General features: G+C 51.4%; 1 protein-coding gene across 1 annotated transcript; it reads left to right on the top strand.

Moving 5' to 3' along the window:
* The first annotated feature begins 38,815 nt into the window (after positions 1-38,815).
* Positions 38,816-47,633, top strand: LOC137677078 (voltage-dependent L-type calcium channel subunit alpha-1F-like). Its single transcript, XM_068424261.1, has 10 exons — positions 38,816-38,901; positions 39,071-39,152; positions 44,591-44,730; positions 44,810-44,952; positions 45,044-45,136; positions 46,713-46,846; positions 46,909-47,012; positions 47,093-47,253; positions 47,368-47,451; positions 47,569-47,633. Exons 1-10 carry the CDS (start codon positions 38,816-38,818, stop codon positions 47,631-47,633), a joined length of 1,092 nt encoding a protein of 363 aa, XP_068280362.1.
* Positions 47,634-71,786: the final 24,153 nt, after the last annotated feature.

Here is a 71,786-nt window from a genome sequence, read left to right as displayed (position 1 = left end):
CCGGCGAGCCCGGGGCAGAGTTCGGCCCGGGACCGCTTCCGCCCCCCGCCCAACGAGCGCACAGCTCGGACCCGCCCGCCACAGCCCCGACCGGGGGATCCCCCCTCCCACGCCCGCCGTGCCCACGGCCCCTCACCTGCCCCGGCGCCACCGCGCCGGGAACCGCACGGAACCTCGCCACCGCCCGCCCCGCGCGCCGCCGCTCTTGTGCGCCCGCGCAGCCGCCGCGCCGGGACCCGCCCCCGCGGCTCTGGGGAGACCCTCAGCGATTTGGGCACCCGCCCCTAATTTTCGGGAGTCCTCCAGCCCCACAGAAGTATTAAGAAGTAAAAAGCGCCTCCAGATCTTCCTTGGAAGAGAAAAAAATCTCCAAAACTTCGATTTTGGAACGGGGATATGGCGCCCCGATCCCCACAGGGTAAGAGGGGGGGTCCCCAACATTTCGGAAGAGGTCCCTAAAATTTGGGGGAGGGTCCCCCTAAACTTGCACACACCCCAAACAAATCACGACACCACAAAACCCTCCCCCGAGGGGGGGAAGGTTGAACCACCCCTGGAGCAGCACAAAAGGGGGGGGATGTGGGGGGAGTCCCTGTTTTTTGGGGGACCCCCTCAAAGTAGGGGTGCTCCTGAACCCCCCGCCAAAAATCAGGAGACACCAAAACCCCATATTTGAGGGACGGGACTGAAATTGGGGGGAGGAGGGGATGGGGGATCCCCAAAATGGCGGTGGGAGAGATTGCCCCCCGCAGCCCCGCGCCCCCAGGGCCCCACGGGCAGCTTTGGGGAATGCTTCAGAACCGCGCAGGGCCCGAGATACTCGAGGCCACCTCAGAACTGGATGAAGAGGAGAGCCAAAAAGCGAGGACAGTACCAGCGTTTCCAAGATCTAGATCATAAAGATAGAGGGAAGCTCACCAGTATCATTCTTGATAATGTTGAGTCAATGAAATGTGAGATTCCCCTAGACGAAGTTCACGCTGTATTCAAGTCAAGGTGGGAATCCACTGATAAACTCAAGAGCCTGGGGGCATTTCGAACCTCTCGTCAGTCAGATAACTCGGCATTTAAAGCCAAGATTACAGAAAAAAAAATATTTAAAAACATCAAGGAGATGAGTAAGAAATCCGCCCCTGGCCCGGATGGAGTGAGCTTAAAAGACCTAGGTCTCCTTGATCCTAAACACAGTCAGCTGATGGAACTATTCAATTTATGGCTGGCGACGGGAATCATACCTGACATGGCAAAAGAGAGTAGATCAATATTAATACCTAAGTCATCTTTGCCAGAATGCCTAAAAGACATCAATAATTGGCGTCCTATTACTATCGGATCAAGTATCCTGAGACTATTCTCAAGGATCTTGATGGCAAGATTGACTAAGGCCTGCCCCATTAACCCCAGACAGAGAGGCTTTATAAGATCTGCCGGGTTGTCCTGCTTTGGCCCAAACCAGGCCAATTTTCCTTTCAGTGATTTTTACTTTCAGCCAAGTCTCTTCTAAGTAACTGCACTTTCTGAAACTAACTGCATGTTTTGCAGACAGTGTCTGCTTCCAGGACTGATAAAGCTCAAAGTTTGTAGTTATCACTGAGGCGCCGGTAGGGATGTTATGTAGAAAGGCTCTTGCTGTACTTAATTCTTAGAGAAACCAAGGTCACTGCTAAATTCCTCACTGCTTACGAGTGAAGAGCACAAGGGGGGTCGCACCTGCAGGGAGGAGCGGACAGGGCAGGTGACCCAAAACTGACCAACGAAGGTATTCCATCCCATACACGTCATTCTCAGTATAAAGCGGGGGGATCACGAGGGTCTCGCGCTTCCCCTTCTCCCTTGCTCCTTCTGCTGTTTTTGGGGGGCCTCTGTCTGCTTGGGCTTCTGCTGCTTCGGGCTGCTTCTGCGGCTTGAGCCTTTGGCCAGTGTCCAAGGAGGACTCTGTCTGTTTTCCTGCTGCCCCCGATCCCGATCCGGGCTTCCCTGAATCCAGCTCTCGAACATCGCTAGGCCCAGACTGGGCCTTCCCGGAGCCTGCCCTGCAGTGCCGGTGGGGATGTGGCTGACATCGGGGGAGCTCGATCTTGGTTTTGTATATATATTTGTATATATTTGATTATTCCAATATTATTATTATACTCTTTTTCATTATTATAGTTTATTAAAACTGTTTTAACTTTCCAACCCGTAAGTCTCTCTCCCTTTTCCTTTTTCCCTTCGGGTGGCGGGGGGAGGGTTAACAGAGAGCATCTGCCACAGGTTTAATAGCCGGCTCAGCTTTAAACCGTGACATGGGTGTGCCGAAAACTTAAAGCTTTGAAATTCTGGTAAGGCACGCAAAGCGAGACCATCAACCGCTGGGAGTGGTCTTCGTTGATATAGCCAAAGCCTTTGACACTGTGAGCCATTCGCACATCATAGCGGCTCTGAAACAGAGGGGCCTTGACGATCATATTATTGCCCTAATTAAGAACATGGATGAGAATGTGAACACCTACATTGATATGAAAGATAAGCAATCTGAACCAATCAAAATATCGATTGGAGTAAAACAAGGTGATCCAATGTCCCCACTGCTATTCAATCTATCAATCGATCCATTAATATGCAAACTTGAGGACCAAGGGTGTGGATTTAAACATCAATCCAGCAACATAACTGCAATGGCATTTGCTGATGATTTGGTACTCCTAAGTGACACATGGGAAGGGATGAGAAAGAACATTGAAATTCTTGAGGTCTTTTGCGATCTTACTGGTCTAAAGACACAAGGGGAGAAATGTCACGGCTTTGACATCAAGCCTGCTAAAGATGCATATACCATCAATGACTGCCTCCCATGGAAGATTAAGGGCACCCCTATGTCCTGGTTTGGCCCAAACCAGGCCAATTAGTCTTAGAGAAACCAAGGTCACTGCTAAATTCCTCACTGCTTATGAGTGAAGAGCCGAAGGGGGCTCGCACCTGCAGGGAGGAGCAGACAGGGCAGGTGACCCAAGATTGACCAACGAGGTATTCCATCCCACACACGTCATTCTCACTTTCCTATTTATCACTAACCCACTGCCTCCTGGAGGTGGGGCCCAGGAGGGAGGGGCCCTCCTGTCTCCCACTGATTGGTACCAGCTTTGCCAATTCTCCAGTTAAAAGCCTGCAGGTGTGATGGCAGAGGAGCTACTGCATTTTCCCCTCTGCCCATGCTGGGGGGAGCAACCCTGCCTGAGGAGGATTTCCAAGCTCTCAGTCTTGGCTTTGTATATATTTGTATATATTTGTATATATTTGATTATTATTATTGTTATTATACTCTTTTTCATTATTATAGTTTATTAAAACTGTTTTAACTTTCCAACCCATAAGTCTCTCTCCCTTTTCCCTTTCCCTTTCCCTTGGGGGGACGGGAGAGGATTAACAGAGAGCATCTGCCACCTGGTTAATAGCTAGCCCAGCTTTAAACCGTGACAGATTTATTGGTGCCCAACGTGGGGCTCGAGAGAAGCTCCAACAGGTTGCTCTGATAAGTTGAATCCTGGCTCTGGTGGGAGGAGACCCGGAGAGCTCAGCTGAGAGAATATCAGATTTCTTCCTTTGAGATTTACGAGGGGTTGGAAAGTTAAAACAGATAGTGAAGATGGTGATGTCATTTTTGAATGCTGTGTTATCTCATCTTTTTATGGAGTTTCTTTCACAATTGAGTATTGCAATGATGCCTTACCTGCCGTGGGCACTGTGTTATTGCTTGCTTCTTATGAATGTTTACATGCAGTTTAGCAGTGGGCGCTGGTCGAAATGTATTGTTTTGGTATGGGGTTTGATACTGATTTATGCTGTGATAAACTGGGCAGTTAATATTCCGATCTCTTATCTCTATGACACAATGATGGGCAGCTTTAATCGCGAATCAGTAGCAGCAACTTCATCTGCACGCTCCAGGCGCCCTTTAGCTGATTCTGTTAATGATTACACTTCCAGTTTTACTTTGGGAAATAGCACCTTCTCCTTTTCTGCCAAGCTGATTCCACTAGATTTTGCGAAATTAGGATGGTGCTGTCTAGGTGGCATGTTTTTATTTTTGGTTGTCCTGAATGTGTTTCTGATGTGGGATAAGATTAAATATCGGTGCAGGGACAGTTGTAAGTGTTATGCAGCCACCTCAGATCCTACAGTGTGTACTGCCGCTACAGCCTCAGATCCTACAGTGTGTACTGCCGCTACAGCCACTAAACCCACTGAAACCTTGGCAGCCTGTACCACAGCTGCTACACCTGCCAAGATGGCCACTGCAGCTACTCAGACTCTCAGCACTCCCACGACAGCCACTGCATCTACTCAGACCCCAGCATCTATCGAATCTGTACCAATTGCTCCTGTAACCAGGAAGAAATACCAAAAGAAATCAGCTCGTGAAGAGAAGGATGATGACTCGGAGCCTTCTAAGGCAGAGCCATCATATGACCCAGGTGAGGGCCCTTCTCAGGCAGAGTTAGGGCCTGACACAGATGGGGGTTTCCTCAATCGTCCTTTTAAAGCAGACCCATCACAGAAGAAAGGTCCTTCTAAAGCAGAACTATCACAAGAGGAGGACTCGGACGTAGAGATAACCTACCACTCTTTATCCCTGAAGGACCTGAGAAATATAAGGAAAGACTTCAGCCGTTATGATGGTGAGCCTATTATTACCTGGCTGCTCCGATGCTGGGATAATGGGGCAGACAGCATGCAATTGGATGGCAGAGAAGCCAGACAGTTGGGATCCCTGTCCAGAGATGGTGGTATTGATAAGGCGCTCGCAAGAAAGTCAAACACTATCAGTCTCTGGAGGCGACTCTTATCAGCTGTAAAGAGCAGGTATCCCTATAAAGATGATGTTATGAGCCACCTAAGCAAATGGACCACTATAGAAAAAGGTATTAACTACCTTAGAGAACTGGCTGTGCAAGAGATCATTTATAGATACCCTGTAGACATTGTAGATCCTGTAGATCCTGATGAAGTGGAATGCAACCGATCCATGTTCCGGAAGGTTGTGAAGAATGCTCCACCGACATATACCCATACATTGTCAATATTAGTCTGGGGAGAAGATGCTATGGAACATTCTACTGTGGGCGAAATGGCTAACTGTATGCGACAGTATGAAGATAGTATTTCTTCCCCACTGCAGGCACGCATCTCGGCTGTGGAAAAACTGACTAAGGAGAACAAGGACTCATTTAAACAACTGTCAGACAAACTGTCCATGATCGAGAATAAACTTGACTCTCTACCTACACAGGCGCGCGTTGCAGCTGTTAGGAGCAAACGCTCTCCTACAGGACCAGCTCAAAGGAAACGGAACACATCACGAGGTGTCCTGTGGTTTGCCCTGCGTGGTTATGGGGAGGACATGAGCAGATGGCATGGACAACCTACCAGTACCCTACAGGCACGAGTACGTGAGTTGCAAGCTAAAAGAAATACCAGAGAGAATTTTCCTAGGAGGATGGCTGCTCCAGTTACTAATGAGCAGGACCCCAGTCAGGGGAGATGGGCCTCAAATCACTTTTTCCCAAGTGTGAATAGGAGAAATGAAGGTCCAGTCCCTGTGAGCAGCACGAATCCATTTCTTAATTAGGGGGGCCCTGCCTCCAGCCAGGTGGAGGAGAGGGACAACCGAGTTTATTGGACTGTGTGGATTCGATGGCCTGGCACATTAAAACCACAAAGGTATCGAGCCCTGGTAGACACTGGTGCACAGTGCACCCTAATGCCATCGGATCATAAAGGGGCAGAATCTATCAGCATTTCAGGAGTAACAGGAGGATCTCAAGTGTTATCTGTATTGGAGGCCGAAGTGAGCCTAACTAAAAATGAATGGAAAAAGCACCCCATTGTGACTGGCCCAGATGCTCCGTGCATCCTTGGCATAGACTACCTCAAGAGAGGGTATTTTAAGGACCCAAAAGGGTACGGAAGGGCCTTTGGTATAGCAGCTGTAGAGACTGAGGACATTAAACAGCTGTTTACCTTGCCTGGACTCTCAGAAGATCCTTCTGTTGTGGGGTTGCTGAAGGTTGAAGAACAACAGGTGCCAATTGCTACTACCACGGTGCACCGACGACAATATCGCACCAATCGAGACTCCCTGATCCCCATTCATAAACTGATTAGACAATTAGAAAATCAAGGAGTGATTGGCAAGACTCGCTCACCCTTTAATAGTCCTATATGGCCAGTGCGAAAGTCTGATGGAGAATGGAGATTAACTGTGGACTATCGTGGCCTAAATGAAGTTACGCCACCGCTGAGTGCTGCTGTGCCAGACATGCTAGAACTTCAATACGAACTGGAGTCAAAGGCAGCCAAGTGGTACGCCACTATAGACATTGCTAATGCATTTTTCTCTATTCCCTTGGCACCAAAGTGCAGGCCACAGTTTGCTTTTACCTGGAGAGGTATCCAGTACACCTGGAATCGACTGCCCCAGGGGTGGAAACACAGTCCTACTATTTGCCATGGACTGATCCAGACTGCACTAGAAAAGGGTGGAGCTCCAGAACATTTGCAATATATTGATGACATCATTGTGTGGGGTGATACAGCAGCAGAAGTTTTTGACAAAGGGGAGAAAATAATCCAAATTCTTCTGAAAGCTGGTTTTGCCATAAAAAGGGGCAAGGTCAAGGGACCTGCCCAGGAGATCCAGTTTTTAGGGATTAAATGGCAAGATGGGCGTCGCCAGATCCCGATAGAGGTGATCAACAAAATAACAGCTATGTCCCCACCAACTAACAAAAAGGAAACACAAGCCTTCTTAGGCATTGTGGGTTTCTGGAGAATGCATATTCCAGATTACAGCCAGATTGTACGCCCTCTTTATCAAGTGACCAGAAAGAAGAATGATTTTCAGTGGGGCCCTGAACAACGACAGGCTTTTGAACAGATTAAACAAGAGATTGTGCATGCAGTAGCCCTTGGACCAGTCCGTACGGGACAAGATGTTAAAAATGTGCTCTACACCGCAGCTGGGGACAATGGTCCTACCTGGAGCCTCTGGCAGAAAGTACCAGGGGAGACTCGAGGTCGACCCCTAGGATTTTGGAGTCGAGGATACAAGGGCTCCGAGGCCAATTACACTCCAACTGAAAAAGAGATACTGGCAGCATATGAAGGAGTTAGAGCTGCTTCAGAGGTAATTGGTACTGAAGCACAACTTCTCCTGGCACCTCGATTACCAGTACTAGGCTGGATGTTCAAGGGTAAGGTTCCCACTACCCATCATGCAACTGATGCGACGTGGAGTAAATGGATTGCATTAATTACACAGAGGGCTCGAATAGGAAACCCTAATCTCCCAGGAATCTTAGAAGTGATCATGGACTGGCCAGAAGGCAAAGACTTCGGAATGCCACCAGAAAAGGAAGTGATACGTGCTGAAGAAGCCCCACCATATAATGAACTACCAGAGGATGAGAAGCAGTATGCCCTGTTCACCGATGGATCCTGCCGTCTCGTAGGAAAACATCGGAAGTGGAAAGCTGCTGTATGGAGTCCCATACGACGAGTCACAGAAGCCACAGAAGGACAAGGTGAATCAAGTCAATTTGCAGAGGTAAAAGCCATCCAGCTGGCTCTAGACATTGCTAAACGAGAAAAGTGGCCAAGGCTGTATCTTTATACTGACTCATGGATGGTGGCAAATGCCTTGTGGGGGTGGTTAAAGCAGTGGAAGCGAAGCAACTGGCAGCGCAAAGGGAAACCTATTTGGGCTGCTGAATTGTGGCAAGATATTGGTGCTCAGCTAGAGGAACTAGTCGTGAAGGTACGTCACGTAGATGCTCACGTACCTAAAAGTCGGGCAACTGAGGAACATCGAAACAACCAACAAGCGGATCAAGCTGCTAAAGTGTTCCAAATAGATTTGGACTGGGAACACAAAGGTGAACTATTTTTAGCTCGGTGGGCTCATGACACTTCAGGTCATCAAGGGAGAGATGCAACATACAGATGGGCTCGTGACCGAGGGGTGGACTTAACCATGGACTCTATTGCACAGGTTATCCATGATTGTGAAACATGCGCCGCAATTAAGCAAGCCAAACGGTTAAAACCTTTGTGGTATGGGGGACGGTGGTTGAAATATAAATATGGGGAGGCCTGGCAAATTGACTATATCACACTCCCTCAAACCCGCCAGGGTAAACGTTATGTGCTTACCATGGTGGAGGCGACCACCGGATGGTTGGAAACATACGCTGTGCCCCATGCCACTGCCCGGAACACTATTCTAGGCCTCGAAAAGCAAATCTTGTGGCGACACGGCACGCCAGAGAGAATTGAGTCGGACAACGGGACTCATTTCAAAAACAGTCTCATAGATAACTGGGCCAAAGAGCATGGCATTGAATGGGTATATCACATCCCCTATCATGCACCAGCCTCTGGGAAAATTGAACGGTATAATGGGCTGTTAAAAACTACCCTGAAAGCAATGGGGGGTGGAACCTTTAAAAACTGGGATAAACATCTGGCACAAGCTACCTGGTTAGTTAACACCAGGGGATCTATCAATCGAGCTGGCCCTGCTCAGTCAGACCTTCTACATACAGTAGAAGGAGATAAAGTCCCGGTGGTGCATGAAAGGAATCTATTGGGAAAATCTGTCTGGATTCTTCCTGTAACGGGCAAAGGTAAACCCATTCGTGGGATTGCTTTTGCTCAGGGACCTGGATGTACTTGGTGGGTGATGTTGCAAGATGGTGAAGTCCGATGTGTCCCTGAAGGTGATCTGATTCTGGGTGAGACTACTTAATTCTGAACACTATGTTGTTACTGCATAAGTGTCTTTCAGGTTAAGACAGTGGTGATGAGACCGGAGCTTCATCAAGTGGCGTCCAGTAACCTCCTCGAGTCTGACATCTTTAACCTGCAACCCATGGGCACGAACCATGACAAAAGAGAGACTGCTAGCCAGAGAGACTGCTGAGAGACTGCTAGCCAGATGGAAACCCACAATCCTGAACCAAATGAACTTAATGAACTTTTTGTATAGAGATGAATCATAAACTAGTGATATGTGTATATATATTTGAAAATGAAAAGGTAGTGGTGATCTGAGTATGACGTGAATGGTATGGAATAAGGGGTGGAATGTCCTGGTTTGGCCCAAACCAGGCCAATTAGTCTTAGAGAAACCAAGGTCACTGCTAAATTCCTCACTGCTTACGAGTGAAGAGCCAAAGGGGGGTCGCAGCTGCAGGGGGGAGCAGACAGGGCAGGTGACCCAAGATTGACCAACGAGGTATTCCATCCCACACACGTCATTCTCACTTTCCTATTTATCACTAACCCACTGCCTCCTGGAGGTGGGGCCCAGGAGGGAGGGGCCCTCCTGTCTCCCACTGATTGGTACCAGCTTTGCCAGTTTCCAGTTAAAAGCCTGCAGGTGTGATGGCAGTGGGAGCTACTGCATTTTGCCCTCTGCCCGTGCTGGGTGGAGCTACTGCATTTTCCCCTCTGCCTGTGCTGGGGGGAGCTACTGCATTTTCCCCTCTGCCCGTGCTGGGTGGAGCAACTCTGCCTGAGGAGGATTTCCAAGCTCTCAGTCTTGGCTTTGTATATATTTGTATATATTTGTATATATTTGATTATTATTATTGTTATTATACTCTTTTTCATTATTATAGTTTATTAAAACTGTTTTAACTTTCCAACCCATAAGTCTCTCTCCCTTTTCCCTTTCCCTTTCCCTTGGGGGGGCGGGAGAGGATTAACAGAGAGCATCTGCCACCTGGTTAATAGCTAGCCCAGCTTTAAACCGTGACACCCCCCCACCCTGTGCTGGGGGGCTCTAGAATCCTCTATCCCCCTCCTCTGTGGGCTGGGTGGCTCTAGGACCCACCCCGCCTGTGCCGGGGGGCTCTAGGACCCGGTATCCCCACCCCCATGTGCTGGGGGGCTCTAGGACCCGCCCCCCCCTGTGCTGGGGGTCTCGAGGAACTGCACCCCCCCCTTCGCCAGGGGTCTCTAGGACCACGTATCCCCCTCTGTATGTCGGGGGGCTCTAGGGCCTGCCCCCCCCCATGTGCTGGGGGGCTCTAGGACCCCCTAGCCCCCCCCCTTCTGGGGGTTGGGGGGCTCTAGGACCCACCGCGCCTGTGCTGGGGGGCTCTAGGACCCGGTATCCCCACCCCCATGTGGTGGGGGACTCTAGGACCCCCTAGCCCCCCCCTCTGGGGGTTGGGGGTCTCTAGGACCCCATATCCCCCCTCCTCTGTGTGCCGGGGGGCTCTAGGACCCGCCCCCCCTGTGCTGGGGGGCTCTAGGACCCGGTATCCCCACCCCCGTGTGTGGGCGGGGCCTAGGACCCGGCTTAGCCCCGCCCACCTCATGGCGCACGCGTGGCGCTAGGGGGCGCTGGGGAGTTGGGGGGGGGGCAAGGGGGGCACACCTCGGGGATGGGGTGGTGACCTCAGGAAAGAAGGGGTTTTCCTCAAAAAAAGGGGCTTTTTCTCAAAAAGAAGAGATTTTTCCTCAAAAAAAGCAGGGGGTTACCTCAAAAAAAGGGTTTTTTCCTAAAAAAAGAGAGTGTATTTCCTCAAAAAAAGAGGGTTTCCTCCTCAAAAAATAAAAAGTTCCTTTAAAAAAAAAATCCTCAAAAAAAAGTGTTTTTCCTCAAAAAAAAGAGGGGTTTTACCTCAAAAAAGGAGGGGTTTACCTCAAAAAAGGAGGGGTTTACCTCAAAAAAAAGTTTTGCCCCAAAGAAGGAGGGTTTTACCTCAGAAAAGGAGGGTTTTACCTCAGAAAAGGGGAGTTTTACCTCATAAAAGGAGGTAAAACCGGTTTACAGCACCCCGGTCCCTGCAGGTTAAGGGGGGGGGTCCCCAAAAGTTGGGAGGAGGTCCCTAAAATTTGGGGGAGGGTCTGATAAGGGACATAACTCCTTTTCCTTTTTTTACTTGCTATTTGATCTGGGTGTGAGCTGTTCTGGGGGTTGAGAAATTCTTTAATTCTTTATCTTATCAGCCTGATGTGTAAATGAACTGCCTAAGCATATCTCAGTAGAACAAGTTGCAGAACATTAAGGTCATACGAAACCCATGGAGAACTGGTCTTGCGGTGTGAGCCAAGATGTTACCACGGCTGTGCAAGAAGAAAAGGTGGGAAGTGCACAGCGAGGAAGACCTACGGCCTTCATCCCTGAGACCCCGGCCCACGACCGCCAGGAGGAACTCATTATAATAAAGACCGCCTTCTCAGGGAAGGTCATGAATGTGTATAGGCGTCCTTGAAATGATGAATATGTAACACTTTGGTACATAAATACAAGCTGAAGTACCGCGAAGGCGCGCACGACTTTGGTGGGACTACCCCCCGTGCTGCCCAGCGCTGAATAAACAAACCTACTGTACAGCCCTGCCGGGTGTGGAGTCTGTTTTCCGCACGTCATTTTGGCGAGCCAGGCAGAACTCTGCTCGGCTGCGGGATCGACTGAGGAAGCGGACGCCCCTCGGCGCGCCCCGAGCCCTTTTCTCGGAAGGGGCCTCCGATTCCAGCCGCTCACGGCGGGAGCAGACAAGAATCTCCTGAAGCTGCGGATAAATGGTCTGTTTAACAGGGGACTGGTCGGGAAGCCAGTAAGTCGTTGGGGACGCCCACGCGTGGCCGGGGCTGCTGGTAAACCGCGCAGAGACGTCTGGCGTACGGCGTAGTCCCCGTATGGGAGGAGGGTACCCGATGGGGGGATTCGCTGACCGACAGAGCAGCCGCGAGCGATCTTGAGGGTAGATGGAGTGAATCCGAGGTTATCGCTGCATCCCGATATCGGGAGCCAGGACGGACCTGCTAATGACTGTATAGGAAGCAGGAGAAGGGTAAGCGAGCCTCTCACAATTGTGATATGAATATTTGCAGCTGCTGGAGAGATAATAACTGGAGCGATTGCTGTGTACCTTATTTACAGGTGCCCGGGTATTTTACATCAAGTGTCTTTTATGCAAAGAATCTTTTATGTTAAGAGTGTTTTATGTTAAGAGTATTTAATTGTGTGTGTGTTTCTGAGAGTATTTTGTGTTAAGAGTATTTGACTCTGTGTGTGTGTTTCTGAGACACAGCGCCGCTGTAAACTGAGTGAGAGTCCTGATTCGTAGCGCCGGAAATGTTTGCAGAAATTTGTATATGTGAGTTAAGTTGCTGTGGTGCTTAGTCAATTTCTTTAATATCAGAGTTCTGACTAATCTCTTGAAGGAGCCTATTTAACTCCCACGGGATGGTTGATAACTTTGGGCTGGGAACAACATCCGCAAGAACGCCTGCCCGAATCTAGATACCCAGGGGCAATACCTTGTTTTGTGTGTGGGACTGTGGTACTTAATGGACAAGGAGGATGACATTTGGTGTGGATCCTTTTAAGTTGTAAGACCTGTAAAAAGGTGGTACTGTGTGTTTGGGAGATGAAGGGCTGAGTGAATCATGGTTTTTTTCACCCTCCGAAACCATCCGGAGTGGCAGAGGGACTGTGGAATGGCGTCACCACAGGACCCTATGGTACTCGCCCTTGAGCGAGAAAATAATAGTCTAAAGGTAAACTGAGGCGGTGTGGTTCGGCATGTAGTATTGGACAAAGGTACACTAGAGTAAATACTTGCCTAGCAACGGAATAAGATCTAACTGATTTGTTTAAGCCTCCCCCTCGACCACAGGAACAGGATGAGAACTCGGACGGACACTTCACTCCCCCAGACAGCCCTGTCTCCTCCCACACCAGGAGGAAACCTGCTCCAACAGCTTTACAAGCACCCCTTTGAGAGGCAGTAGGATCTGACGGTGGGACAATGCTAATAAAGGTACCTTTTTCTACTACTGATTTAGAGGCATGGAAAAGGGTTGCCAAAGATTACAGGAACGATCTGATAAGTGTAAACAGCATAACCCTGATTGGAATGACATACCATTATTATTAGATTACATGACTGAAATGGAGAAGCACTTAATCTTAAAAACTGCAGGAGATTTCGCTGAGGATCGCTGTAAAACTACGGGAGGAGATATAAAGGAATACCTCCCCCTTCAAGATCCGAACTGGCAACCCAATAGATCTGCACACACGTGGAAAGGTTAAAGACATATCAGGAGTGGATCTCGAAGGGAATGGAGAGAGCCATTCCTAAAACCATAAATTGGTCAGCATTATATGCAATCAAACAAGGTCCCTCCGAGTCACCATCCGAATTCCTGGATCGATTAAGGGACGTAATGCACCACAATACACCGCCGGATTCTGATTCAGAGGTAGGAATACAACAATTGGTATCGCTGTTCTGGGGAATCTACCCTAGCGGATCCCCTGGTCACCATAAAGCTAGGGAAGATTTGAAACCTTTCCCAACAGAACCTCTGATTATAGTAAGGTTGAGGAATGAGAACATAAAATTTTAGTAAATACAGGAGCTACCTATTCAGTGTTAAATACATGTAGGAGTAATTTCAATGATCGCAGTGCATCAGTTGTTGGTGCCACAGGCAGGAAGAAACTCAACCGTTTTTTCCAGCTTTTAAAATTTGGAATTGGGAAAAGGGTGTTAACCCATCAATTTCTCTACATACCAGATTGCCCCATGTCGCTGTTAGGATGAGCTATGCTAAGTAAATTGAATGCACAAATTACTTTCACAGAAGGAAAAATCCAAAACCATATCCCTGAAAATAAAGCTTTGGATGCTCAAGTTTTTATATTACAGAAGGAAGCCGAGTTCCAGGAGATACCAGAAGATACCAGAAGATGCTGTGACACCTCTCGTATGGGCTTCAGGAACACCGGGATGATCCCAAGCGGCAGGACCGGTAACCATCCAGTCAAAACCAGACGCCAGACCAGTAAGATGAAAGAACAATAGATTTTCTCTTATAGCATTTCTCGGGATAGCTGGATGGTGTCACCTCCGGATAATGACTTTTGGACTCATTACCAAACCCTTACATGCAGCAATGCAGAGATGCATTTACAAAATTAAAACAGACTTTAATGAGTGCTCCAGCTCTAGGCCTCCCAAACTTAGAAAAAAAACTTTTGAACTATTAATACGTGAAAGACTGCATATTACCCTAAGAGTGTTGACTCAGAAACTAGGATCATGGAAAAGACCTGTGGGATACCTTTTAAAACAACTAGACAATGTCAATAAGAGATGGCCAACATACCTCTGAGCAGTGGCAGCTACAATACTGCTGATACAAGAGGCCCGAAAATTGTCGCTCGGGCAAAAGCTGTGTTTGTGCCCCATGCAGTTACAACTGTTCCAGAACACAAAGGAGGACACTGGCTGTCACCGAGCCGGATGCTGAAATATCAAGCTGTCCTTCTGGAACAAGATGATGTGGAGCTGAAAGTAACCAACATTCGGAATCCAGCAACCTTTCTGACTGCAGATCCTGGTAGGACAGAATTAACACATAATTGCTTACAGACGGTGGAACAGACATACTCCAGCAGAGCAGACTTGAAAAACGTGCCAATGGCCAACGCAGATTGGGACTTGTTTATGGATGGTAGTAGCTTTATGGGGGATGGAACACGGAAAGCAGGATACGCAGTGGTAACCACCGAGGAAATAATTGAAGCTAAGGCTCTACCGTCTAACACATCAGCTCAGAAGGCAGAACTCATAACCCTTCTGAGAGCATTAGAATTATCGAAAGACAAAACTGTTAATATATGGACAGATTCAAAATTTACCTTTGGAGTAATCCATGCTCATGGAACCATTTGGAACCGTGACAAATGGGTATTGGTATCTTTTAATAACGATAAATACTTTTTCAGGCTGGCCGGAAGCTTTCCCCTGTCGCACCAACAAGACAAGAGAAGTAACAAAATATTGCTTAAGAAAATAATACTGAGATTTGGGGTACCTATGGAACCATCTTCAAATAGGAACGCTCACTTTGTATCGGAAGCTGTTCAAAATTTGGCTAAAGTATTAGAGATAAAATGGAATCTCCATACCCCATGGAGACCTCAATCAAATGGAAAAATAGAAAGAATGAATCAAAACCTAAAAAGACAAATGAATAAAATCAGATTAAATAACCAGGTGAAGGAAAAGGTTAATCCTTTTAAAATCATTTATGGTAATCTCTCTAGGAAAGATTTTATCCTCTCCCCACAGGTACACCACTGTGAGCACATCAATACCAACCTGGAGAAAACACCAGCTGAGACAACAATTAGAATCAAATACGTATTTTGAAAAGGTCTCAATGATATAGTAAAAGAATTTACTAACTTTATAGAAAAGGGGGGATTGATAAGGGACATAACTCCTTTTTCTTTTTTTTTTACTTGCTATTTCATCTGCCTATGAGCTGTCCTGGGGGTTGAAAAATTCTTTGCCTGTGAGCTGTCCTAGGGGAGTTTTCCCTCAAAAAAAGGAGGGTTTTCCCTCAGGAAAAGGGGTATTTACCTGGGGTTTGGGGGGTGTCCTCCAAAAACGAGGGGTTTTCTTCAAAAAAAGGGTTAATTACCTCATGGAGGGAATTGTCCATCAGGAAAAAGGCTTTTTTTACCCCAGAAAAGGTAAATTTTACCTGACAGAGGAGGGTTTTACCTCAAGACAGAGAATTTTACCTAAAAAAGATAAATAATTCACCTCAGGGAGGTGGATTTTACCTCACAGAGTAGAGTTTTACCTCAAGAAAGGTAAACTTGCCCTCACAGAGGAGGGTTTTACCTCAGGAAAGGGGATTTTTCACCTGAGAGAGGGGGATTTTACCTCAGAAAATAGGATTTTTACCTCAGAAAACAGGATTTTTACCTTCAGAAAGGTCAATTTTACCTCATGGAAGAGGCTTTTACCTCAGGGAGGAGGGTTTTACCTCAGGAAAGAGGATTTTTCACCTCAGGGAGGGGGATTTTACCTCAGAAAATAGGATTTTTACCTCAGAAAAGAAGATTTTACCTCAGAAAATACAATTTTACCTCCAAAAAAGGTCGATTTTATCTCATAAAAAAGACTTTTTACCTCAAGGGAAGACGCGGGTGGCGGGAAGAGGCAGGGGGCGGGAGTCGCTCTGGGCCTCCCTCAGCAGAGAAGCCGCCGCCGCCTCGCCCCGCCCCCCCCCCTACTGACAGCGCCCTCAGCCAATGGGATGCGCCGAAGTGCCCGCCCCCCCGCTACCGCCAAAATCACCCCGATGCCTTTTAGCCTCCAAAGTTTAATAATAGTAAAAAAAAATTCATAATACAATAAAATAATCCCCCCCCATCCCCGCCGCCGCTACAAAGAGCCCGAGACTCTTAGTGTCGGTGTGGGGGGGGATGGGGTTGGGGGGGGCGCAGGGGGGGCTGGGGGAAGAAGAAGGAGAAGAAGACTGGGGGGACTGGGGACACAAACTGGGGATACTGGGAGCATTGGAAGTGGAGGAATGGGAGCAACTGGGAAGGTGTATGGTGGGGACTGGGGACACTTGTGGGTGGGGAACTGGTGGGAACTGGGACTAACTGGAATGGGGGGACCTGGGCGCACTGGGGAGGGTGTCCTGTTGGACACCAGGGTTTGAGGGGGGTCCCCAGGGTTTGGGGGGGGGGGGATTTTAGGGAGGTCCCAAGTGTTTGGGGGGGTCCCCAGGGTGGGGGGGGTCCCGCAGTTGGGCTCACCCTCCCGCCCCCCCCAGATGACGGCATTTGGCGCCTTCGTGCACCGCGGCTCCTTCTGCCGCAACTGGTTCAACCTCCTGGACCTGCTGGTGGTCGGCGTGTCCCTCGTGTCCTTCGGCATCCAGTGGGCACTGGGGGCACTGCGGGGCACTGGGAGGGGGGCTGGGGGTACTGGGGGGCACTGGGAGGGGGGCTGGGGGCACTGGGGGGCACTGCGAGGGCTGCTGGGGGCACTGGGAGGACCGTTGGGGACACTGGGGGTCACTGGGATGGCTGCTGGGGGTACTGGGGGGCACTGGGAGGGCTGCTGCGGGCACTGGGGGTCACTGGAAGGGCTGCTGCGGGCACTGGGACTGCCTTTGAGGGCACTGGGAGGTACTGGGAGTGCCTTTGAGGGCACTGGGAGGCATTGGGAGTGCCACTGGGGAGGTACTGGGAGGCACTGAGAGGCACTGGGAATGCCGGTGGGGCCACCGGGAGGGCTGCTGGGAGCACTGGGGGGCACTGGGAGTGCGACTGGGGGGGTACTGGGAGGCACTGGGAATGCCGGTGGGGGCACTGGGAGGCACTGGAAGGGCCGCTGAGGGCACTGGGAGGGCCAATGGGGATACTGGGAGACACTGGGAGCGCTGCTGAGAGCACTGGGAGTGCCACTGGGGAGTACTGGGAGGCACTGGGAGGGCTGCTGGGGGCACTGGGAGGGCTGCTGGGGGCACTGGGAGTGCCTTTGAGGGCACTGGGGGGCACTGGGAGCACCGCTGAGGGTACTGAGAGTGCCTTTGAGGGCACTGGGGGGCACTGGGAGTGGCACTGGGGGGCACTGGGAGGGCCACTGGGAATACTGGGAGACACTGGGAGCACTGCTGAGGGTACTGGGGGGCACTGGGGGCACTAGGAGGCACTGAGAGTGCTATTGGGGGCACTGGGAGACACTGGAAGGGCCGCTGAGGGCACTGGGAGTGCCTTTGAGGGCACTGGGAGGCACTGGGAGCATTGCTGAGGGCACTGGGAAGCACTGGGAATGGCGGTGGGGCACTGGGAGGGTCACTGGGGATACTGGGAGACACTGGGAGTACCACTGGGGGCACTGGGAGGCACTAGGGGCACTGGGATGTCCAGTGGGAGTACTGGAGGCACTGGGAGCGTTACTGGGAGGCACTGGGAGCAGTACTGGGAGCACTGGTGTCCCCCGCGGCAGCTCCAGCGCCATCTCGGTGGTGAAGATCCTGCGGGTGCTGCGGGTGCTGCGGCCGCTGCGCGCCATCAACCGGGCCAAGGGCCTCAAGGTGCCACTGGGAGCACTGGGAGCACTGGGACGGACTGGGAGGAGTGGCAGGGAGCAGCTGGGAGCACCTGTGGGCTGTACTGGTGGGACTGGGAGGCACTGGGATCCACTGGGAGGAGTGGGGGGGGAGCAGCCAGGAGCACCTGTGGGCTGTACTGGTGGGACTGGGAGGCACTGGGAGGCACTGGGAGCACTGGGGGGCAGTGGGAGAGGCACTGGTATGGGCGGGGGGCACCCAGCAGCGCCTGGAGGGGGACTGTGGGCTGTACTGGGGGGACTGGGAGGCACTGGGAGCACTGGGAAGCACTGGGCCCCCCCCTGCCGCGTGTAGTGTAGTGTGTTACTGGTGTCACTGGTGGGACTGGGAGCACGGGTGTCCCCATATCCCGGTATCCCCAGTGTCCCTGGTGTCCCAGTGCCACCTGCCCCATCCCGGTGTCCCCAGCACGTGGTGTCCCCTGTCCCCCTGTCCCCTGTCCCCATGTCCCCCTGTCCCCCCCAGCACGTGGTGTCCCCAGTATCCCCCTGTCCCCAGTGTCCCCATGATGTCCCCAGTGTCCCCAGTACCCCCGTCCCCCCCAGCACGTGGTGTCCGCCTGTCCCCAGTGTCCCCATGATGTCTCCAGTATCCCCAGTACCCCCCTGTCCCCCCCAAGCACGTGGTGTCCCCCTGTCCCCAGTGTCCCCATGATGTCCCCAGTCCCCCCAGTACCCCCCTGTCCCCCCCCAGCACGTGGTCCAGTGCGTCTTCGTCGCCATCCGCACCATCGTCAACATCATGATCGTCACGACGCTGCTGCAGTTCATGTTCGCCTGCATTGGGGTGCAGCTCTTCAAGGTGACCCCCGACCCCTGACCCCTGACCTCTGACCCCTGACCCCCCCGAAGGGCTGGGGGGGCCTGACACCCCCCCACCCCCGGGCAAGTTCTACAGCTGCACCGACGAGGGCAAGCACACGGCGGGGGAGTGCGAGTGAGTGGGGGGGGAGGGTACACACACGGAGGAAAGAGAGGAGCAAAGGGCGAGAGAACGAGAGCGGGAGGAAGCGTAGGAGAAGGAGGACAACACACGGAGCCACGTGTCACGTGGTAGCTTTTATTAACGAGAACTTCTACTACTCCATGAGAACTTCAACTACTTCACAAGAACTTCAACTACTCCACGGAACTTCTACTACTTCACAACAACGAATCTAGGATGAACGAGAAATGCCCGTAACACTACCGTGTTGCCACGCTGACCCCATGGTTTGCGGCGGCGTGTCCCACGTCGCCGTGGGGGACGGGGTTGCGGCTGGGGGCAGTAAGGCGAGTGGTCGGGGGGCGGCTGGGCCTGCCAACAACGACAGTTGTAGGTCAGGAGGAAGCATAGGGTGAGGATAAGCACAATGACAATGCGCGTAAGGATGACGCAGATGAAGTGCACCAGCATCATGGCGCTCTCGTCATGCGGCTCGGTTGGCATTGGGGTTTGGTCCATGGGTCGCGGCCCTTGGGGTCGGTGCCGGGGGTGATGTGGCCACCGGTGGCCTGGTCCAGCGGTGTGAACTGAAAGGAGGCTTTGAGTTGGTAAGTGAAACCAACCGACCGAAACCAACCAACAGGAACAACCAACCCAACCCCCAACAGGACCAACCAACCCAACCCCCAACAGCAACAACCCACCCCCCCCTCCCCTGGCAGCCATTTATCCTGCACGACCCCCCCAGGATCCATGAACTCAACCCTCCCTCCCGAAGGGCCCCAATCCTCCCCCTCGAGCACCCCCCGGTGCCACCATCACCCACCCCAAGGCCTGAGGGTCCCACTCCAGTCTCCTCGGGGGAGGACATGCTGGTCCCCAGCTCGGAGCTCCTGCACCAACTGCCACTCCCACCACAGCCGCTCCCGGGTTGTTACTTTATATCCCCGGGTGTGCCCATACATGGTCACACTCCAGAACCTTCTCCGGGCTGAGCCACCCCATTGGCTCACACCCTCTTTGGCCCAGAACCTTCTCTAGGCTGAGGCACCCCATTGGTGGGATGGGCGGGGCCTCTGCAGTCCTAGTGCCCCGCGTTGGGGCCGGGGGTCGCGTCGCCAGCTGTTTGCCACCTCGTGGGGCTGTTGCTGATGAAGCCCCTTCGCTTGTGTCCCAGGGGGGATTTGGGGGGGGTCGTTTCCTCTCGCCCCAGTGGTAGCGAACACCGTGATACTGTGACACCATGACACTGCACCACCACCACACCGTGACACCAGGACACCAGGACACCAGGAGAACACGACACCAGGACACCACCACATCCCAACACCGCGACACCACGGTGTCTCCCATACATATGTCCCTCCCATGTCGCCGAGCTGCGACCTCGAAGGGGATGTGGCAGCCACCAAGGGGGGGGAGGAGGAGGAGGAGGAGCAGCTCACCTACGCCGTAAGCCACGCCCCCTCCTCCAGGCCACGCCCCCTCCTCCAGGCCACGCCCCCTCAGCAAACCCCACCCCCTTCTGGCCCCACAGGCTCTGCAGACCCTGTATGGCTCCGCCCCCAGCCCACCCCCCCCCCCCGCGGTGATGGGGGGGGACACACCCAGGCTCCGAGACCAGTCCCCAGTGAAGGGGGGGGCCCCGCGCCCCCACCCCACGGCGGCACCCGCCACCACGAGAGCAGGTACAGAGGGGGGGGACCCAGGTATGGGGGGGGGGACCCAGGTATGGGGTAATTGGGGGGGGGCACCCAGGTATGGGGGTGGCCGTGGGGAAGTGGGGGGGTCGCGGGGGGGTGGCGGGGGGGTCCCCACGTCCCCGTGCGCAGGCGGCACTCAGCAGCTGGGGGGCAGGAGGCCGCGGCCCCCCCCCGAGGCCGGGCAGGAGGAGCCAGGGGCTGGAAGCCACGAGGAGGAGCCGGGGGGGCCGCACCCCCGCAGGGCTGGGACAGGTACCACGACACCCTGGAACCCTGGGGGGGTGCCCTAACCCTGGGGGGGTCCCCTATAATTGGGGGAGGGGGACACGGGGTCCCAACCCCCCCTAATGCCACCTGTCCCTGCCCCCAGCCCCCCCCGCTTGGTGGGGGAAGGGCCCCGGGGAGGAATGATGGGAGGGGGTCTTCACCTCCTCGACGAGATCTTCACCTCCTCGACGAGAACTTCACCTCCTCGACGAGAACTTCACCTACTCCACGAGAACTTCACCTCCTTGACGAGAACTTCACCCACTCCACGAGAACTTCACCCACTCCACGAGAACTTCACCCACTCGACGAGAACTTCACCTCCTCGACAAGAACTTCACTTACTCCATGAGAACTTCACCTACTCTACAACAACGAATCTACGATGAACGAACAACAACTGTACCCAACACTACCGTGTTGCCACGCCGACCCCGTGTCCCCCGTCACAGTGTGGGATGGGGTTACGGCTGGGGGCGGGCGGGCGGGCGGTCAGGGGGAGGCGGGGCCTGCCGCCAGGGACAGTTGCAGGTCAGCAGGAGGCATATGATAACGCTGATGATGGCAGCGATGAGTGTAACGATGCACAGGATTAAGGCCGTCAGCATCTTGGCGCTCTCGGTCGGCGTCGGGGTTCGGTCCATCGGTCGCGGCCCTCAGGGTCGGTGCCGGGGGTGATGTGGCCACCGGTGGCCTGGTCCAGCGGGGTGAACTGAAAGGAGGCTTTGAGTTGGTAAGTGAAACCAACCGACCGAAACCAACCAACAGGACTAACCAACACAACCAATCGGACTAACCAACCAACAACAGGACTAACCAACCCAACCAACAACAGGAACAACCCAACCAACCCCCAACAGGAACAACCAAACCAACCCCCAACAGGAACAACCAAACCAACCCCCAACAGGACTAACCAAACCAACCAACAGGACCAACCAAAAGGACTAACCAACCCAACCCCCAACAGGAACAACGAACCCAAGCCCCAACGGGACTAACCAACCCAACCAACAGGACTAACCAACCCAACCCCCAACAGGACTAACCAACCTAACCAACAAAGGAACAACCAAACCAACCCCCACCAGGACCAACCAACCCAACCAACCAACAGGAACAACCCACCCCCAGCTCCCCCGGCAGCCATTTATCCTGCACGACCCCCCCCAGGATCCATGAGCTCAACCCTCCCCCCCACAGGGCCCCAACCCTCCCCCTCGGGCGCCCTCTGCTGCCACCATCACCCACCCCAAGGCCTGAGGGTCCCACTCCAGTCTCCTCGGGTGAGGTCCCAGTCCCCAGCTCGGAGCTCCTGCACCAACTGCCACTCCCACCACAGACGCTCCGGGGTCGTTACTTTATATCCCCGGGTGGGCCCATACATGGTCACACTCCAGAACCTTCTCCGGGCTGAGCCACCCCATTGGCTCACACCCTCTTTGGCCCAGAACCTTCTCTAGGCCGAGGCACCCCATTGGTGGGACAGGCGGGGCCTCTGCAGTCCTAGTGCCCCGCGTTGGGGCCGGGGGTCGCGTCGCCGGCTGTTTGCCACCTCCGGGGCTGTTGCTGATGAAGCCCCTTCGCTTGTGTCCCAGGGGGGTTTGGGGGGTTGTTTCCTCTCGCCCCAGTGGTAGCGAACACCGTGATACTGTGACACCATGACACCACAACACCATGACACCAGGACACCATGACATTGTGACACCATGACACTGAACCACTGTTTCAAAAATTCCTCAGCAATTTTAAACACACAGGCTCCTAATGTCTGAGTATACCTGCTCCCAAGACCACCAGGTGAACTCACCCTTGTTGCCGGCAATTAGGCGTTGGAGACAGGAATGCTCAGAGAATCGGAGCAGTGTCCTAGAGTCCCATCTGGGGTGCCAAATTCTGTTAAAGAAAATGGGCAGAGTCCGGGTCTCTAGGTTTGCTGGTTTTATTAAACAACTCAGAGTTGGACCACCACCTCAGTGAATGGTACCTGACTCAAATTCACTATCGGTTTATATAGAAATTAATAATCAATTACATCATAAACATTTCATAAGCTTCTGTTAATAATCCACTAACTACTTCAATTCCTCTTTCTTCCTTCGTCAAGAGTCCACAAAAGGCCATTCTTTTCCATTGGTTAGCTGATCTTTATGTTCTGGTTCTGCTCCGACTCCGATCGACACCCTGTCCTCGATGTTCTTGCTGTGATCGGCGTCCTGTCCTGATCCAGGTTGACCAGAGTCCGGTTCCCACCTCCAGTGTCTCCTAAACATTCAACCTTAAAAACAACTGAAGTTATATTTAAAACCTTAGCTATACTAATTTTTATTTCTAAGTGTCCTATATTTCTTTTAAGGTAAAGAAAAGGTTAACCATACATCCCCTTGACTAAAATCATCAGAAGGCAATACTTCTAGGCCTACTCCTGCTTAGCTACTCATTAAGCTTTGATTGATGATTTGTTCAGTCTTAGGTCAGGATTACACAAGGAGCTTTGAGAACAATATTCATGGATTGTGAAAGCCCACCTGTGTTTATTCAGATAGACTTATATTAATTATTCTATTCTTCATTCTATTTCACCCCTATTGATCCTTATCTCCCTAACTCATAAGAACTTTTACATTAATTATGTGAAAATTTCTATAACAGTTCCCTCCTTTTGTTTTTATTGCATCCCTGCAATTATTTGTATCTCCATGATGACCCTATTCTTGAAGCAAAGGAATAAAAACATCTCATACAGCATTGTCCTAACACTAGTATAATCACAATGATATTAATTATAAACAAGACAATTACAATCAGCTTCTTTATCCATAAAGCTAAGTCTGGGAACCAAGACGTGAGCCAAGAGAGGGTTTCAGTAGAACCTCACGAGGTGTCGTCTTTTTCTATTTTTTGCATCATAGAACTCACTTCCCAAATTTTGTGCACATCTGTGAGCAGTTTCCAGATCGGTCTGTGTACGTACAGCAACTGATACTTAAAACTGTACACACTCCTCCTTGTGAGGTTAATATCACATCTAGAGCCATTCTGTTTTGAATTGTAATTTTAGAGAGTTTTGTAATTTCTTTTTGCAACATCAGAAATCCACGCATTGAGGCATTGGCTAATTTTTCTATCATCTCCCCAGATATATTTATTATCGTTTTTTCCAAATAGATAAATAATTCCTCTGGGCTCAATCTTTGGATAGCTAGATGTAAAAATGAGTTCCCCAGTCTTTGTCTGAATTGCTATAAAGAAGCCTGCAGATCGTCAAGAACAATTATTGTAAAGCACACGAGAGGCATTGGTATTGGAATCTTGGTAACGAATAGCAAATCTTACACAAGGTGAAACAGCAACATTTATAGATGGAAAAAAAAAAGGAACAAACTAAAATATTTCATCTTTCCTCAGGTTCCTTGCGGACATGAGAATGGTGGATCCAGGTTTCTTTTCCTGCAACTTTGACAGCATAAAAAAGAAGTTAAAAGTACAACATAGGGTCCTTCCCATTTTGGTTCAAATCTATTTTTCCTCTTAAAGCTTTTTATCAATACTTTGTTTCCTGGTTGAATATTATGTACTTGTATCTCAGGAGATCCACCTCGATACCAATAGGCATGCTTTCGCATTTCAAAGACAGAATTTTGCAAGTACAGTATATATTGTGTTACTCGTTCATCTCCATCCAATAAACTTTTTTTTTGCTGGCAAATAAGTGCCTGGAACAGCCAAAACTCGCCCAAACAATATTTCTGCTGGCGATAACCCAACAGGTTGTCTGGGTGTGTTCCGAATGTCCCATAGAACCAAATTCAAAGCCTCTGGTCATTTCAATCCAGTTGGTTTACACACTTTAACAGTCTTTTCCTTTATGGTCCTATTCATTCTCTCTACCTGTCCAGAGGACTCAGGGTGATAGGGTGTATGTAAGTTCCCTGTGACTCCTAAAGCGTTATAAACTTGGAAGAGAATTGCTGCTGAAAAATGAGCTCCTCTATCCGAATCAATTACTTCAGGAACTCCGTATCGGGGTATTAATTCTTTCAACAGCGCTTTCACTACAGTTTTTGAATCATTCTTTCTTGCTGGGAAGGCTTCTACCCATCCTGATAATTGATCTATAACCACTAACAAGTATGAATATCCCATTGCTTTTGGCATCTCAGCATAATCAATTTGCAATCTTTGAAAAGGAAACACCGTGGGCGGTCTTTTACCTTGATGTGGCTGAATCCTAGGGGTAGCCTACTGTCGGCAAAGTTTACAGCTTTCAGTAATCCTTTTGACCGCGGAGTAGACTCCGGGTGCAGCCCACAGCCGTTGAATTCTCAGTGCAAGTCCCTCAGGTGCCCCATGGCATTTTTCATGGAACCACTGAACAAGAGGTAGTAAATACCTTTTTGGGAGTAAGGGCTTGTTGCCCAATGTCCATTGTCCATTCCGTTGTTCCGCTCCAAGTCGTCTCCAAAATTTCATTTCTTCCTCTGGAAGAGCCTCATACATCTCCTCTGCACTTGGAAGCCTGTCAAGTTTCTCTGCTACACACCCAGCTGCCATAATAAGGTGAATTTGTTTGGCTGCAGCTTCCGCAGCTTGATCAGCCAAGCGATTTCCTCGCGACAGTGCATCTTGGTGGTTTGTGTGAGCTTTTATATAAATTACTGCTATTTGTGCAGGTAACTGTATAGCTTCTGAAAGTTCACGTACCTCCTTCCCGTGTGTAGTGTTTTTTCCAGCTGAAGTCAAAAATCCTCTTTCTTTCCACAGGTTACCTGTAGCATGGCAAACTCCAAAAGTGCATTTCGAGCATGTGTAAATATCAGCTCTTTGACCTTTTGCCAACTTTGCAGCCCCAGTAAGCGCTATGATTTCCACACCTTGTGCCCCCACAGCACTAGGAAGAGGGTTAGCTTTTAACACAGTTTTTTCTGTTGTTACTGCAAAGCCAGTATACCTTTTTCCTTCTTCGTAAAAAGACGAGCCGTCCGTCAAAAGGTTGATGTCTGGGTCACTCAGGGGTTGGTCTTGAAGATCATTACGTGGCTTACTGGATACTGCTAACACCTGGGTACAGTCATGTTGATCGTTTTCCCCTTCGGTCGGCAAAGGTATTGAAGTGGCTGGATTCAAAGTATTGCATTTTTGAAGTGTGATGTTGTCAGCCAAAAGTAAAACCCGTTCATATCTATGTGCCCGTTGTGGTGAAAGTGATTTTTCTGCATATTGCTTCAATAATATTTCAACTTCATGGGGTACGCCTACAGTTAGGGGATGTCCCAGCACTATTGATCTACATTTTTTCTACCATTTCTGCTGCTGCAGCTACTGATTTTATACAAAATGGTGTTCCTTGTATAGCCGGATCTAATTGAGCAGAAAAATATGCTACTGGTCTTTCATGTGGTCCTAAAGTTTGGACTAAAACTCCTCTAGCATTTCCCTTTTGCTCATCACAATATAATTTGAAAGGTTTACTATAATCTGGTAAACCTAAAGCCGGTGCTTGCATTAAGGCACCTTTCAGAGTTGTAAAAGCTTTTTGCCTCTCCGGACCCCATTTGATTGGTTAAATTGGGTATCCAAGGGCGAAAAAATCCCACTTGTCTTAAAAACCCACAAATTTGTTTCTTTGTTACAGGCCTAGGTAATTCTTGGATTATCTTCATTTGCTCAGGATCTATTTCTCTTGTACCTGGGTTTAATATAAATCCAAGGTACTTCACTTTTTGTTGGTAGAACTGCAGTTTTGATGGAGATGCTCGGTGACCTTTTACAACCAATTTATTACACAAATACTGAGTGTCTGTAACACAATCCTTCCTTGAACGACATACTAACAATAAACCATCTACATATTCTATCAATTCAGACTTACACGGAAGAAAAAGATCAGCCAAATCCCCTCTCAAAATTTGGGAGGATTTAGCTGGTGAGCTTGTAAATCTCTGGGGTAACCAAGTCCAGGTTAATTGTTTCCCTTGCCAAGTGAAGGCAAATATGTGCTGGCTTTCCTCAGCCACAGCTATGCTAAAGAAAGATCCAGTCAAATCCAATACAGTGTAAAATTTTCCCCAAATAGGTATTTGAGTAACAATCAACTTTGGATCAGGTACTACTGGATGGGGAACAATTACAAATACAAATCTATATTCTGGATCCCCATCTTTGTAACTTTGACATTCTTTTAAAATCCCCTTTTCCAAAAATGATTTTATTTGTTTTCCAATACTTGGGATGGCTTCTACCACAATTGGGTATTGCCTAATAGACGGGGGAGTCCCTCCTTTTGTTTTAATCACTACAGGTTCTGCAGATTTTAACAGTCCAATATCATCTCCGGAGAGACTCCATAATTTTTAAGGTACATTCTTTAACTCTTTTGGGATTTTAAGCTCACCTTCTTGAATTTCTATAGTTTGCATTCCCATTATGATCAATCGAATTCCTTTGGGAGTTAAATCTATGCATGTTCCCAATTCCTGCAATAAATCTCTCCCAAACAGTGAAATAGGAGAAGTTGGCAAAATAACAAATCAACCCCATATCAAACGATCCTCAAAAACAATAGGAAGGGGAAGAGAAAGCGGTAACTTCTCTTCACCCAAAACCCCAGTAACCTTTACAAATTCATCAGATAGCTGTGACACATGAAAATTTAACAATGATAAAGTTGCACCAGTATCTATTAAGTACTTAACAGGAATGCCATTTACCTTAGCTGTGATAAGTCCCTCGTTATCTACCTTAATCCCAGAGTCCCGATCCATACATTTCTCAGCGAGAATGTGGACGCCCCGGTCTTTCCGCTCCGTCTCTCCCACCGTTGTTGGAAGGTGGTATCAGAGGACAATACCGGACGATGTGCCCTAAATTACCACAGTAAAAAACCATTCCGGAGTATCAGTTCCAGAGAGAATGAATTTTTGTCTTCCTCGGTCTCCCCTTCCACAACCTTGTGAAAAACCTCTTCTCCTGCTGCGTTGGTAATTCTGAGTAATTACGGTGCCAAAAGGCTGATCTCTCTCTCTCTCTTGCTCCTTTCTCTCTTTTCTTTGATCTTGTTTCTTTTGCTCTTCACTTCTCCCATCATATACAAAGGTGGCAATACTAAGAATCTTTGTGAGGCTTTTGCCTTGCCACCCTGGCATATGTTTCTTGAAATATTTATTAATATCAGGTGCAGATTGATCCACAAATACACTGATTGCAAGGGGTTCCTGAAAATTGTCCCTTGTCATTCCTTCATGTTTCAGGAGAGTAGCTTTTAACCGACTCCAGTAATCACTGGGATGTTCATCAGGTTTTTGCCTACATTCCATTACCTTTGTCCAATTAGTAATTTTTTCGCCAGCTTGCCGAACAGCCTCCACCAGTTGCTGTAAGGCATCTTGTTGGAGTCTGGCGCCATCCTCAGTGGCCAAATTCCAATTTGGGTTTTGATCGGGCCAGGGCTGTAGCCCTTGAGCTTGACCTCTTTGTGCAATTTCCCGATCCTTTTGGAAGATTTTTTCCCTCTCTTCTGCTGTAAAGAGCTCTCTCATGAGGGTCTTTACATCATTCCAATTTGGAGAATAATCAGTAAAAATGCCAGATAGCATCTCAGCACATTTTTCAGCATCCTCTCTGATGCCTGGCATTTTTGATTGCCAGTTTACTAAATCTCCTTGTTTCCAAGGTTCATGTCTCACAACAGCTTGGACTGGTGGAACCTCTGGCAGAGCTCCAGGTCCAGCTCTAGGGTTTGGGATGTATTCCAGCCTCATGGGATACATGCCAAATCCCTTGTCAGTGAAAGGATTCGATTCCTCCAGCACGGGATCTGAAGGAATGGAAGGTTTCACTTGTTTAGGCTCTTTTTTGCCTTTCTTTGCATTTGCCCAATAATACCAAATATACCAAAAATCAAGATCTTGACTCCCTTCATCCTCGAGGATTACCCTTAAGAATCTCAACTTATGCGCATCAAAGGTCCCTTTAGAGGGCCAGATGTCTCTAGGTCCTCCACCTCGGACCCTAGTTAAAAATGGCCATTCTTCTTGACACAACAAAATCAATCTCCTTTTTCCTAACGTCCCGATCAACGGGATTTTATCCCAATTTTCCAACACCTCAGCAAGGGGCGTCCCCCTTTCAATGCTGGGTCCAATTCCCATTTTACCTTTTCCTTAATTCCCCGGGGTACCTCTGTTTCAAAAATTCCTCAGCAATTTTAAACACACAGGCTCCTAATGTCTGAGTATACCCGCTCCCAAGACCACCAGGTGAACTCACCCTTGTTGCCGGCAATTAGGCGTTGGAGACGGGAATGCTCAGAGAATCGGAGCAGTGTTCTAGAGTCCCATCTGGGATGCCAAATTCTTTTAAAGAAAATGGGCAGAGTCCGGGTCTCTAGGTTTGCTGGTTTTATTAAACAACTCAGAGTTGGACCACCACCGCAGTGAATGGTACCTGACTCAAATTCACTATTGGTTTATATAGAAACTAATAATCAATTACATCATGAACATTTCATAAGCTTCTGTTAAAATTCTACTAGCTAGTTCAATTCTTCTTTTCTTCAGTGGTTACATGTCCACAAAAGTCCATTATTCTTCATCAGTCAGCCGATTCCCCTATCTGGTTCCACTTAGGTCCAGGTCGATACCCCATCCTCGATGTTCTTGCCGTGATCGGTGTCCTTAATGTTCTTGCCGTGATAAGCATCCCGTCCTGATCCAGGTTGACCAGAGTCTGGTTCCCGCCGCCAGCATCTCCTAAACATTCAACCTTAAAAACAACTAAAGTTATATTTAAAACCTTATCTATACTAATTTTTATTTCTAAGTGTTTTATATTATTTCAGAGTAAAAAAGGGTTGGTCATACATCCCCTTAATTAAATCATCAGTAATTTAATTTTTTGGGGTCTACTCCCGTTAGCTACTCATTAACATACGACTGATGATTTGTCGAGTCATGGGTCAGGGTTGCACAAAGGGGCTCTGAGAACACTATACATGGGGAATGAAATCCACCTGTGTTTATTCAGATACACTTCTATTAATTATTCTAATCTTCATTCTATTTCACCCCTATTGATCCTTGTCTCCCTAACTCATAAGAACTTTTACATTAATTATGTGAAAATTTCTATAACAGCCATCCATGGACATTGTGTCGTCACCCTCCGCCACAACATCCCATTATTCTTAGGGTTAGGGTTAGAGTTCAGAATAACACAAAGCCTACAGCTCCAGGGACAATGGGGCTGAAAAAGGCAAGCCAAGATGAGCACGGCACTGCAATAACATTGCTCCCTCCACACTATTCTACTGTGGGACACTCACGGTGCTTGTGACGTCAGCCTCAGCCCCAACATCCCATTGCTCTTAGGGTTAGAGTTAGGTTTCAGAGAACCACAAAGCCTACAGATCCAGGGACTCTGGGGATGGAAAAGGAATGGCAAGTTGAGCATGGCACTGCACCCACATTGCTCCTTCCACACTCTTCTTATCAGGGTCATACACGGAGATTGGGTCGTCAGCCTCAGCCAGAACATCATGGGTTCAGAGAATCACAAAGCCTACAGCTAAAAGGTCACTGGGGCTAGAAAAGGCATGCCTAGTTGAACACGGCACTGCCCCAACATTGCTCCCTCCACACATTTCTTATCAGGGCAAACCATGGAGAATGTGACGTCCGTCGCTGCCACAACATCCCATTACTCTTAGGGTTACAGTTAGGGTTCAGAATACCACAAAGCCTATAGCTCCAGGGACAATGGGGCTGGAAAAGGCATGCCAAGTTGAGCACGGCACTGCACCAGCATTGCTCCCTCCACAAAATTTTCTTATCAGATCCATCCATGGAGATTGTAATGTCAGCCTCAGCTCCAACACCCTATTAGTCTTACGGTTAGGGTTAGGTTTCAGAGAACCACAAAGCCTACAGGGACAATGGGGGTGAAAAAGGCAAGCCAAGGTCAGCACGGCACTGCACCAACATTGCTCCCTCCACACGATTCTAATGTGGGACCCTCACGGTGTTGCGACGTCAGCCTCAGCCTCAACATACCATTGCTCTTAGGGTTAGGGTTAGGGTTCAGAAAGCGAGAAAACCTAGAGCTCCAGGGACACTGGGGCTGGAAAAGGCAAGCCAAGTTGAGCACGGTACTGCACCAACATTGCTCCCTCCACACTTTTCCAATCTTGGACACCCATGGGGTAGAGGCGTCAGCCTAAGCCCCAACATCCCATTGCTCTTAGGGTTAGCGTTAGGGTTCAGAAAACCACAAAGCCTGCAGCTCCAGGGACACTGGGGCTGGAAAAGGCCTGCCAAGTTGAGCATGGCACTGCACCAACATTTCTCCCTCCACACATTTCTTATGAGGGCCATCCACAGAGATTGTGTCGTCAGCCTCTGCCCCAACATCCCATTTCTCTTAGGATTAGGGTTAGGGTTCAGAAAAACACAAAGCCTGCAGCTCCAGGGACACTGGGGCTGGAAAAGGCATGCCAAGATGAGCACGGCACTACACCAACATTGCTCCCTCCACACATTTCTTATCAGGGTCATCCATGGAGATTGTGTCGTCAGCCTCCACCCCAACACCCCATTACTCTTAGGGTTAGGGTTAGGGTTCAGAGAACCACAAAGTCTGCAGCTCCAGGGACACTGGGGCTGGAAAAGCCATGCGAAGTTGAGCAGGGCACTGCATCCATATTGCTCCCTCCACACATTTCTAATCAGGGTCATGCATGGAGATTGTGTCGTCAGACCCCGCCCCAAAATCCCATTTCTCTTAGGGTTAGGGTTAGGTTTCAGAGAACCACAAAGCCTATAGCTCCAGGGACACTGGGACTGGAAAAGGAATGCGAAGTTGAGCACGGCACTGCACCAACACTGCTCCCTCCACCCTATTCTAATGTGGGACACTCACGGTGCTTGTGACGTCTCACTCCGCCCCAATACCCCATTACTCTTAGGGTTAGGGTTCCGAAAACCACAAAGCCTGCAGCTCCAGGGACACTGGGGCTGGAAAAGGCATGCCAGGTTGAGCATGGCACTGCACCAGCATTTCTCCCTCCACACATTTCTTATCAGGGCAAACCATGGAGAATGTGACGACCATCTCTGCCCCAACATCCGATTATTCTTAGGGCTAGGGTTGGGGTTCAGAAAGCCACAAAGCCTACAACTCCAGCGACACTGGGGCTGGAAAAGTCATGCCAACATGAGCAGGGCACTGCATCCACAGTCCTCCCTTCGCACTTTTCTTATCAGGACCATCCACGGAGATTGTGTCATCAGCCTCCGCCCCAACATCCCATTATTCTTAGGGTTAGGGTTACGGTTCAGAAAACCACAAAGTCTGCAGCTCCAGGGACACTGGGGCTGGAAAAGGCCTGCCAAGTTGAGCACGGCACTGCACCAGCATTGCTCCCTCCACACATTTCTTATCAAGGCAAACCATGGATAATGTGACGTCCGTCTCTGCCCCAACGTCCCATCATTCTTAGGGTTAGGGCTGGGGTTCAGAAAGCCACAAATCCTGCAGGACCAGGGGCACTGGGGCTGGAAAAATGCCAAGTAGAGCACGGCACTGCACCAACATTGCTCCCTCCACACATTTCTTATGAGGGCCATCCACGGAGATTGTGACGTCATCCTCAGCCTCAACATCCCATTTCTCTTAGGGTTAGGGTTAGGGTTCAGAGAACCACAAAGCCTGCAGCTCCAGGGACACTGGGGCTGGAAAAGGCATGCCAAGTTGAGCACGGCACTGCACCAACATTGCTCCCTCCATATATTTCTTATCAGGGCCATCCATGGACATTGTCTCATCACCCTCCGCCACAACATCCCATTACTCTTAGGGTGAGAATTAAGGTACAGAATACTAGAATGCCGACAGCTCCAGGAACACTGGGGCTGGAAAAGTCATGCCAAGTTGAGCACGGCACTACATCCATATTGCTCCCTCCACACGTTTCTTATCAGGGTCATCCGTGGAGGTTGTGTCGTCAGCCTCAGCCCCAACATCCCATTTCTCTTAGGGTTAGGGTTAGGTTTCAGAGAACCACAAAGCCTGCAGCTCCAGGGACACTGGGGCTGGAAAATTCATGCCAAGTTGAGCACGGCACTGCGTCCACACTGCTCCCTCCACACTTTTCCAATCTTGGACACCCACGGTGCTTTTGTCGTCAGCCTCAGCCCCAACATCCCATTATTCTTAGGTTTAGGGTTAGGGTTCAGAAAACCATAAAGCCTGCAGCTCCAGGGACACTGGGGCTGGAAAAGGAATGCCAAGTTGAGCACTGCACTGCACCAGCATTGCTCCTTCCACACATTTCTTATCAGGGTAAACCATGGAGAATGTGACGTCTGTCTCCGCCCCAACATCCCATTATTCTTAGGGTTAGGATTGCGATGCAGAAAGGAGAAAGCCTACAGCTCCAGGGGCACTGGAGCTGGAAAAGGCATGCCAAGTTGAGCACGGCACTGCATCCATATTGCTCCCTCCACACATTTCTTATCAGGGTCATCCGTGGAGGTTGTGTCGTCAGACAACGCCCAAATATCCCGTTTCTCTTAGGGTTAGGGTTAGGTTTCAGAAAACCACGAAGCCTACAGCTCCAGGGACAGTGGGGCTGGAAAAGTTATGCCAAGTTGTGTATGGCACTGCACCAACATTGCTCCCTCCACACTTTTCCAATCTTGGACACCCACGAGGCTTGTGATGTCAGCCTAAGCCCCAACATCCCATTGCTCTTAGGGTTAGGGTTAGGGTTCAGAGAACCACAAAGCCTGCAGCTCCAGGGACACTGGGGCTGGAAAAGGCCTGCCAAGTTGAATACGGCACTGCACCAACATTGCTCCCTCCACAATTTTCTAATCTGGGACAACCAAGGAGATTGTGACGTCACTCTCCACCCCAACATCCCATTGTTTCCGGAAAATAGTACCCAAGAAATCTCTCCAAACCAAATGATAGTTTAGAAAGCCGACATTGGTTTATTGCAGTGCTGGGTGCATGGGGGATCTCTCCTCCTCACATGTACACCTAAGAACAAAAGCTTGCTCCTTATATACATAATTCCAAGAAAAGCCCACCCATTCCAAAAAAAAAAAACCTTATGCATAATACGTCATGTAATGCATTACGTAATGTCTTTACGCATGCGTACTAAATTGGGGAAGGGGTCTTGGGTGGTCTCTGGAGGTCGCTGGTGGTCCCAATCCCCCTTAAATAGTGCTTGTGCGCAAGCGTGGTCGAGGCCTTCTTCTTTACAAGTACGTGTGTTCTCAAGAAGAAGATATCGTTTTGGACTTATCTCTCCTCTGACACAAGAGTTTATGAATCAAGTTAATTTAGACATCACAAAGTTGTTCTTTACAGTTTTGTCTTGTCTTTTAGCCCTTCTATAATTAGCAGAGACCTTTCTTTTTCTAAGACTAAGTGTAAGCAGCATGAATCATTGTTTACTAGAACCTCGTTATCAATTCCATACACAGACTCTATCTACAAAACAGGTAGTTTGCTTCAGAACCTACTGTTATTCTCTATTATTCTACCTAAAAGGAAAATTACTGACAGAAAAGCTAGTTCTGTGTAAAGGTAACACAGAGCAGGCCTTTTAGAGCCTACTCTGAGGCCTACCCTTGCTAAACCGTTGCTAACTCTGAGGCCTACTCTTGCTAAACCATTGCTGAACTGAACCGTCTGATATCAATTTTTTTTTTTTTTTTTGATACCGTCTGGTATCAATTCCCCCCTTTGGAAGCAGTTAGATTTATTATCTCACTACTTCCATATACTTTTCTCAATGATTCTCTTAACACAACCCACGCAGATCCCTAGAATAGCTATAGTAACAACTACATAAATTATTCCCTCTAATAATGCGGCTAACCATCCTTTTAGAGATAATCCACCTAATTCTTGCAGGATTTTGTTGAGCCAACTATTTTCTGCTGCATCCCTGATTGCCCTGCTCTCTTCTGCTACTCTCTTCATTTTGTCCAATTGCTCTTGCAGGTTATCAGTGGTGTTTGGGATGTGGATGCAGCAGTGCTCTTTGTCTAACTTAAGATATCCACACACTCCTTGTTCTTTGACTAATAGCAAGTCTAAGGCCAGTCTATTTTGCAGACTCATTTTAGTATTGGTTTGGATCTGTTTGTTAACAATCTGGAAGCCCTTTTGAGTGGCTCTTGAAAAAGATTCTACTTGCCACGTTAGATTTTCTATTAGCATCCGATTTTCTAAAGCCATCAGTCCTGGTAAAAGGAAACTTTGAAATCCCCATTCAAGTTGTGACCCCAGGGGATAGGCTGACTGGCTGAATGAGGTATTGGGATTCATGCTGTTACACTAGTCAGATTGTTCATTCTACCAAACCCTTGTATCAGAGTTAGAATTAAGTTCTCATTTATGTCTGTATTGGCCTCTCCATCTGTATCAATTTCTGTATTTCCGAACATCACTGCAAGGGAGAGAACCCAGAACCTTGTGATCCCCGGGTTAATCTTAAATGTAAAGGTCCTTCTTGTTTTACCGTCCATTCTGGTGATGAAGCTGGTTTGATCTTGCTGTGGTGAATCCACGGAGTGATCCTTTGAGCTTGATAGCTGTGTAGGTGGTGAGCAAAATCTGGAAAGGTCTTTTCCACTTCTCTTCTAGCAGTTCATCTGACCATGTCCTCAGGTATACCCAGTCTCCAGGTTGGTATTGATGCACAGGCACGTCCAGGGATAACAGTGTGCACCCAGTGAGGTACCTGTGAAGAGAGGACAAAACCTTTCCTAGAGAGATAACATATTCTTTCAGATAATGTTTCCCCATGATCTCAGGATCAACTCCTGTTTCTGTCACCAGATAGGGTTTACCATAAATGATTTCAAAAGGACTAACCTTTTCTTTAGTTTTAGGATTCGTAGCAAAGCTAAGGGTAAAGCACCTGGCCATTTTATCTGAGCCTCTTGGCAAATTTTTACTCATATGTTTATTTAAGTTTGGATTCATTTTTTTTTTTCTACTTTTGCACTTGATTGAGGTCTCCATGGGGTATGGAGGTCCCTTTTACCCCTAACACTTTAGCCAAACTTTGAACAGCTTCCGATACAAAGTGTGGGCCCCTGTTTGAAGATAGTCCCATAGGTACCCCAAATCTTGGTGTTATTTGCTTAAGTAATATTTTTGTTACTTCTCTTGCCTTGTTGGTGCGACAAGGGAAAGCTTCCAGACAGCCTGTGAAAGTATCTATCATTACTAAAAGATACCAATACCCATTTGGCCGCAGTAATTTGGAAAAGTCTATTTGCCAGTAGTCTTCTGGATTGTTACTTCTCTTTGTTGCTCCTGATAAAGGTCTCTGCTGGAGTATGTTTGTTCCATTGCCTGCAAACAGTCATGTGTTAATTTTTCCTACCAGGATCTGTAGTTAGAAAGGTTGCTGGATTCAGGATGCTGGTTACTTTCAGTTCCACATCATCTTGTTCCAGAAGAAAGGCTTGATATTTCAGCATCTGTCTCGGTGACAGCCAGTGTCCTCCTTTTTGTTCCAGAACAGTTGTAACTGCATGGGGCACCAACACAGTTAGCTTTTGCCCGAGTGTCAATTTTCGGGCCTCTTGGATCAGTAGTACTGTAGCTGCCACTGCTCGGAGGCATGCTGCCCATCCCTTACTGACATTGTCTTGTTGTTTTGAAAAGTATCCCACAGGTCTTTTCCGTGATCCCAGTCTCTGGGCCAACACTCCCAGGGCAATATGCAGTCTTGCATGTACAAATAGTTCAAATGGTTTTTCTAAGTTCGGGAGACCCAGAGCTGGAGCACTCATTAAAGTCTGTTTTAGTTTTGCAAATGCACCTCTGAGTGCAAACAAGGAGGTTTCCTTTCCCTTGTACAGCTTCATATAAGGGTTTGGCAATGAGTCCAAAATTCATTATCCACAGGCAACACCATCCAGCCATCCCGAGAAATGCTCTAAGCTCTTGTTTCAATTGCTTTCATCTTACCGGTCCGGCGTCTGGTTTTGACTGGATGGTTACCGGTCCTGCCGCTCGGGATCGTCCCGGTGTTCCTGAAGCCCATACGAGAGGTGTCACAGCATCTTCTGGTATCTTCTGGAACTCGGCTTCCTTCTGTAATATAAAAACTTGAGCATCCAAAGCTTTATTTTCAGGGATATGGTTTTGGATTTTTCCTTCTGTGAAAGTAATTTGTGCATTCAATTTACTTAGCATATTTCATCCTAACAGCGGCATGGGGCAATCTGGGATGTAGAGAAATTGATGGGTTAACACCCTTTTCCCAATTCCAAATTTTAAAGGCTGGAAAAACGGCCGATCTTCTTTCTGCCCTGTGGCACCAATAATTGCCATGCGTTGATCACTCAAATTACCCTTGCATGTATTTAATACTGAATAGGTAGTTCCCATGTCTACTAAAAATTTTACTTTCTCATTTTCCAACCTTACTATAACCAGGGGTTCTGTTGGGGAGGGTTTCCATTCTTCCCCCAGTCCTCCTCAGTCTGAATCTAAAGCCATCATGTTAGCAGCTTTCCTTGGCATTTCCCCAAGGTCTCGCCGACCTAATTGTGGACACTCCTTTTTCCAGTGCCCTTTCTGCTTGCAGAAAGCACACTGATTTTTTTCTAATTGCTTTGCAGCACCTGGTACTTTATTGGAAGATTTTTCTTCCCTTTGGCCTCCCCCGATAATTCCGTTCTCTAACCCTATTATTTTCCTGGGCTATAGCTGCTGCCAGTTGCTGGTTGTTTTTAAACACCTTTTTTTTATTTTTCCTTTCTCTCTCTACTTTTCCTCTGTTCTTATACACTTTCCAGGCATTCTCTGCCATTTTGTCTAGCGAGCGGGCATCTGCCCCCTCTCTTTTCTGCAGTTTCTGTTTTATATCTGCACTAGATTGTCCCATAAAAATGTGTATTAACAAGACAGCATCTACATCATTTTCTGGATTCAAATCAGTGTATTTTCTTGCAGCCTCTGTTAGTCTTTCAAGGAAAGAGGAGGGATCCTCATTCTTTCCTTGAACGACCTGACACAATTTAGACTAGTTCTTTGACTTTGGAATAGCATTCCGAACACCATGCAAAAATCAATCATTATTATTCGGTCAATAACAACTTCTGTTCATTATCCCTTCTAGGTCCAACTAACATTTGAACATCCTCCTCATTCTCCTCCTCCTCTCTTTTCTCCTTATACTTGTTGCACCGCCCACCGATGCTCCGTGCTGAACAACAACACTTAGGCACTTTCTTTTTCCCTGCCTCTAACGCCAATACCTCACCTTCACTTACAATCAAACCACATTCCTTTCGCACATCATAATCATCCCGTAATGCAAAGAACAAATTCACATACGGCATCTCATCCTACTTTCCCTCTCGTCTACAGAACAGCACTAATTGCAATATTGTGTTGTAATTTATACTCCCGTTCTTAGGCCATTTCTCCTGATCACCTAGGATATACAAAGGCCACCAGTGATTACAATATTCTACTAACTTTTACGAGTAAGGGGATCACCCCCAAACTTTTTCCAGTGTCTTAACATACATCCCAAGGGAGAGCTCCAGAAAGGCTCCGGGCAGCACCGGGATGCTGAGGTCCAGGCGTGAGAGGGGCTGAGCTCTTCCTAAACTGTTAGCAGGCTAACGAGGGCATCTGAAGAAGGAATAGGCACTAAAACTGAAACTAGATACAAAAGAAATATGCCAGAGCTGGATTTCTTAAAAAAAAAGATTCTGCTGAGCTATAGTTCCACATCAAGTTTTTATTGAATGCATTTTCTACTGAGCATTTGTGCACTAAAACCAGTCAAAATCGCATGAGATTTCGCATGAGAACCGCACAAAATTGCAATCTGTGACAGAAAATACCTGTTTTAGGTTGAAACTCCTGACTTTGAGGATGAGGAGGATGAGGATGGGGCGGGGGGGAGGAAGGGTCAGGAGGAAGAGAGGATGGAAGGCTCAGCAAAGGAGGAGGAAGAGGTAGAGGAGGTTGAGGAAGACGAGGATGAGGACGAGGATGTGAAGGCACAAGGAAGGTGCTGAGGAGGCTGAAGTCTCACGGCCACACTCGGGCAGAAGCGGGGCAGTGGTGCCCCCCCACACCACCCCAAACAAATCACGAGACCACAAAACCCTTCCCCGAGAGTCATAAAAAGCCCGCAATAAAACAGTGATGGGAACTTGTAACACATTTGGTTGTTGGAGGGGGGAAGGCTCAGCAAAGGAGGAGGAAGAGGTGGAGGAGGTTGAGGAGGATGGTGGTGGGGATGAGAATGAGAAGGAGGAGGTAAAGTGGTCGGCCATGGCCACACTTGAGGCAGAAGGGGAGCGGTGGTGCTGCTGGGGCGGCTTCGCTGCCGGGGACGCGCTCCGGCAGCCGGTGCAGCACGTGCGAGGGAGGGGACCCAGGCATCGTGGGGGGCAGCGCATCCCCCCAAAGGACCACCCGCAAAAGTCCCCAGGGGTGCAGGCCCCTCCCCGCACCCCCCAGCCACTCCCTAGGGGACCCCGCACCCCCCAGGGGACACCTCCCCCAAAGGACACCCCCGAAAGGACCCAGGGGTGCGGGCCCCTCCCCGCACCCCCCCACCCCCAAAAGGACCCAGGGGTGCAGGACCCTCTCTGCACCCCCACTCACCCCCTAGGGTACCCCCCACCTCCCCAGGGGACACCCCCCAAAAAGACACCCCCAAAAGGACCCAGGGGTGCAGGCCCCTCCCCGCACTTGCCCCCCCACTCACATCACCACCCCCTCTGGGGGGAGCGCCGGGGGCAGCAGTTTGGGGACCACCCTTTGCCCCTCCCCCTTCAAGGACCCCCCATTTACCCCCTCCCCCATATTGAGGACTGGCTGAAGGAAAGAAGCCAGAGAGTGGTGATCAATGGGACAGAGTCCAGTTGGAGGTCTGTGTCTAGCGGAGTCCCGCAAGGGTCGGTACTGGGACCAGTTCTATTCAATATATTCATTAATGACTTGGATGAGGGATTAGAGTGCACTGTCAGCAAGTTCGCTGATGACACAAAACTGGGAGGAGTGGCTGACGCGCCGGAAGGCTGCGCAGCCATTCAGAGGGACCTGGACAGGCTGGAGAGTTGGGCGGGGAGAAATTTAATGAAATATAACAAGGGCAAGTGTAGAGTCCTGCATCTGGGCAAGAACAACCCCATGAACCAGTACAAGTTGGGGGCAGACCTGTTGGAGAGCAGCGTAGGGGAAAGGGACCTGGGGGTCCTAGTGGACAACAGGATGACCATGAGCCAGCAGTGTGCCCTTGTGGCCAAGAAGGCCAATGGCATCCTGGGGTGTATTAGAAGGGGTGTGGTCAGCAGGTCGTGAGAGGTTCTCCTCCCCCTCTACTCTGCCCTGGTGAGGCCGCATCTGGAGTATTGTGTCCAGTTCTGGGCCCCTCAGTTCAAGAAGGACAGGGGACTGCTAGAGAGAGTCCAGCGCAGAGCCACAAAGATGATTAAGGGAGTGGAACATCTCCCTTACGAGGAGAGGCTGAGGGAGCTGGGTCTCTTTAGCTTGGAGAAGAGGAGACTGAGGGGTGACCTCATTAATGTTTATAAATATGTAAAGGGCAAGTGTCATGAGGATGGAGCCAGGCTCTTCTCAGTGACATCCCTTGACAGGACAAGGGGCAATGGGTGCAAGCTGGAGCACAGGAGGTTCCACTTAAATATGAGGAAAAACTTCTTTCCGGTGAGGGTGACCGAACACTGGAACAGGCTGCCCAGAGAGGGTGTGGAGTCTCCTTCTCTGGAGACATTCAAAACCCGCCTGGACGCGTTCCTGTGTGATATGGTCTAGGCAATCCTGCTCTGGCAGGGGGATTGGACTAGATGATCTTTCGAGGTCCCTTCCAATCCGTAACATTCTGTGATTCTGTGATTCTGTGATTTGGGGCCCCCCTATTCTCCCACCTCCCCCCTTTTGGGGACCCCCCATGCCCCCATTAATCTCCCCTCCGCATCCCCTCCAAGTACCCCCCCATCTCTCCCACCGCCATTTTGGGGATCCCCCATCCCCTCCTCCCCCCAATTTCAGTCCCGTCCCTCAAATATGGGGTTTTGGTGTCTCCTGATTTTTGGCGGGGGGTTCAGGAGCACCCCTACTTTGAGGGGGTCCCCCAAAAAACAGGGACTCCCCCCACATCCCCCCCCTTTTGTGCTGCTCCAGGGGTGGTTCAACCTTCCCCCCCTCGGGGGAGGGTTTTGTGGTGTCGTGGTTTGTTTGGGGTGTGTGCAAGTTTAGGGGGACCCTCCCCCAAATTTTAGGGACCTCCTCCCAAATGTTGGGGACCCCCCTCTTACCCTGCGGGGATCGGGGCGCCATATCCCCGTTCCAAAATCGAAGTTTTGGAGATTGTTTTCTCTTCCAAGGAAGAGCTGGAGGCGCTTTTTGCTGCGGAATACTTCTGTGGGGCTGGAGGACTCCCGAAAATTAGGGGCGGGTGCCCAAATCGCTGAGGGTCCCCCCAGAGCCGCGGGGGCGGGTCGCGGCGCGGCGGCTGCGCGGGCGCACAAGAGCGGCGGCGCGCGGGGCGGGCGGTCGCGAGGTTCCGTGCGGTTCCCGGCGCGGTGGCGCCGGGGCAGGTGAGGGGCCGTGGGCACGGCGGGCGTGGGAGGGGGGATCCCCCGGTCGGGGCTGTGGCGGGCGGGTGCGAGCTGTGCGCTCGTTGGGCGGGGGGCGGAAGCGGCCCCGGGCCGAACGCTGCCCCGGGCTCGCCGGGGGTGTTTCGGGGCCGAGCCCGTGTCCGGGCGGGGGGAGCAGGGACAGCCCCGTCGGGCTCTGCGCTGCCCGGTGTTGGGGCCGGGCAGGCTGTGGCGCTGCCGGCGCGGGTCGGGCAGCGGCGGCGGCGCCGTGCGGGTCCCGGTGCCCGGCCGGGGTGTGGGGGGGAAAGGGCCCCGGCTGCTGCCGCCGGGGGGTCGTGGGGGCGGGCGGGGCTGCGCCGCGCTGCCGGGGCGGCTGGTCCCGGCTCCCCGCGGGGGCTTTTGGGCGTCGGGGGGGTCGGGGGGCGGGCGCGGCGGTGCAGGCGATGGCGGAGCAGTGAAGCCCGCGAGAGCGATAGCGAAGCGGTGCGCGGGCTGCGGTGGTGCCGTCCCGCAGGGGCGTGGGGCCGGGCCCTGCGCGGTTCCGGAGCGCTCCCCAAAAGTGCCCGTGGGGCCCTGGGGGCGCAGGGCTGCGGGGTGGCTACAGCTCCCCCAGCCGTCGGCGTGGCACGTGGGGGCTGCAGGGGGGGTCAGAAAGCTGATATTCTGATAAAACTGTTTCTATGCTCAAATGTGCATAGTAAGAAATGAGGGGAAAAAAAAAAAGCCTGGGCTGCTGCGTGGCTGGATGCCTTATCGCTAAGGGGAACCTGTTTGTGTTTCTCTGCTCGTGCGTGGGCTTTAGCTTTTGCGTGCTCGAAGCCTGTATGGATGACAAACACGAAATGAATATAGGGAAAAAGCTGTGAAACCCAGGAACTGATTCTTGAAGCGCTTTAAGGATGCGATCCGTTTAGAAATGAAAAGATTGTCGTGACAATAACACAGCTGACTTAAGAAATGTATTTTTTTCTCTCAGGGCGGGCGTCAGAACAGCCAGCGTCAGTTTGGTTTTCTTCCAGTTGTTGGTTTTTGTTGTTGTTGGTGTTTTTTTTTGTTGTTGTTTTTTTTCTTTCCTAAGATGAGTAACTAATAAGTTCCTAGCAAGGAAGTAGTTAATCTTTTAAATGAATAGATTGTAATTAATGCTACATAGAATAGAATCATGGAGTGTTAGGGGTTGGAAGGGACCTCTGGAGATCATGGAGTCCAACCCCCAACACTTAGTTTATTATACACTAGTAATTATTAGCTAGTAATTATACACTTCTAATTCCTAGATATTAATACTAACACAGAGTCAAATAATAATTAATTAAAAATTATTAATGCTACAAAAAGTAGATTTATAATTACCAGATAAGAAGAGCTAACAGACGCTCGGTTAATTATTTCTTTATTTACATATAGCTAACAATAACGCTAATTATAACGAACAGGTTGTCATCAATGTTGTATGCAGGTATAATTACAAGAAACAGAGAACGATAGAAAAAAAACCAATAAAACCCTAACAGGAACTTTTAAAACTAATGATAACCCCCCTCCCCCAATAAAACAGTAATAGGAACTTGTAAAACATTTGGGGTTTTCTAACCCCCACCTCTAGACAGTGGTGGAAATGCCAAAGTTTGGGCTGAAAATGTCAATTTTGAACTGAAAATGCTGATTTTGGGGGCTGAAACCCCCAATGTGTGACGGAAAATAGCAATTTTAGGTTGAAACTCCTGGCTCTGAGGATGAGGAGGACGATGATGGGGGGGGTGGGGAGGAAGGCTCAGGAGGAAGAGAGGATGGAAGGCTCAGAGAAGGAGGAGGAAGGGGGCGGAGGAGGTTGAGGAAGATGAGGATGAGGACTAGGATGTGAAGGCACAAGGAAGGTGCTGAGGAGGCTGAAGTCTCACGGCCACACTCGGGCAGAAGCGGGGCAGTGGTGCCCCCCCACACCACCCCAAACAAATCACGAGACCACAAAACCCTTCCCCGAGAGTCATAAAAAGCCCGCAATAAAAGAGTGATGGGAACTTGTAAAACATTTGGTCGTTGAGGCGAGGGGGAATGCTCAGCGAAGGAGGAGGAAGAGGTGGAGGAGGCTGAGGACGATGGTGGTGGGGATGAGGATGAGAAGGAGGAGGTAAAGTGGTCGGCCACGGCCACGCTCCGGGCAGAAGGGGGGCGGTGGTGCTGCTGGGGCGGCTTCGCTGCCGGGGACGCGCTGCGGCAGCCGGTGCAGCACGTGCGAGGGAGGGGACCCAGGCATCGTGGGGGGCAGCGCATCCCCCCAAAGGACCACCCGCAAAAGTCCCCAGGGGTGCAGGCCCCTCCCCGCACCCCCCAGCCACTCCCTAGGGGACCCCGCACCCCCCAGGGGACACCTCCCCCAAAGGACACCCCCGAAAGGACCCAGGGGTGCAGGCCCCTCCCCGCACCCCCCCACCCCCAAAAGGACCCAGGGGTGCAGGACCCTCTCTGCACCCCCACTCACCCCCTAGGGTACCCCCCACACCCCCCCCCCCAATCTCTCCCACCGCCATTTTGGGGATCCTTCATCCCTTCCCACCCCCCAATTTCAGTCCCGTCCCTCAAATACGGGGTTTTGGTGTCTCCTGATTTTTGGCGGGGGGTTCAGGAGCACCCCTACTTTGAGGGGGTCCCCCCAAAAACAGGGACCTTCCCTCAAATTTTAGGGACCTCCTCCCAAGTTTTGGGGACCCCCCCTTACCCTGCGGGGACCGGGGTGCTGTAAACCGGTTTTGAAATCGAAGTTATCCAAATTCTGTTCTTCCCCAAGGAACTCCTGGAGGCGTTTTTTGCTTCTCAGGATTTCTCCCGTGCGGTGGAGGATTCCCAAAAGTTACGGGGAGACCCCAAAACCCTGAGGGTCCCCCAGGAACCTTGGGGGTCCCTAAAACCCCTGGGGGGGGGTGGTGATCCGGGAGGGGACACCTCAAAAGCTAAGGGGAAGCAGCAGGAGGAGAGCGACGGTGTCCCTCAAAGGGCGGTGGGCCACTGCGGTGGGGGGGCGACCCCACATGTCCTCATCCCCTGGTGCTGGTGGGGGGGTGTTTATGGGTGTGGGACATGCCCAGGTGGCCGGGTCACCCCCCAGTCTCCCCCTTTGTCCCCCCCCAGGAGCAGGTGGAGTACGTGTTCCTCATCATCTTCATGGTGGAGACCTTCCTGAAGATCATCGCCTACGGGCTGGTCCTGCACCCCAGCGCCTACATCTGCAACGGCTGGAACCTCCTCGACTTCGTCATCGTCATCGTGGGGTAAGAAACTCATCCCTGAGGGGACGGGAAAAGATGGGGGGGGGGGGGCAAACGGTGTGTCCCCCCCCCCCCAAATCAGGCTCTTCAGCATCATCCTGGAGCAGGTGTCCCACAAGCCCGGCGAAGCCCACCACATGAGCGGCAAGCCGGGGGGCTTCGACGTCAAAGCCCTGCGCGCCTTCTGCGTCCTTCGGCCCCTCCACCTCGTCTCCGGTGTCCCCAGTGAGATATTTTGGGGGTGAAATCCCACCGTGGGGGTTTTTTGGGGTGTCCCCCCCCTCTTAACCTCCTCCCCTCCTCTCCTTCCCTGCAGGCCTCCACATCGTCCTCAACTCCATCATGAAGGCCTTGGTGCCGCTACTGCACATCGGCCGCATGCACAAGACCTGCTTCTTCATCGGCTCCAGTGGGGGGGTGTCACCACACCCTGTGTCCCCCCCTCAAACCCTGAGTCCCCCCCAGGGACACCTCAGCGAAGGCACTTGGAGTCCCTCCAGACACCCCAAGGCCCCTAAGACGCCCCCCCCAGCACCCAAGACCTCCCCAGGGACACACCAGTGAGGGCCCTTGGGCCCCCACACACACCCTGAGCCCCCCTCAAGACCTCTAAGACCCCCCCCAGCACCCAGGACCCTCCCAGGGACACCCCAGTGAGGGTCTTTGGGGCCCCCACACACACCCTGAGACCCCCCGCAAGGGCCCAGAGACCCCCCCAGCACCCAGGACCCCCCAGTGACACCTCACTGAGGGTCTTTAGGGGCCCCACACACACCCTGAGACCCCTCCCCCGAGGCCCCTAAGTCCCCCCCAGCTCCCAGGACCCCCCAGGGGCACCCCAGTGAGGGCACTTGGGCACCCCCACACACCCTGAGACCCCCCCCAAGGGCCCTGAGACCCCCCCCAGCACCCAAGACCCCCCCAGGAACACCTCAGCAAAGGCACTTGGGGTCCCTCCAGACACCCCAAGACACCTAAGCCCCCCCCTCCCCAGCACCCAAGACCTCCCCCAGGTATACCCCAGCGAGAGCATTTAGGGCCTCCACACACACCCTGAGACTCCCCCAAGGGCCCTGAGACTCTCCCAGCACCCAAGACCCCCAAGGGACACTCCAGTGAGGGTCTTTGGGGCCACCCCACACATCCTGAGACCCCCCCTCAAGGGCCCTAAGACCCCCCCAGCACCCAGGACCCCCCTAGTGACACTCCAGTGAGCACCCTTGGGCCCCCCCCCCAGCACCCAGGACCCCCCGGTGACACCTCAGCAAAGGCACTTGGGCTCCCCCCCACACACACCCTGAGACCCCCCCCAAGGGCCCTAAGACCCCCCCAGCACCCAGGACCCCCCTAGTGACACTCCAGTGAGCACCCTTGGGCCCCCCCCCCAGCACCCAGGACCCCCCGGTGACACCTCAGCAAAGGCACTTGGGGTCCCTCCAGACACCACAAGGCACCTAAGACCCCACACAGCACCCAAGTGAGGGCCCTTGGGATCCCCACACACACCCTGAGACCCCCCCCAAAGGCCCTGAGACCCCTCCAGCACCCAGGACCCCCCAGTGACACCTCAGCAAAGGCACTTGGGGTCCCCACACACCCTCCAAGACCCCCCTCAAGACCCCCCCCAGCACCCAGGACCCCCCAGTGACACCGCAGCGAGGGCCCTTGGAACACCCAAACACCCCAAGCCCCCAGCTTAGCGCCCCTAAACCCCCCTCCATGCCCCCCCAGTGCTCCCAACCCCCCCTCACTCTGTCCGAGCCCCCTCCCCACCTCCGCACCCCAATTTTACCCCCCCCTTTACCCCCACAGCCCCAGAAGGGGGCAGCCTCCCACCCCTCCTCCCTCCTCACCACCACCCCACCACCCCACAACCCCCTGTAACCACCCCAAAACCCCCCGTAACTCCCCCAAACCCCCCCGAGATCCCCCCCACCCACCATTTTGGGGGTGCTACACCCCCCCCCCGCCCCCCATAATTTCAGACCTCGAATCCGAGGACGACCCTTCCCCATGTGCCTTCTTGGGCCACGGCCGCGCCTGCCTGCAGAACAACCTCTCCACCAGCACCCGAGCGTCGCTCACATCACCCCACACACCACTGAGGGGTGGATTTAGGGTCCCCGCCCACCCCAAGTCCCCCCCAAATCCCCCCCACCCATGTCCCACCCCCCGTCACAGATGCAGGACGCGATGGGCCACGAGCTCCCTTGGATTTACTTCGTCAGCCTCGTCATTTTCGGCTCCTTCTTCGTCCTCAACTTGGTGCTGGGGGTGCTGAGCGGGTGAGCGTGTGGTTAGCGTGTGGTTAGTGTGTCGTTAGCGTGTCAAGGGGGTGTCACACGTGTGTTCCCCCCCACCCCAGGGAGTTCTCCAAGGAGCGGGAGAAGGCCAAAGCCCGCGGAGATTTCCAGAAGCAGCGAGAGAAGCAGCAGCTGGAGGAAGATCTTCGGGGCTACATGGACTGGATCACCCAGGCCGAGGACGTGGAGGGCGACGACGACGACGGCGAGCACGAGAAGCACCGTAAGGGGGTGCAGAGGTGGGGAGGGGGCGGTCAGTGGTGGGGAGGGGGGGGTCACAGGGACCCCCCCCCACCCTCAGCACGCCAAAACCTGCATGGACCCCCCCACCCCCCAGGCCTGACGGCCGAGGAGCTGATGGGCAAGCGGAAGCCGCGGCTGAAGTGGCTGCGACACGCCGGTCACTCCACCGACACCCACGGTAATGACCCCCCCCTGCCGCCACCTCGGGGTGTCCCCCCCACACCCTAAATTTCCTAACTGAGGTGGGGGTCCCCTCCCTGGCGCTGACCTTTGACCCCCCCACCCCCTACCCCAGCCAGCCTCCCCGGCAGCGAGACCACGTCGGTGAACACCGAGACGGTGGGCGAGGAGGAAGCGTAGCCGACCGCCTGCGACCGCTGCCTGTGAGCCCCTGCACCCCCCAGAGCCCCCCCAAGGCCCCCCAGGACCCCCACAGCCCCCCCCAGAGCCCCCCAGGACCCCCATAGCCCCCGCCATGGCCCCCCAGTACCTCCCATAGCCCCTGAGAACCCCCCGCACAGATCCCTGGTGGGACCCCCCCAGGACCCCAAAACTGACCCTGGGACCCCTCCAGCTCCCCAAAACTGCCCCCCCCAGCTCCTCAGGGCCATCTGGGACCCTCTAACCCCCCCTAGAACACCAACACCCACCACAACACCCCTATAACCCCCCCCCAGCTACCCCATGACCACCGAGACCCGCCCCCCATTGTCTCCCATGCGACCCCCCCCAAAATTTTGGGGGTAACTCGACACTTTTTTCCTCCCCAGGGGCAAAATCGCAAAGACAAAATTCGGGTGAGTTGCAGGGGGGGAAAAAATAGGGAAGGGGGGCACACAGTGGAGGCCCCCCACAAATCCCTCTCACCCACCACCTCCCACCTGACCAGGGTGTCTCTGTCACCCCAACACCTCCTTTCTGTCCCCGAAATCCCCCTCCGATCACCTCTCTGTACCCCCAAATGCCCCCTACCCTCAAATTCCCCCCCCACCCCCAAATCCTCTCGGTACCCCCAAACCCCCCGTACCCCCAAACCCCCCTATACCCCCAGAGGTGCCTCCCACCCCCAACCGCTCCGCCACCGTGTGACACGCACGTAAGAGAGGAGGAAAGGGCGAGAGAACAAGAGCGGGAGGAAGCGTAGGAGAAGGAGGGCAACACACGGAACCACGTGTCGCACGGTAGCTTTGCTTTTATTAATGAGAACTTCACCTAGTCCACGAGAACTTCTACTTCACAAGAACTTCTACTACTTCACAAAAACAAATCTAGGATGAACGAGAAATGCCCGTAACGCTACCGTGTTGCCACGCCGACCCCATGGTTTGCGGCAGCGTGTCCCACGTCGCCGTGGGGGACGGGGTTGCGGCTGGGGGCAGTAAGGCGGGCGGTCGGGGGGCGGCGGGGCCTGCCAACAGGGACAGTCGTAGGTCAGGAGGAAGCATAGGGTGAGGACAGTCACGATGAGGACGAGCGTAACGATGACGCAGATGAACTGCACCAGCATCATGGCGCTCTCGTCCTGCGGCTTGGTCGGCATTGGGGTTTGATCCGTGGGTCACGGCCCTCGGGGTTGGTTCCGGGGGTGATGTGGCCACCGGTGGCCTGGTCCAGCGGTGTGAACTGAAAGGAGGCTTTGAGTTGGTAAGTGAAACCAACCGACCCAACCCCCAACAGCAACAACCCACCCCTCCCTCCCCCGGCAGCCATTTTTCCTGTACGACGACCCACCCCCCAGGATCAATGAGCTCAAACCTCCCCCCCAAGGGCCCCACCCCTCCCCCTCGGGTGCCCCCCGGTGCCACCATCACCCACCCCAAGGCCTGAGGGTCCCCCACACACGGGGACACACACACACGTGTGTCACACCCCCCCCGTCACCCCCAGGGCTACGGCAGCTCCAAGACGTGGCGCCTGGGGGCCTCGTCCCGCACCTGGGCCGCGGCACCCCCCGCCCGCGGCCACGTCCTCTACGCCCCCCTCATCCTGGTGGAGGGGGACCCCCGTCGTCGGGGGGGGCGGATGGCAGGGGGGGACACGTGATGTCCCCCCCTTCTCCCGCTGGTTCATGGGGGACCGCGAGCCCCCCCGGCCCCCCCCGCGCCTGCGGCCCCTGCGACGCGCTGCCCCGCGGCTCCGCCGACAGCCTGGTGGAGGCGGTGAGTGACCCTGGGGGTGGGCGGGTGGGGGGGGGAGGCACACAGAGGGTGGGATGTCACCCTCCCCCCTGTGTCACCCAGGTCCTCATCTCGGAGGAGCTGGGGCTCTTCACCCGTGACGCCAAGTTCGTGGCCGTGGCCAAGCGCGAGATCGCCGACGCCTGCGACATGACGATGGACGAGATGGAGAGCGCCGCCACCGACCTCCTCACCCACCGCCGGCGACCCCCCAGCATCAGGCCCCCACCCCCACAAACCACCCTCTACGTCTACAGCGACGAGGAGCCGCTGCGGCCACCTGCCAAGGAGGAGCTGGCCGACGAGCTGGCCTGTGTCGGGGGGCTCTAGGACCCCCTAGGCCCCTCCTCTGTGTGCCGGGGGTCTCTAGGACCCGCCCCCCCTGTGCTGGGGGGCTCTAGGACCCAGTATCCCCACCCCCGTGTGCTGGGGGGCTCTAGGACCCGCCCCCCCCTGTGCTGGGGGGCTCGAGGACCTGCACCCCCCCTTCGCCAGGTTCTCTAGGACCACGTATCCCCTTCTGTATGTCGGGGGGCTCTAGGGCCTGCCCCCCCCCATGTGCTGGGGGGCTCTAGGACCCCCTAGCCCCCCCCCTTCTGGGGGTTGGGGGTCTCTAGGACCCCATATCCCCCCTCCTCTGTGTGCCGGGGGGCTCTAGGGCCCGCCCCCCCCTGTGCTGGGGGGGCTCTAGGACCTGCCCCACCCCTGTGCCGGGGTCTCTAGGACCCCGTATCCCTCTCTGTATGTCAGGGGGCTCTAGGGCCTGCCCCCCCCCCCCCCGTGCTGGGGGGCTCTAGGACCCCCTATCCCTCTCCTCTGTGTGCTGGGGGGCTCTAGGACCCGCCCCCCCCTGTGCTGAGGGGCTCTAGGACCTGCCCCCCCCCCTTCGCCAGGGGTCTCTAGGACCCCCTATCCCTTTCCTCTGTGTGTTGGGGGCTCTAGGACCCGCCCCCCCCGTGCTGGGGGGCTCTAGGACCCGGTTCCCCACCCCCGTGTGTGGGCGGGGCCTAGGACCCGGCTTAGCCCCGCCCCCCTCATGGCGCACGCGTGGCGCTAGGGGGCGCTGGGGAGTTGGGGAGGGCAAGGGGGGCACACCTCGGGGATGGGGTGGTGACCTCAGGAAAGAAGGGGTTTGCCTCAAAAAAAGGGGTTTTTCCTCAAAAAGAAGAGATTTTTCCTCAAAAAAAGCAGGGGGTTACCTCAAAAAAAGGGTTTTTTCCTAAAAAAAGAGAGTGTATTTCCTCAAAAAAAGAGGGTTTCCTCCTCAAAAAGGAAAAAGTTTCTTTAAAAAAAAAATCCTCAAAAGTGTTTTTCCTCAAAAAAGGAGGGGTTTACCTCAAAAAAGGAGGGGTTTACCTCAAAAAAAAGTTTTGCCCCAAAGAAGGACGGTTTTACCTCAGAAAAGGAGGGGTTTACCTCAAAAAAGGGGAGTTTTACCTCATAAAAGGAGGTAAAACCGGTTTACAGCACCCCGGTCCCTGCAGGTTAAGGGGGGGGGGGTCCCCAAAAGTTGGGAGGAGGTCCCTAAAATTTGGGGGAGGGTCTGATAAGGGACATAACTCCTTTTCCTTTTTTTACTTGCTATTTGATCTGGGTGTGAGCTGTTCTGGGGGTTGAGAAATTCTTTAATTCTTTATCTTATCAGCCTGATGTGTAAATGAACTGCCTAAGCATATCTCAATAGAACAAGTTGCAGAACATTAAGGTCATAGGAAACCCATGGAGAACTGGTCTTGCGGTGTGAGCCAAGATGTTACCACGGCTGTGCAAGAAGAAAAGGTGGGAAGTGCACAGCGAGGAAGACATACGGCCTTCATCCCTGAGACCCCGGCCCACGACCGCCAGGAGGAACTCATTATAATAAAGACCGCCTTCTCAGGGAAGGTCATGAATGTGTATAGGCGTCCTTGAAATGATGAATATGTAACACTTTGGTACATAAATACAAGCTGAAGTACCACGAAGGCGCACACGACTTTGGTGGGACTACCCCCCGTGCTGCCCAGCGCTGAATAAACATACCTACTGTACAACCCTGCCGGGTGTGGAGTCTGTTTTCCGCACGTCATTTTGGCGAGCCAGGCAGGAGAACTCTGCTCGGCTGCGGGATCGACTGAGGAAGCAGACGCCCCTCGGCGCGCCCCGAGCCCTTTTCTCGGAAGGGGCCTCCGATTCCAGCCGCTCACCGCGGGAGCAGACAAGAATCTCCTGAAGCCGCGGATAAATGGTCTGTTTAACAGGGGACCGGTCGGGAAGCCAGTAAGTTGTTGGGGACGCCCACGCGTGGCCGGGGCTGCTGGTAAACCGCGCAGAGACGTCTGGCGTACGGCGTAGTCCCCGTATGGGAGGAGGGTACCCGATGGGGGGATTCGCTGACCGATAGAGCGGCCACGAGCGATCTTGAGGGTAGATGGAGTGAATCCGAGGTTATCGCTGCATCCCGATATCGGGAGCCAGGACGGACCTGCTAATGACTGTATAGGAAGCAGGAGAAGGGTAAGCGAGCCTCTCACAATTGTGATATGAATATTTGCAGCTGCTGGAGGGATAATAACTGGAGCGATTGCTGTGTACCTTATTTACAGGTGCCCGGGTATTTTACATCAAGTGTCTTTTATGCAAAGAATCTTTTATGTTAAGAGTGTTTTATGTTAAGAGTATTTAATTGTGTGTGTGTTTCTGAGAGTATTTTGTGTTAAGAGTATTTGACTCTGTGTGTGTGTTTCTGAGACACAGCGCCGCTGTAAACTGAGTGAGAGTCCTGATTCGTAGCGCCGGAAATGTTTGCAGAAATTTGTATATGTGAGTTAAGTTGCTGTGGTGCTTAGTCAATTTCTTTAATATCAGAGTTCTGACTAATCTCTTGAAGGAGCCTATTTAACTCCCACGGGATGGTTGATAACTTTGGGCTGGGAACAACATCCGCAAGAACGCCTGCCCGAATCTAGATACCCAGGGGCAATACCTTGTTTTGTGTGTGGGACTGTGGTACTTAATAGACAAGGAGGATGACATTTGGTGTGGATCCTTTTAAGTTGTAAGACCTGTAAAAAGGTGGTACTGTGTGTTTGGGAGATGAAGGGCTGAGTGAATCATGGTTTTTTTCACCCTCCGAAACCATCCGGAGTGGCAGAGGGACTGTGGAATGGCGTCACCACAGGACCCTATGGTACTCGCCCTTGAGCGAGAAAATAATAGTCTAAAGGTAAACTGAGGCGGTGTGGTTCGGCATGTAGTATTGGACAAAGGTACACTAGAGTAAATACTTGCCTAGCAACGGAATAAGATCTAACTGATTTGTTTAAGCCTCCCCCTCGACCACAGGAACAGGATGAGGACTCGGACGGACACTTCACTCCCCCAGACAGCCCTGTCTCCTCCCACACCAGGAGGAAACCTGCTCCAACAGCTTTACAAGCACCCCTTTGAGAGGCAGTAGGATCTGACGGTGGGACAATGCTAATAAAGGTACCTTTTTCTACTACTGATTTAGAGGCATGGAAAAGGGTTGCCAAAGATTACAGGAACGATCTGATAAGTGTAAACAGCATAACCCTGACTGGAATGTCATACCATTATTATTAGATTACATGACTGAAATGGAAAAGCAGTTAATCTTAAAAACTGCAGGAGATTTCGCTGAGGATCGCTGTAAAACTACGGGAGGAGATATAAAGGAATACCTCCCCCTTCAAGATCCGAACTGGCAACCCAATAGATCTGCACACACGTGGAAAGGTTAAAGACATATCAGGAGTGGATCTCGAAGAGAATGGAGAGAGCCATTCCTAAAACCATAAATTGGTCAGCATTATATGCAATCAAACAAGGTCCCTCCGAGTCACCATCCGAATTCCTGGATCGATTAAGGGACGTAATGCACCACAATACACCGCCGGATTCTGATTCAGAGGTAGGAATACAACAATTGGTATCGCTGTTCTGGGGAATCTACCCTAGCGGATCCCCTGGTCACCATAAAGCTAGGGAAGATTTGAAACCTTTCCCAACAGAACCTCTGATTATAGTAAGGTTGAGGAATGAGAACATAAAATTTTAGTAAATACAGGAGCTACCTATTCAGTGTTAAATACATGTAGGAGTAATTTCAATGATCGTAGTGCATCAGTTGTTGGTGCCACAGGCAGGAAGAAACTCAACCGTTTTTTCCAGCTTTTAAAATTTGGAATTGGGAAAAGGGTGTTAACCCATCAATTTCTCTACATACCAGATTGCCCCATGTCGCTGTTAGGATGAGCTATGCTAAGTAAATTGAATGCACAAATTACTTTTACAGAAGGAAAAATCCAAAACCATATCCCTGAAAATAAAGCTTTGGATGCTCAAGTTTGTATATTACAGAAGGAAGCCGAGTTCCAGGAGATACCAGAAGATACCAGAAGATGCTGTGACACCTCTCGTATGGGCTTCAGGAACACCGGGATGATCCCAAGCGGCAGGACCGGTAACCATCCAGTCAAAACCAGACGCCAGACCAGTAAGATGAAAGAACAATAGATCTTCTCTTATAGCATTTCTCGGGATAGCTGGATGGTGTCACCTCCGGATAATGACTTTTGGACTCATTACCAAACCCTTACATGCAGCAATGCAGAGATGCATTTACAAAATTAAAACAGACTTTAATGAGTGCTCCAGCTCTAGGCCTCCCAAACTTAGAAAAAAAACTTTTGAACTATTAATACGTGAAAGACTGCATATTACCCTAAGAGTGTTGACTCAGAAACTAGGATCATGGAAAAGACCTGTGGGATACCTTTTAAAACAACTAGACAATGTCAATAAGAGATGGCCAACATACCTCTGAGCAGTGGCAGCTACAATACTGCTGATACAAGAGGCCCGAAAATTGTCGCTCGGGCAAAAGCTGTGTTTGTGCCCCATGCAGTTACAACTGCTCCAGAACACAAAGGAGGACACTGGCTGTCACCGAGCCGGATGCTGAAATATCAAGCTGTCCTTCTGGAACAAGATGATGTGGAGCTGAAAGTAACCAACATTCGGAATCCAGCAACCTTTCTGACTGCAGATCCTGGTAGGACAGAATTAACACATAATTGCTTACAGACGGTGGAACAGACATACTCCAGCAGAGCAGACTTGAAAAACGTGCCAATGGCCAACGCAGATTGGGACTTGTTTATGGATGGTAGTAGCTTTATGGGGGATGGAACACGGAAAGCAGGATACGCAGTGGTAACCACCGAGGAAATAATTGAAGCTAAGGCTCTACCGTCTAACACATCAGCTCAGAAGGCAGAACTCATAACCCTTCTGAGAGCATTAGAATTACCGAAAGACAAAACTGTTAATATATGGACAGATTCAAAATTTACCTTTGGAGTAATCCATGCTCATGGAACCATTTGGAACCGTGACAAATGGGTATTGGTATCTTTTAATAACGATAAATACTTTTTCAGGCTGGCCGGAAGCTTCCCCCTGTCGCACCAACAAGACAAGAGAAGTAACAAAATATTGCTTAAGAAAATAATACTGAGATTTGGGGTACCTATGGAACCATCTTCAAATAGGAACGCTCACTTTGTAGCGGAAGCTGTTCAAAATTTGGCTAAAGTATTAGAGATAAAATGGAATCTCCATACCCCATGGAGACCTCAATCAAATGGAAAAATAGAAAGAATGAATCAAAACCTAAAAAGACAAATGAATAAAATCAGATTAAATAACCAGGTGAAGGAAAAGGTTAATCCTTTTAAAATCATTTATGGTAATCTCTCTAGGAAAGATTTTATCCTCTCCCCACAGGTACACCACTGTGAGCACATCAATACCAACCTGGAGAAAACACCAGCTGAGACAACAATTAGAATCAAATACGTATTTTGAAAAGGTCTCAATGATATAGTAAAAGAATTTACTAACTTTATAGAAAAGGGGGGATTGTTAAGGGACATAACTCCTTTTTCTTTTTTTTTTACTTGCTATTTTATCTGCCTATGAGCTGTCCTGGGGGTTGAAAAATTCTTTGCCTGTGAGCTGTCCTAGGGGAGTTTTCCCTCAAAAAAAGGAGGGTTTTCCCTCAGGAAAAGGGGTATTTACCTGGGGTTTGGGGGGTGTCCTCCAAAAACGAGGGGTTTTCTTCAAAAAAAGGGTTAATTACCTCACGGAGGGAATTGTCCATCAGGAAAAAGGCTTTTTTTACCCCAGAAAAGGTAAATTTTACCTGACAGAGGAGGGTTTTACCTCAAGACAGAGAATTTTACCTAAAAAAGATAAATAATTCACCTCAGGGAGGGGGATTCTACCTCACAGGGTCGAGTTTTACCTCAAGAAAGGTAACTTGCCCTCACAGAGGAGGGTTTTACCTCAGGAAAGGGGATTTTTCACCTGAGAGAGGGGGATTTTACCTCAGAAAATAGGATTTTTACCTCAGAAAACAGGATTTTTACCTTCATAAAGGTCAATTTTACCTCATGGAAGAGGCTTTTACCTCAGGGAGGAGGGTTTTACCTCAGGAAAGAGGATTTTTCACCTCAGGGAGGGGGATTTTACCTCAGAAAATAGGATTTTTACCTCAGAAAAGAAGATTTTACCTCAGAAAATACAATTTTACCTCCAAAAAAGGTCGATTTTATCTCATAAAAAAGACTTTTTACCTCAAGGGAAGACGCGGGTGGCGGGAAGAGGCAGGGGGCGGGAGTCGCTCTGGGCCTCCCTCAGCAGAGAAGCCGCCGCCGCCTCGCCCCGCCCCCCCCCTACTGACAGCGCCCTCAGCCAATGGGATGCGCCGAAGTGCCCGCCCCCCGCTACCGCCAAAATCACCCCGATGCCTTTTAGCCTCCAAAGTTTAATAATAGTAAAAAAAAATTCATAATACAATAAAATAATCCCCCCCCCATCCCCGCCGCCGCTACAAAGAGCCCGAGACTGTTAGTGTCGGTGTGGGGGGGGATGGGGTTGGGGGTGGTGCAGGGGGGGCTGGGGGAAGAAGAAGGAGAAGAAGACTGGGGGGACTGGGGACGCAAACTGGGGACACTGGGAGCATTGGAAGTGGAGGAATGGGAGCAACTGGGAAGGTGTATGGTGGGGACTGGGGACACTTGTGGGTGGGGAACTGGTGGGAACTGGGACTAACTGGAATGGGGGCACCTGGGCGCACTGGGGAGGGTGTCCTGTTGGACACCAGGGTTTGAGGGGGGTCCCCAGGGTTTGGGGGGGGGGGATTTTAGGGGGGTCCCAAGTGTTTGGGGGGGTCCCCAGGGTGGGGGGGGTCCCGCAGTTGGGCTCACCCCCCCCTCCCTCCCCCAGATGACGGCATTTGGCGCCTTCGTGCACCGCGGCTCCTTCTGCCGCAACTGGTTCAACCTCCTGGACCTGCTGGTGGTCGGCGTGTCCCTCGTGTCCTTCGGCATCCAGTGGGCACTGGGGGCACTGCGGGGCACTGGGAGGGGGGCTGGGGGCACTGGGGGGCACTGCGAGGGCTGCTGGGGGCACTGGGAGGACCGTTGGGGACACTGGGGGTCACTGGGATGGCTGCTGGGGGTACTGGGGGGCACTGGTAGGGCTGCTGGGGGCACTGGGGGGCACTGGGAGGGCTGCTGCGGGCACTGGGGGTCACTGGGAGGGCTGCTGCGGGCACTGGGGGTCACTGGAAGGGCTGCTGCGGGCACTGGGACTGCCTTTGAGGGCACTGGGAGGTACTGGGAGTGCCTTTGAGGGCACTGGGAGGCATTGGGAGTGCCACTGGGAGGTACTGGGAGGCACTGAGAGGCACTGGGAATGCCGGTGGGGCGACCGGGAGGGCTGCTGGGAGCACTGGGGGGCACTGGGAGTGCGACTGGGGGGGTACTGGGAGGCACTGGGAATGCCGGTGGGGGCACTGGGAGGCACTGGAAGGGCCGCTGAGGGCACTGGGAGGGCCAATGGGGATACTGGGAGACACTGGGAGCGCTGCTGAGAGCACTGGGAGTGCCACTGGGGAGTACTGGGAGGCACTGGGAGGGCTGCTGGGGGCACTGGGAGGGCTGCTGGGGGCACTGGGAGTGCCTTTGAGGGCACTGGGGGGCACTGGGAGCACCACTGAGGGTACTGGGAGTGCCTTTGAGGGCACTGGGGGGCACTGGGAGTGGCACTGGGGGGCACTGGGAGGGCCACTGGGAATACTGGGAGACACTGGGAGCACTGCTGAGGGTACTGGGGGGCACTCGGGGGCACTAGGAGGCACTGAGAGTGCTATTGGGGGCACTGGGAGACACTGGAAGGGCCGCTGAGGGCACTGGGAGTGCCTTTGAGGGCACTGGGAGGCACTGGGAGCATTGCTGAGGGCACTGAGAAGCACTGGGAATGCCGGTGGGGGCACTGGGAGGGTCACTGGGGATACTGGGAGACACTGGGAGTACCACTGGGGGCACTGGGAGGCACTAGGGGCACTGGGATGTCCAGTGGGAGTACTGGAGGCACTGGGAGCGTTACTGGGAGGCACTGGGAGCAGTCCTGGGAGCACTGGTGTCCCCCGCGGCAGCTCCAGCGCCATCTCGGTGGTGAAGATCCTGCGGGTGCTGCGGCCGCTGCGTGCCATCAACCGGGCCAAGGGCCTCAAGGTGCCACTGGGAGCACTGGGAGCACTGGGACGGACTGGGAGGAGTGGCAGGGAGCAGCTGGGAGCACCTGTGGGCTGTACTGGTGGGACTGGGAGGCACTGGGATCCACTGGGAGGAGTGGGGGGGGAGCAGCCAGGAGCACCTGTGGGCTGTACTGGTGGGACTGGGAGGCACTGGGAGGCACTGGGAGCACTGGGGGGCAGTGGGAGAGGCACTGGTATGGGTGGGGGGGCACCCAGCAGCGCCTGGAGGGGGACTGTGGGCTGTACTGGGGGGACTGGGAGACACTGGGAGCACTGGGAAGCACTGGGCCCCCCCCTGCCGCGTGTAGTGTAGTGTGTTACTGGTGTCACTGGTGGGACTGGGAGCATGGGTGTCCCCATATCCCGGTATCCCCAGTGTCCCTGGTGTCCCAGTGCCACCTGCCCCATCCCGGTGTCCCCAGCACGTGGTGTCCCCTGTCCCCCTGTCCCCTGTCCCCATGTCCCCCTGTCCCCCCCAGCATGTGGTGTCCCCTGTCCCCATGTCCCATATCCCATGTCCCCAGTGTCCCCTGTCCCCCCCAGCACGTGGTGTCCCCAGTATCCCCCTGTCCCCAGTGTCCCCATGATGTCTCCAGTATCCCCAGTACCCCCCTGTCCCCCCCCAGCACGTGGTGTCCCCCTGTCCCCAGTGTCCCCATGAGGTCCCCAGTCCACCCAGGACCCCCCTGTCCCCCCCCAGCACGTGGTCCAGTGCGTCTTCGTCGCCATCCGCACCATCGGCAACATCATGATTGTCACGACGCTGCTGCAGTTCATGTTCGCCTGCATCGGGGTGCAGCTCTTCAAGGTGACCCCCGACCCCTGACCCCTGACCTCTGACCCCCCCGAGGGGCTGGGGGGGCCTGACACCCCCCCACCCCCGGGCAAGTTCTACAGCTGCACCGACGAGGGCAAGCACACGGCGGGGGAGTGCGAGTGAGTGGGGGGGGAGGGTACACACACGGAGGAAAGAGAGGAGCAAAGGGCGAGAGAACGAGAGCGGGAGGAAGCGTAGGAGAAGGAGGACAACACACGGAGCCACGTGTCGCGTGGTAGCTTTTATTAACGAGAACTTCTACTACTCCATGAGAACTTCAACTACTTCACAAGAACTTCAACTACTCCACGGAACTTCTACTACTTCACAACAACGAATCTAGGATGAACGAGAAATGCCCGTAACACTACCGTGTTGCCACGCTGACCCCATGGTTTGCGGCGGCATGTCCCACGTCGCCGTGGGGGACGGGGTTGCGGCTGGGGGCAGTAAGGCGAGTGGTCGGGGGGCGGCTGGGCCTGCCAACAACGACAGTTGTAGGTCAGGAGGAAGCATAGGGTGAGGGTAAGCACAATGACAATGCGCGTAAGGATGACGCAGATGAAGTGCACCAGCATCATGGCGCTCTCGTCCTGCGGCTCGGTTGGCATCGGGGTTTGGTCCATGGGTCGCGGCCCTTGGGGTCGGTGCCGGGGGTGATGTGGCCACCGGTGGCCTGGTCCAGCGGGGTGAACTGAAAGGAGGCTTTGAGTTGGTAAGTGAAACCAACCGACCGAAACCAACCAACAGGAACAACCAACCCAACCCCCAACAGGACCAACCAACCCAACCCCCAACAGCAACAACCCACCCCCCCCTCCCCCGGCAGCCATTTATCCTGCACGACCCCCCCAGGATCCATGAACTCAACCCTCCCTCCCGAAGGGCCCCAATCCTCCCCCTCGAGCACCCCCCGGTGCCACCATCACCCACCCCAAGGCCTGAGGGTCCCACTCCAGTCTCCTCGGGGGAGGTCCCGGTCCCCAGCTCGGAGCTCCTGCACCATCTGCCACTCCCACCACAGACGCTCCCGGGTTGTTACTTTCTGTCCCCGGGTGTGCCCATACATGGTCACACTCCAGAACCTTCTCCGGGCTGAGCCACCCCATTGGCTCACACCCTCTTTGGCCCAGAACCTTCTCTAGGCTGAGGCACCCCATTGGTGGGATGGGCGGGGCCTCTGCAGTCCTAGTGCCCCGCGTTGGGGCCGGGGGTCGCGTCGCCAGCTGTTTGCCACCTCGTGGGGCTGTTGCTGATGAAGCCCCTTCGCTTGTGTCCCAGGGGGGATTTGGGGGGGGTCGTTTCCTCTCGCCCCAGTGGTAGCGAACACCGTGACACTGTGACACCATGACACTGCACCACCACCAGACTGTGACACCAGGACACCAGGACACCAGGAGAACACGACACCAGGACACCACCACACCCCAACACCGCGACACCACGGTGTCTCCCATACATGTGTCCCTCCCATGTCGCCGAGCTGCGACCTCGAAGGGGATGTGGCAGCCACCAAGGGGGGGAGGAGGAGGAGGAGGAGCAGCTCACCTGCGCCGTAAGCCACGCCCCCTCCTCCGGGCCACGCCCCCTCCTCCAGGCCACGCCCCCTCCGCAAACCCCACCCCCTTCTGGCCCCACAGGCTCTGCAGACCCTGTATGGCTCCGCCCCCAGCCCACCCCCCCACCCCCGCGGTGATGGGGGGGGACACACCCAGGCTCCGAGACCAGTCCCCAGTGAAGGGGGGGGCCCCGCGCCCCCACCCCACGGCGGCACCCGCCACCACGAGAGCAGGTACAGAGGGGGGGGACCCAGGTATAGGGGGGACACCCAGGTATGGGGTAATTGGGGGGGGGCACCCAGGTATGGGGGTGGCCGTGGGGAAGTGGGGGGGTCGCGGGGGGGTGGCGGGGGGGTCCCCACGTCCCCGTGCGCAGGCGGCACTCAGCAGCTGGGGGGCAGGAGGCTGCGGCCCCCCCCGAGGCCGGGCAGGAGGAGCCAGGGGCTGGAAGCCACGAGGAGGAGCCGGGGGGGCCGCACCCCCGCAGGGCTGGGACAGGTACCGCGACACCCTGGAACCCTGGGGGGGTGCCCTAACCCTGGGGGGGTCCCCTATAATTGGGGGAGGGGGACACGGGGTCCCAACCCCCCCTAATGCCACCTGTCCCTGCCCCCAGCCCCCCCCGCTTGGTGGGGGAAGGGCCCCGGGGAGGAATGATGGGAGGGGGTCTTCACCTCCTCGACGAGATCTTCACCTCCTCGACGAGAACTTCACCTCCTCGACGAGAACTTCACCTACTCCACGAGAACTTCACCTCCTTGACGAGAACTTCACCCACTCCACGAGAACTTCACCCACTCCACGAGAACTTCACCCACTCGACGAGAACTTCACCTCCTCGACAAGAACTTCACTTACTCCATGAGAACTTCACCTACTCTACAACAACGAATCTACGATGAACGAACAACAACTGTACCCAACACTACCGTGTTGCCACGCCGACCCCGTGTCCCCCGTCACAGTGTGGGATGGGGTTACGGCTGGGGGCGGGCGGGCGGGCGGTCGGGGGGAGGCGGGGCCTGCCGCCAGGGACAGTTGCAGGTCAGGAGGAGGCATATGATAACGCTGATGATGGCGGCGATGAGTGTAACGATGCACAGGATTAAGGCCGTCAGCATCTTGGCGCTCTCGGTTGGCGTCGGGGTTCGGTCCATCGGTCGCGGCCCTCAGGGTCAGTGCCGGGGGTGATGTGGCCACCGGTGGCCTGGTCCAGCGGGGTGAACTGAAAGGAGGCTTTGAGTTGGTAAGTGAAACCAACCGACCGAAACCAACCAACAGGACTAACCAACACAACCAATCGGACTAACCAACCAACAACAGGACTAACCAACCCAACCAACAACAGGAACAACCCAACCAACCCCCAACAGGAACAACCAAACCAACCCCCAACAGGACTAACCAAACCAACCCCCAACAGGACTAACCAAACCAACCAACAGGACCAACCAAAAGGACTAACCAACCCAACCCCCAACAGGAACAACGAACCCAAGCCCCAACGGGACTAACCAACCCAACCAACAGGACTAACCAACCCAACCCCCAACAGGACTAACCAACCTAACCAACAAAGGAACAACCAAACCAACCCCCACCAGGACCAACCAACCCAACCAACCAACAGGAACAACCCACCCCCCGCTCCCCCGGCAGCCATTTATCCTGCACGACCCCCCCAGGATCCATGAGCTCAACCCTCCCCCCCACAGGGCCCCAACCCTCCCCCTCGGGCGCCCTCTGGTGCCACCATCACCCACCCCAAGGCCTGAGGGTCCCACTCCAGTCTCCTCGGGTGAGGTCCCAGTCCCCAGCTCGGAGCTCCTGCACCAACTGCCACTCCCACCACAGACGCTCCCGGGTCGTTACTTTATATCCCCGGGTGGGCCCATACATGGTCACACTCCAGAACCTTCTCCGGGCTGAGCCACCCCATTGGCTCACACCCTCTTTGGCCCAGAACCTTCTCTAGGCCGAGGCACCCCATTGGTGGGACAGGCGGGGCCTCTGCAGTCCTAGTGCCCCGCGTTGGGGCCGGGGGTCGCGTCGCCGGCTGTTTGCCACCTCCGGGGCTGTTGCTGATGAAGCCCCTTCGCTTGTGTCCCAGGGGGGTTTGGGGGGTTGTTTCCTCTCGCCCCAGTGGTAGCGAACACCGTGATACTGTGACACCATGACACCACAACACCATGACACCAGGACACCATGACATTGTGACACCATGACACTGAACCACTGTTTCAAAAATTCCTCAGCAATTTTAAACACACAGGCTCCTAATGTCTGAGTATACCTGCTCCCAAGACCACCAGGTGAACTCACCCTTGTTGCCGGCAATTAGGCGTTGGAGACGGGAATGCTCAGAGAATCGGAGCAGTGTCCTAGAGTCCCATCTGGGGTGCCAAATTCTGTTAAAGAAAATGGGCAGAGTCCGGGTCTCTAGGTTTGCTGGTTTTATTAAACAACTCAGAGTTGGACCACCACCTCAGTGAATGGTACCTGACTCAAATTCACTATCGGTTTATATAGAAATTAATAATCAATTACATCATAAACATTTCATAAGCTTCTGTTAATAATCCACTAACTACTTCAATTCCTCTTTCTTCCTTCGTCAAGAGTCCACAAATGTCCCTTCTTTTCCATTGGTTAGCTGATCTTTATGTTCTGGTTCTGCTCCGACTCCGATCGACACCCCGTCCTCGATGTTCTTGCTGTGATCGGCGTCCCGTCCTGATCCAGGTTGACCAGAGTCCGGTTCCCACCTCCAGTGTCTCCTAAACATTCAACCTTAAAAACAACTAAAGTTATATTTAAAACCTTAGCTATACTAATTTTTATTTCTAAGTGTCCTATATTTCTTTTAAGGTAAAGAAAAGGTTAACCATACATCCCCTTTACTAAAATCATCAGAAGGTAATACTTCTAGGCCTACTCCTGCTTAGCTACTCATTAAGCTTTGATTGGTGGTTTCTTCAGTCCTAGGTCAGGATTACACAAGGAGCTTTGAGAACAATATTCATGGATTGTGAAAGCCCACCTGTGTTTATTCAGATAGACTTATATTAATTATTCTATTCTTCATTCTATTTCACCCCTATTGATCCTTATCTCCCTAACTCATAAGAACTTTTACATTAATTATGTGAAAATTTCTATAACAGTTCCCTCCTTTTGTTTTTATTGCATCCCTGCAATTATTTGTATCTCCATGATGACCCTATTCTTGAAGCAAAGGAATAAAAACATCTCATACAGCATTGTCCTAACACTAGTATAATCACAATGATATTAATTATAAACAAGACAATTACAATCAGCTTCTTTATCCATAAAGCTAAGTCTGGGAACCAAGATGTGAGCCAAGAGAGGGTTTCAGTAGAACCTCACGAGGTGTCGTCTTTTTCTATTTTTTGCATCATAGAACTCACTTCCCAAATTTTGTGCACATCTGTGAGCAGTTTCCAGATCGGTCTGTGTACGTACAGCAACTGATACTTAAAACTGTACACACTCCTCCTTGTGAGGTTAATATCACATCTAGAGCCATTCTGTTTTGAATTGTAATTTTAGAGAGTTTTGTAATTTCTTTTTGCAACATCAGAAATCCACGCATTGAGGCATTGGCTAATTTTTCTATCATCTCCCCAGATATATTTATTATCGTTTTTTCCAAATAGATAAATAATTCCTCTGGGCTCAATCTTTGGATAGCTAGATGTAAAAATGAGTTCCCCAGTCTTTGTCTGAATTGCTATAAAGAAGCCTGCAGATCGTCAAGAACAATTATTGTAAAGCACACGAGAGGCATTGGTATTGGAATCTTGGTAACGAATAGCAAATCTTACACAAGGTGAAACAGCAACATTTATAGATGGAAAAAAAAAAAGGAACAAACTAAAATATTTCATCTTTCCTCAGGTTCCTTGCGGACATGAGAATGGTGGATCCAGGTTTCTTTTCCTGCAACTCTGACAGCATAAAAAAGAAGTTAAAAGTACAACATAGGGTCCTTCCCATTTTGGTTCAAATCTATTTTTCCTCTTAAAGCTTTTTATCAATACTTTGTTTCCTGGTTGAATATTATGTACTTGTATCTCAGGAGATCCACCTCGATACCAATAGGCATGCTTTCGCATTTCAAAGACAGAATTTTGCAAGTACAGTATATATTGTGTTACTCGTTCATCTCCATCCAATAAACTTTTTTTTTGCTGGCAAATAAGTGCCTGGAACAGCCAAAACTCGCCCAAACAATATTTCTGCTGGCGATAACCCAACAGGTTGTCTGGGTGTGTTCCGAATGTCCCATAGAACCAAATTCAAAGCCTCTGGTCATTTCAATCCAGTTGGTTTACACACTTTAACAGTCTTTTCCTTTATGGTCCTATTCATTCTCTCTACCTGTCCAGAGGACTCAGGGTGATAGGGTGTATGTAAGTTCCCTGTGACTCCTAAAGCATTATAAACTTGGAACAGAATCGCTGCTGAAAAATGAGCTCCTCTATCCGAATCAATTACTTCAGGAACTCCATATCGGGGTATTAACTCTTTCAACAGCGCTTTCACTACATTTTTTGAATCATTCTTTCTTGCTGGGAAGGCTTCTACCCATCCTGATAATTGATCTACAATCACTAACAAGTATGAATACCCCATTGCCTTTGGCATTTCAGCATAATCACTTTGTAATCCTTGAAAAGGAAACACCACGGGCGGTCTTTTACCTTGAGGTGGCTGAATCCTAGTGGTAGCATATTGTCAGCAAAGTTTACAGCTTTCAGTAATCCTTTTCACTGCGGAGCAGACTCCGGGTGCAGCCCACAGCCGTTGAATTCTTTGTGCAAGTCCCTCAGGTCCCCCATGGCATTTTTCATGGAACCACCGAACAAGAGGTAGTAAATACCTTTTTGGGAGTAGAGGCTTGTTGGCCAATGTCCATTGTCCATTCCGTTGTTCCGCTCCAAGTCGTCTCCAAAATTTCATTTCTTCCTCTGGAAGAGCCTCATACATCTCCTCTGCACTTGGAAGCCTGTCAAGTTTCTCTGCTACACACCCAGCTGCCATAATAAGGTGAATTTGTTTGGCTGCAGCTTCCGCAGCTTGATCAGCCAAGCGATTTCCTCGCGACAGTGCATCTTGGTGGTTTGTGTGAGCTTTTATATAAATTACTGCTATTTGTGCAGGTAACTGTATAGCTTCTGAAAGTTCACGTACCTCCTTCCCGTGTGTAGTGTTTTTTCCAGCTGAAGTCAAAAATCCTCTTTCTTTCCACAGGTTACCTGTAGCATGGCAAACTCCAAAAGTGCATTTCGAGCATGTGTAAATATCAGCTCTTTGACCTTTTGCCAACTTTGCAGCCCCAGTAAGCGCTATGATTTCCACACCTTGTGCCCCCACAGCACTAGGAAGAGGGTTAGCTTTTAACACAGTTTTTTCTGTTGTTACTGCAAAGCCAGTATACCTTTTTCCTTCTTCGTAAAAAGACGAGCCGTCCGTCAAAAGGTTGATGTCTGGGTCAATCAGGGGTTGGTCTTGAAGATCATTACGTGGCTTACTGGATACTGCTAACACCTGGGTACAGTCATGTTGATCGTTTTCCCCTTCGGTCGGCAAAGGTATTGAAGTGGCTGGATTCAAAGTATTGCATTTTTGAAGTGTGATGTTGTCAGCCAAAAGTAAAACCTGTTCATATCTATGTGCCCGTTGTGGTGAAAGTGATTTTTCTGCATATTGCTTCAATAATATTTCAACTTCATGGGGTACGCATACAGTTAGGGGATGTCCCAGCACTATTGATCTACATTTTTTCTACCATTTCTGCTGCTGCAGCTACTGATTTTATACAAAATGGTGTTCCTTGTATAGCCGGATCTAATTGAGCAGAAAAATATGCTACTGGTCTTTCATGTGGTCCTAAAGTTTGGACTAAAACTCCTCTAGCATTTCCCTTTTGCTCATCACAATATAATTTGAAAGGTTTACTATAATCTGGTAAACCTAAAGCCGGTGCTTGCATTAAGGCACCTTTCAGAGTTGTAAAAGCTTTTTGCCTCTCCGGACCCCATTTGATTGGTTAAATTGGGTATCCAAGGGCGAAAAAATCCCACTTGTCTTAAAAACCCACAAATTTGTTTCTTTGTTACAGGCCTAGGTAATTCTTGGATTATCTTCATTTGCTCAGGATCTATTTCTCTTGTACCTGGGTTTAATATAAATCCAAGGTACTTCACTTTTTGTTGGTAGAACTGCAGTTTTGATGGAGATGCTCGGTGACCTTTTACAACCAATTTATTACGCAAATACTGAGTGTCTGTAACACAATCCTTCCTTGAACGACATACTAACAATAAATCATCTACATATTCTGTCAATTCAGACTTACACGGAAGAAAAAGATCAGCCAAATCCCCTCTCAAAATTTGGGAGGATTTAGCTGGTGAGCTTGTAAATCTCTGGGGTAACCAAGTCCAGGTTAATTGTTTCCCTTGCCAAGTGAAGGCAAATATGTGCTGGCTTTCCTCAGCCACAGCTATGCTAAAGAAAGCTCCAGTCAAATCCAATACAGTGTAAAATTTTCCCCAAATAGGTATTTGAGTAACAATCAACTTTGGATCAGGTACTACTGGATGGGGAACAATTACAAATACAAATCTATATTCTGGATCCCCATCTTTGTAACTTTGACATTCTTTTAAAATCCCCTTTTCCAAAAATGATTTTATTTGTTTTCCAATACTTGGGATGGCTTCTACCACAATTGGGTATTGCCTAATAGACGGGGGAGTCCCTCCTTTTGTTTTAATCACTACAGGTTCTGCAGATTTTAACAGTCCAATATCATCTCCGGAGAGACTCCATAATTTTTAAGGTACATTCTTTAACTCTTTTGGGATTTTAAGCTCACCTTCTTGAATTTCTATAGTTTGCATTCCCATTATGATCAATCGAATTCCTTTGGGAGTTAAATCTATGCATGTTCCCAATTCCTGCAATAAATCTCTCCCAAACAGTGAAATAGGAGAAGTTGGCAAAATAACAAATCAACCCCATATCAAACGATCCTCAAAAACAATAGGAAGGGGAAGAGAAAGCGGTAACTTCTCTTCACCCAAAACCCCAGTAACCTTTACAAATTCATCAGATAGCTGTGACACATGAAAATTTAACAATGATAAAGTTGCACCAGTGTCTATTAAGAACTTAACAGGAATGCCATTTACCTTAGCTGTGATAAGTCCCTCGTTATCTACCTTAATCCCAGAGTCCCGATCCATACATTTCTCAGCGAGAATGTGGACGCCCCGGTCTTTCCGCTCTGTCTCTCCCACCGTTGTTGGAAGGTGGTATCAGAGGACAATACCGGACGATGTGCCCTAAATTACCACAGTAAAAAACCATTCCGGAGTATCAGTTCCAGAGAGAATGAATTTTTGTCTTCCTCGGTCTCCCCTTCCACAACCTTGTGAAAAACCTCTTCTCCTGCTGCGTTGGTAATTCTGAGTAATTACGGTGCCAAAAGGCTGATCTCTCTCTCTCTCTTGCTCCTTTCTCTCTTTTCTTTGATCTTGTTTCTTTTGCTCTTCACTTCTCCCATCATATACAAAGGTGGCAATACTAAGAATCTTTGTGAGGCTTTCGCCTTGCCACCCTGGCATATGTTTCTTGAAATATTTATTAATATCAGGTGCAGCTTGATCCACAAATACACTGATTGCAAGGGGTTCCTGAAAATTGTCCCTTGTCATTCCTTCATGTTTCAGGAGAGTAGCTTTTAACCGAGTCCAGTAATCACTGGGATGTTCATCAGGTTTTTGCCTACATTCCATTACCTTTGTCCAATTAGTAATTTTTTCGCCAGCTTGCCGAACAGCCTCCACCAGTTGCTGTAAGGCATCTTGTTGGAGTCTGGCGCCATCCTCAGTGGCCAAATTCCAATTTGGGTTTTGATCGGGCCAGGGCTGTAGCCCTTGAGCTTGACCTCTTTGTGCAATTTCCCGATCCTTTTGGAAGATTTTTTCCCTCTCTTCTGCTGTAAAGAGCTCTCTCATGAGGGCCTTTACATCATTCCAATTTGGAGAATAATCAGTAAAAATGCCAGATAGCATCTCAGCACATTTTTCAGCATCCTCTCTGATGCATGGCATTTTTGATTGCCAGTTTACTAAATCTCCTTGTTTCCAAGGTTCATGTCTCACAACAGCTTGGACTGGTGGAACCTCTGGCAGAGCTCCAGGTCCAGCTCTAGGGTTTGGGATGTATTCCAGCCTCATGGGATACATGCCAAATCCCTTGTCAGTGAAAGGATTCGATTCCTCCAGCACGGGCTCTGAAGGAATGGAAGGTTTCACTTGTTTAGGCTCTTTTTTGCCTTTCTTTGCATTTGCCCAATAATACCAAATATACCAAAAATCAAGATCTTGACTCCCTTCATCCTTGAGGATTACCCTTAAGAATCTCAACTTATGCGCATCAAAGGTCCCTTTAGAGGGCCAGATGTCTCTAGGTCCTCCACCTCGGACCCTAGTTAAAAATGGCCATTCTTCTTGACACAACAAAATCAATCTCCTTTTTCCTAACGTCCCGATCAACGGGATTTTATCCCAATTTTCCAACACCTCAGCAAGGGGCGTCCCCCTTTCAATGCTGGGTCCAATTCCCATTTTACCTTTTCCTTAATTCCCCGGGGTACCTCTGTTTCAAAAATTCCTCAGCAATTTTAAACACACAGGCTCCTAATGTCTGAGTATACCCGCTCCCAAGACCACCAGGTGAACTCACCCTTGTTGCCGGCAATTAGGCGTTGGAGACAGGAATGCTCAGAGAATCGGAGCAGTGTCCTAGAGTCCCATCTGGGATGCCAAATTCTTTTAAAGAAAATGGGCAGAGTCCGGGTCTCTAGGTTTGCTGGTTTTATTAAACAACTCAGAGTTGGACCACCACCGCAGTGAATGGTACCTGACTCAAATTCACTATTGGTTTATATAGAAACTAATAATCAATTACATCATGAACATTTCATAAGCTTCTGTTAAAATTCTACTAGCTAGTTCAATTCTTCTTTTCTTCAGTGGTTACATGTCCACAAAAGTCCATTATTCTTCATCAGTCAGCCGATTCCCCTATCTGGTTCCACTTAGGTCCAGGTCGATACCCCATCCTCGATGTTCTTGCCGTGATCGGTGTCCTTAATGTTCTTGCCGTGATAAGCATCCCGTCCTGATCCAGGTTGACCAGAGTCTGGTTCCCGCCACCAGCATCTCCTAAACATTCAACCTTAAAAACAACTAAAGTTATATTTAAAACCTTACCTATACTACTTTTTATTTCTAAGTGTTTTATATTATTTCAGAGTAAAAAAGGGTTGGTCATACATCCCCTTAATTAAATCATCAGTAATTTAATTTTTTGGGGTCTACTCCCGTTAGCTACTCATTAACATACGACTGATGATTTGTCGAGTCATGGGTCAGGGTTGCACAAAGGGGCTCTGAGAACACTATACATGGGGAATGAAATCCACCTGTGTTTATTCAGATACACTTCTATTAATTATTCTAATCTTCATTCTATTTCACCCCTATTGATCCTTGTCTCCCTAACTCATAAGAACTTTTACATTAATTATGTGAAAATTTCTATAACAGCCATCCATGGACATTGTGTCGTCACCCTCCGCCACAACATCCCATTATTCTTAGGGTTAGGGTTAGAGTTCAGAATAACACAAAGCCTACAGCTCCAGGGACAATGGGGCTGAAAAAGGCAAGCCAAGATGAGCACGGCACTGCAATAACATTGCTCCCTCCACACTATTCTACTGTGGGACACTCACGGTGCTTGTGACGTCAGCCTCAGCCCCAACATCCCATTGCTCTTAGGGTTAGAGTTAGGTTTCAGAGAACCACAAAGCCTACAGATCCAGGGACTCTGGGGATGGAAAAGGAATGGCAAGTTGAGCATGGCACTGCACCCACATTGCTCCTTCCACACTCTTCTTATCAGGGTCATACACGGAGATTGGGTCGTCAGCCTCAGCCAGAACATCATGGGTTCAGAGAATCACAAAGCCTACAGCTAAAAGGTCACTGGGGCTAGAAAAGGCATGCCTAGTTGAACACGGCACTGCCCCAACATTGCTCCCTCCACACATTTCTTATCAGGGCAAACCATGGAGAATGTGACGTCCGTCGCTGCCACAACATCCCATTACTCTTAGGGTTACAGTTAGGGTTCAGAATACCACAAAGCCTATAGCTCCAGGGACAATGGGGCTGGAAAAGGCATGCCAAGTTGAGCACGGCACTGCACCAGCATTGCTCCCTCCACAAAATTTTCTTATCAGATCCATCCATGGAGATTGTAATGTCAGCCTCAGCTCCAACACCCTATTAGTCTTACGGTTAGGGTTAGGTTTCAGAGAACCACAAAGCCTACAGGGACAATGGGGGTGAAAAAGGCAAGCCAAGGTCAGCACGGCACTGCACCAACATTGCTCCCTCCACACGATTCTAATGTGGGACCCTCACGGTGTTGCGACGTCAGCCTCAGCCTCAACATACCATTGCTCTTAGGGTTAGGGTTCAGAAAGCGAGAAAACCTAGAGCTCCAGGGACACTGGGGCTGGAAAAGGCAAGCCAAGTTGAGCACGGTACTGCACCAACATTGCTCCCTCCACACTTTTCCAATCTTGGACACCCACGGGGTTGTGGCGTCAGCCTAAGCCCCAACATCCCATTGCTCTTAGGGTTAGCGTTAGGGTTCAGAAAACCACAAAGCCTGCAGCTCCAGGGACACTGGGGCTGGAAAAGGCCTGCCAAGTTGAGCATGGCACTGCACCAACATTTCTCCCTCCACACATTTCTTATGAGGGCCATCCACGGAGATTGTGTCGTCAGCCTCCGCCCCAACATCCCATTTCTCTTAGGATTAGGGTTAGGGTTCAGAAAAACACAAAGCCTGCAGCTCCAGGGACACTGGGGCTGGAAAAGGCATGCCAAGTAGAGCACGGCACTACACCAACATTGCTCCCTCCACACATTTCTTATCAGGGTCATCCATGGAGATTGTGTCGTCAGCCTCCACCCCAACACCCCATTACTCTTAGGGTTAGGGTTAGGGTTCAGAGAACCACAAAGTCTGCAGCTCCAGGGACACTGGGGCTGGAAAAGCCATGCAAAGTTGAGCAGGGCACTGCATCCATATTGCTCCCTCCACACATTTCTAATCAGGGTCATGCATGGAGATTGTGTCGTCAGACCCCGCCCCAAAATCCCATTTCTCTTAGGGTTAGGGTTAGGTTTCAGAGAACCACAAAGCCTATAGCTCCAGGGACACTGGGACTGGAAAAGG

This window comes from Nyctibius grandis (assembly GCF_013368605.1).
Source record: "Nyctibius grandis isolate bNycGra1 chromosome 34 unlocalized genomic scaffold, bNycGra1.pri SUPER_34_unloc_4, whole genome shotgun sequence".
Lineage (NCBI taxonomy): Eukaryota > Metazoa > Chordata > Aves > Nyctibiiformes > Nyctibiidae > Nyctibius > Nyctibius grandis.
This window is presented reverse-complemented; position numbering and strand designations above follow the sequence as displayed.

What these genes read in the sequence shown, in the direction of transcription:
- LOC137677078 (XM_068424261.1), top strand. Translation starts at nt 38,816, where the DNA reads ATGGAAGGCTCAGCAAAGGAGGAGGAAGAGGTAGAGGAGGTTGAGGAA. An exon ending in TTCGTCATCGTCATCGTGGG is followed by an intron (nt 44,731 to 44,809) that starts GTAAGAAACTCA and finishes CCCCCAAATCAG; the next exon opens with GCTCTTCAGCATCATCCTGG. An exon ending in GTGCTGGGGGTGCTGAGCGG is followed by an intron (nt 47,013 to 47,092) that starts GTGAGCGTGTGG and finishes CCCCCACCCCAG; the next exon opens with GGAGTTCTCCAAGGAGCGGG.